At 39.1% G+C, this 72,089-nt stretch overlaps 1 protein-coding gene across 8 annotated transcripts; it reads right to left on the bottom strand.

The window, feature by feature from the left end:
• Positions 1–33,770: 33,770 nt before the first annotated feature.
• On the bottom strand, positions 33,771–56,026 carry LOC132615839 (ATPase GET3B-like). Of its 8 annotated transcripts, none has more exons than XR_009572867.1 (13): positions 55,738–56,023; positions 52,735–52,946; positions 52,553–52,615; positions 52,246–52,356; positions 51,926–52,000; positions 51,759–51,827; positions 51,621–51,686; positions 50,486–50,563; positions 50,303–50,401; positions 49,558–49,692; positions 48,954–49,126; positions 48,685–48,719; positions 47,096–47,492 (listed from the first exon to the last, which is right to left on the bottom strand). XR_009572867.1 is itself a non-coding variant. In XM_060330433.1 (12 exons), exons 1-11 carry the CDS (start codon positions 55,910–55,912, stop codon positions 48,989–48,991), a joined length of 1,221 nt encoding a protein of 406 aa, XP_060186416.1. In that variant the 5' UTR covers positions 55,913–56,023; the 3' UTR covers positions 33,771–34,032; positions 48,954–48,988. The 8 variants fall into 8 exon arrangements, 6 of the variants coding, with proteins under 6 accessions (XP_060186416.1, XP_060186415.1, XP_060186414.1 ...); XR_009572868.1 differs by having other exon boundaries at positions 47,096–47,365; XM_060330433.1 differs by lacking the exons at positions 47,096–47,492; positions 48,685–48,719 and adding an exon at positions 33,771–34,032.
• Positions 56,027–72,089: the final 16,063 nt, after the last annotated feature.

The following is a 72,089-nucleotide window of genomic DNA, read 5'->3' as shown; positions in this document are numbered from 1 at the left end:
AGCTTAGGACTTCTACTCAGCTGTCTTGGAGTGCTCCATTGTTCCGGAGCCTAGACTTTTGGTACAGGTCGTTGATGTATATATATGTCTATCCAGGGGTACGGCGGGGCCCTGTCCCGTCATATGTCACTGTTAATACTCTTAGAGGTCTGTAGACATATGTGTGAGTTATATATAAGTTTGTTCAGCTGTGTCTATACGATGTGCTATGGATATGTTCGTCTGTAATGGCAGCCTTGTCGGCTTGCGTATGGCATTGATCTGTAATGGTAGCCTTGTCGGCTTGCGTATGGTATTGATATGTAGTGGCAGCCTTGTCGAGTTGCGTATCATGTTATGTTTTGATTAGTTGTGACTCCTCAGGAGAAAGGTTATCTGGATATATATATATGTATATATATATATGATGACGTTATGAACCTTTGGAATTCTTTTGCAAGTTTCCATATTGTTCTCATACTCAGTTTGACTATACCTAACAGGTATGTATACGAGTGTCCAGGTCGACCACTAGTCATGGCCCACGGGGTTGGGTCGTGACAAAAGTGGTATCAGAGCAGTTCATCCTCGGAGTGTCTACAGACCGTGTCTAGTAGAGTCTTGTTTATCTATGTGTTGTGCACCACATCTATAAACAGGAAGCTACAGGACATTCAGGATGTTAGCTTTCCTTCTTACTCTAGGTCGTGCGATAGAGCCAAGAGATAGGAAATTATATTCTGTGTATACTAACCTTTGATTTCAGCGGGATAGTGGTGTTGACGAGAGAAGGTAAATAATGCTGCTGGGAGTTACAGAGGTAAGATATTTCATTGAGGTTACGTTATCAGAAATTTTATATGCAGAATGACAAACTGGCCATCATCAAGGTAAGTTATATTGTAAGTATAGTAAGAAAATGGATTGAATGTATATATGTTGTTGATAAGTTCAGTTATGAGGTACGCACAGAAGAAGCTGAAGGAATCAGTAACGGTAAGCAGAAAATATGTAGATATAGTGTGAATGTTGCAGGTATGATTGAAACCTGCAGTCAAAGATTGAAAGGGAAAATAAACAGGAAAGTGTAACAGGTACAGTTTGAGTTGGACATACGAGGTAAGTTCGTCATTTTCATCCTATTATTGATATGGGGAGCCCTGTGCGGCTATGATACGATATAATATATATGTGTATATGTTGGCCCTGTGAGGCATTGTTGGTATTTCCTGCGTACAGGTTTTGGGATAGTAAGAAATATAGAGGAAACGCTGCCAAAATTTTCCTAGGAATAAAAAGGGAATGAGATATAAGTTCGTAATATGTCTTGAAAGGTCGTGTCAACAGTAATGATAGGATTTGACCAAATTGTAAGTCTGACTTCGAGAAATAAAGTTAATTGTTGAATTGATAGTAATAGTAATTATGAGGTTGATATTGATATGCTAAAAAAAAGAAATGCTAGGATAATTTGGAAGGGCTTGTGATACTAAGGGATGATTTAGAAAAGGCTGGAAAATCTTAATAGAGTGTTATATTGAGGTATCGACTGAATTGATAAGCAGGGATAAATTACGACGAGTTTATAGTTAAAAGGAGTAATTGTTATAGCCCGTATATTGTACGTTTGGAAATTCTAAAGTCGTTGTGGAAAGTTAAGGGCGAAACCATTTTTAAATATTACATGAATGCACAAGTTGTCATGAATATTATTTATGACTATTATTAGTATGAAAATATTGTGAGAGGCTAATGGCAAGAAGAGAAATTCGCAAAACGGGTCATGGAAATAATGTGGAGGAATAGGGTTAAAATGGGAATTTTGCAAAATTAAAAAAAAAAAACATGAAATGGCCATGTTGGCCGTGTGGCATGCATGGTGCATGTCCACATTTTCATTAAGTATGGGGGGCCATTTGTAACAAAAGACAAATAGGGTCAATCTTGTATAAGAAGACTTTAGTCTTCTTTGACCATTTCATTAGAAAATTCAAGAAAAGAAAAGAGAAATCTAGAAAGAATGAAAGGTGGAGGAGGGGGCATGTGCCCCTCACATGCATAAGGAATATATATATAAGTGTATGGTCATCTTTTAGATCAAAAAGAGTGAAAGAAAAAGAAAGAACACAAAAGAAAGAAAGAGAGGGGGGTTCGGCTAGGGGGCTGGCCGAAACCAGCCCCTCAATTTTGATCATGGGAAATCATTTCTTTCATGTTTTTATACTAAGTGGAAGATGCTCTTTAACATGGTAGAATTGTTGGAGCAAGCAAAACACTCATATGGATGATTCATGAGCCTTAACCGAGTGGAGAAGTTGAGGAATGAAGGTAAGGAACTAACCCTCTTTCATGTGTTATGGATGTTGTTGAAGTGTTGTAGTATGTAGGAATGAGTGAAATTTATGAAACATGTGTGTGTTGATGTTTGGCCGTGCATGGGTGTGCTTAGTAATGTGTATGTAGAGTAGTGTTGGAGTGATGAATCAATGATATTCAACATGTTTGTGTGTTGTGGTAATGTGTAGAAAATGAGTGGAATTCATAGAATGATGAATAATGAGGAATAGCCGTATGGTTCCCCTTTTATGAAGTTGAGAATGAATAAATCGTCGTTAGTATTTTGGTTGTTGTAGTTGTGGGTTTTATGATGGAAAATGCAGTTTTAATAATCCAAGTTAAGATTATAATCGTGTGGGCCGCATTGGAAGGAAATCTAGTCTTGATGTGGTTTCTTGAATTTATGAAATGAAGTTGTAAATGTATGTATTGTGACATAATGTGTGAATTTGGAAGGAAAGAATGTGTTTGGTGTTATTCTCGGGCTTGGGGACAATTTCGGGTGAGTTGGAACCTTGCTTGGGTCGTTTCGGAAAATTTTGTGGATTGTTGGAAATGTTATGGAATCATGTTCGTATGGTTTTGGATTGATTATATATGTGGATTAAGTTGTTGGAAGATTATGAGAATTGAATTGAAGTGAATTTGACTTAATTGATTATTGAATTGTTGCTGGAATAATTGCTAGTATTGTTGTTGGTTTGGCCGGGTCAAATTCCCGGATTGTTGCTGTTGATTTGGAGCCGAGCCATTGTTATATCCCGCGTTTTGTGAAATTGAATAATTCAAGATAATCGCGGGGAGACAACAATCAAGGAAATATTTTATGTTGTTTGACACATGGGTTGTTTATGAAAAAATCTAGAAGTGCAGACAATGAGAATGGTTCAGAGCATAAAGGGGAATTCACAAAATGACTTGTGGTAATAATGAGAAGAGTCGAGGGGCAAAATGGGAACTTCACAAAAGTTTTGTAAGTTTATAAAAATTTTCATGTTGGTTGTGTGGCATAAGTATATGCCCACATTGCTTTGGGGGCTAAAGTGTATCAAGAAAAACATTTGTTCTTCTTTGACCAAATAAAACAATCCAAAAAAAAAAAAAGGAGGAAAATCAAGAAAATTGGGGAGTTTTCTAGAGAGGGGCATGTGCCACTCACATGCATGGGATATATATGGATATATATTTGTATTATCTTCCAATTCAAGACAAGAAAAAGGATAAGAACAAAAACAAAAGAATAGAAGGAGGGTTCGGCCAACCCTTGGAAATTCAAGATCAAATTGGAGCCATCAAAAAAATAATTTCTTGGTGCAAACTTGCTAATTGAAAGGTGCTTGTTAACGTGGGAGTGTTGTTAGAAGCGTTGGATTGATCGTTTTCCCTATCTACCACTTTAGGCAAGTTGAGGAGTTGAAGAAGAAAGGTGAGTTTTAATCTTGTTTTGTGTGTTATGAACGTTTATATGTGTTGTAGTATGCTAAGATGAATGAAATTCATGAAGGAAATAAATGTAGCATGTTGGCCGTGAGGTAGCATATATATATGTATGTGTAGGAATCATGTTGTCTAGTGTTTGGTTGTGAATGATATGTAGAAAATGGAAACTTAATGAGTTGGAGAAATTGTAATTTACATGTATGTGGGAGCTTATATTACAAGTGGAAGCATAATGAACTTAGTAACATATTATTAGTTGGAAGTTCGTTTCGGAAGGTTATGTGAATCGAATGTTATGTTCTTGCATGTATGCAATGTCATGATATTAGAATGATGTTGTTGGAATGTATATATATAAGGTTGTTATTGACTTTATGGAAGTTGGAAAGTGTTGAAGAAAGTGGTAAATTGATATAATGTATCGTGAGTTGAATATCTGAATTGCTAGGATGATTGTTGATTATGTTAATAGTTTGGCCGGGTTTAAATTCCCGAATTGTGTTTGATGAGAATTTGGCCATGTTGAATATCGAGGATGGTGTATTTACAGAGGAAATGCTGCCGAAATTTCGGTAGCCAAGTGTTTCCTCAAGATTCTAACTCAAAGTATACTAATGAAAGTTTTGGTAAAAATGACCAATTCGCAGATTTTGACGAGATTGTGACGCGAATTTGGAGTAGCTAAAGGAGCGAAAAGAGGTATGTAAGGCGTCACCCTTCTTTCTATGGCATGTCTTGGTTGTAATAAGTTGGGCGCGAGCCTCGGGGACAACTTGGTTCCCCGGAACCTGCACCTAAAGTTTTCAACTTTTCGTTCAATTGAATTGAAGTAGAAAGTGTGCAAAATGATGAAAAGACCTTCTAGACCCTTATAACTTGCCTAAATGGGACCCGATTACCCTAAGACTCATACAAGTAACGTTATGACACGTAATATGGGTAAATTGTATACGCTACCTCATCCGGCCCGAGGTGGGCCCGTTACTCTCGAATCTTTCTATAGCCTTGGTTGACGTACTTGAAGTGAATCCAAAGGGGTCCTCTGATCCCGATTTCGTCACCAAGTGATAAGTACTATGGCTGCCCCAACGAGAGTGTTTCTATGACGATAATGATAACGTCAATGTCAGATAAGAGAAGGTAGCTATGATAAGTACGACCGGAATGATCCTACGTCCGAAATCTCTAAGCTAAGGATCTAATGTTATATGAAATTGATAAACTAATTTCTAAACCGTATTTATATTTCCTAGTTATAACTTTATTTTCTAAGACTCCCAAAACCTATGACTGTCATCTAAAATGCCTACGATTTCATTTTTGGTTACTGTAACATTATTCTCCGTTGATAGTCTCACCTTAAAATACTTGTTCCTTCAAGGTGAGACAAAGCTATCACTAGCATTCCGTAAAGTAATCGGAGATCACAGACCTTATGTCACTCCGATGGATATATCATTTTCCTTGGCTCTCTTGTGTGCCTATATGATATATGTATATAAAACGGGTATACGTGTATGGATATGCATATATATAAGATAAAGTAATTGTATATGAGATAGGTATATTGTCACGACCCAACCCCGTGGGCCGCGACTGGTACCCTAACTGGGTACCCGTACGTACATACCCGACCGACTTTCGAATCATACGGATTTTTTTTTTTTCGTTTCAAAACAGAAGTACAGAAATAGGCCGATACAACTACGGCACGCGCGCAAACATATATATATATCTGAACATACAGAAACATATAGATAAGCCGATAAGGCTAACATACAGACGAAACCCGAAACCCACACATCTATCAACAGGCCTCTACAGACATACAGAATCATATGGCGGGACAGGGCCCCGCCGTACCCAGAATATACACACATACGGAGTACACAGAAGACAGAAAATATATACCAAAAAGATATGCTCCGAGTCAAGGGAGCTCTTCAGATAGCAGAGTCGGAAACCTACGCTGGCGGCGTATTACCTGGCGCGTCTGTACCTGCGGGCATGTAGCGCAGCCCCCGAAGAACGGGGGTCAGTACGGAAAATGTACCGAGTATGTAAAGCAGAAACGTAACAGATATAAACATAGTCCGAACTAGAGTCACAGAAATATAACGGGCAAAATCATAAATCAAACTGACGGACAGAGTTATGATCCAGACAGACATACAGAATCGTGTTACACACAAATGAACAGAATTATAGTTCGGACAGACAGACGGAATCATAATACGGACAGACGAGCAGAATCTGAATCCATACGGACATACAGAAGCAGAAGCCATACGGACATACAGAAATAGTCGTAACACAGATGGACAGACTGTAGTATGACGGACAGAATTATGCATGCGGAGTAGCACCGAATCATACAAAATCATACAGAGGCGTGTGCTTTATAAATACAGATGGGACACGTATATATTCATACAGATCCCGGCCCTGTCTGGGGGCGCGGTAACAGAACCCGGCCCTCTTAGTACGGGACGCGGTGGACAGACAGAATCATATCAGATCATATGCCATCCTGGCCGCCATCCCCATACACAGATCATACAGACATACAGATCCCGGCCCGTACGCCGAGGGACGCGGTGAACAATGCAGAGAAATATGCACGATAACAGAACCTGGCCCGGGTCGCAGTGAAGGAATGCATTGAGACAGACACGAATCGATAAATGAGAAACCACCTACCTACAGACTCAACATACAGACTCGATCAAACTGAAGGGGTGCCAAACGGCGAGCCAAAATCAGAATATCCAGATAATATGCACAGTACGCGCTTATATCCTAGTTGGGAAGGCACGACAGATTGTTATCAGAATGGGATTCTCAGATATTCAAAAATCATGTTGTATAAATTGCACCAAAATAGCCATAATATACACAAAATAATAGTTCAGAAGTTTTTAAAGAAAATCGGACCCAAAATGGAAGTATTTAAAATCGTACCGGGAGTATCGGGCCTTGTGGGCCCACCTCGGACCAACCCGAGGCTACATATGTAAATTATTGATAATTGACCTTATGAGGTCACCCATACTCGTTCGGAAGTGTTCCGACTCCGTTTGGGAAAATTTTGTACAAAATCTCACTTTAAGGGCAATTTGTAAGAAAATAGGTTCAATTGAATTGAAGGAATTGGAGCGGTTTTCCGTCTCGAATTCCGGGGAACAGAGTCGGACTTAAGGCTCGCGGCCGAGCCTACCACACCTAGAACATGCCTAGGAACGTAGAGAAGTGCTTCACATACCTTGATGGCGCCTTATGCTCGCTTGGCGTCACTCCAAATTTCGTCCAAAATCTGGAAATGGTCAAGTTTACCATTTGGTTAGTTCCATTCTTTCAATACTCTAACTTTACACATAATTGCCTACCGAAATTTCGGCAGCATTTCCTCTGTATATACGACATCCCCGAGACTTAGCTCGGCTCAATTTAGCAACACAATAACCCAGAGGAGACATCCAAACAACAACAAACATCAATAAACACTAAATCATACGCTATGGCATTATTAGCCACCTTTCGACACGACGAATCATCTTTCGTTTCAAGCTTACATTTCCAACCAAAATTTATTATTTTCATATCCATTATCCATCAAAATCATTACGACACACATCGGAGGAATCCATAACATGTTCTCATAATATTCACAAGATATTCATAAAATTCACAAACATTCAACTTTCCATCAAGTCACTACTTTTCCAATCCCTTCCTAACTTTCAACATGCAAGCTCATCAACACATTTTTATATTCCAAGTTCATTGTCATAAGCATAATTTGCCTCTTAACACTTTCATTTTCACTTATACACAAATCATAACAAAGTTCAATAATTTCCTTCAACAACTTAATAACCAATCTTCCATAACAACACAATTAACATGCTAACAAGATTCAATTCACCTTCCAACACCAACACACACCACACGGCCACACCTCAAAATTCTCAACTTTCCTTAATTCATTCAACTTTCATTTCTAATACAATTCCTACCACACTACAACTAGATTTCAACATAGTTTCAAGTCACCATAGACATGCCATATACATATATGCATTTCGGCCACACACCCCAAATTCCAACACACCAAATTTCCATATTTTTCATTCATCCACACATACTACAACATACATACATCATTTTTAACACAACAAAAGCATGAAATCCTTACCTTTCTTCAAGTTCTACACTTGGAAGATGAAGTTGTTTTCTTGCCACAATCTTTATATCAACTTGTAGAGAATCTTGTGCTTAGCAATAATCTCTCAAGAGATGAACTTTTTAAACCAAAGGATTGGCTCCAAAAAATTTTCTTTCTTTTCCCTTTTTTTTTTCTCCAAACCCGAAATGCTCCTCTCTTTTGTTCTTGATTTCTTTTGATTTTTCTTGAAGGTTCTCACAATCTTATCCTACTTATATAATATTATATACATAATAAAAATATTTTATGGGTTTGGACCCCTTTGTGGCCGGTTGGGCCTCCCATATTGGGCCTTATTCTATGAAGTTTTGGAGCCCAAAATGGTTGGTCACATATTATAATTCATGGGCAAATTTCCAAAATTCCAATTTTGCCCTTGGCCTCCTTTCGAAATTCCACACCAAGGTATTCATAACTTACACATTCATACCAAGTAAGGCCCAATTGTGGCCTTATTCATCACAAGTCAATTTATCTTGAATTTTCCGAATGAACAAAAATGTCGGATGTAACATATATGCATAAAAGATGAGTAAATGTATATGTATGTGTATATGGGGAAAAGGGAAGTTCCACTGTTATATCACCACCTGATCAGCTGGATTCCATCCTGGACGCGGGATGCCCGGACGCGGGATATGGGATGAGCCGTACGCGGCGTATGTATATATATATATAATGTGTGATACATATGTGATGTACTATGTTGGGTCATCGTTGGGGAGGGGGTTGGGAGAGCCGATTGTATTCGGCGTTCGTAAATATAAATGAAAGATACCGTCTACTGAATTGTACTGTTTTCTGTATACATGAATACGGGACACCGAGGGGGTTGGGAGAGCCGATTGTATTCGGCGTCCGTAAACGTGAGCAAAAGATACCGTTACTGAAACGTACTGTTTTATTTCTGTACACGAGAATAAGTAATATGAAAATGTTGATTCCTATGCCTATGAATTACGCGGACGTTTCTAAAACTGCTGAGACCCCAACTCGTTCCATATTATGTGACATAAGTAGTACGGGGAAGCCGAAGTAAAATATTGACCCCGAGACATCGGAATGCATTAAAGTTCCAAGGTTAAGCGTGCTCAGGTGGGAGTAATTCCATGATGGGTGACCCCCTGGGAAATATGCTGAAAATTCCATAAATGTGGAAACAAGAGATGAGTGTAAGATTAGGCAGCCCAGAGTGAGTTGGGGTGTGAAAAGTGGTTAGAAACCCCATACGAGCCATATAGGCTGAGACAGATTAAACTAATAGAAAAGAAAAGCCGTGACAACGGAAATCTTTGGGAACAAAGGAGAAAAAGTACAGATGTCACAGGGTGAGACCGATATCGAGTCCACACTAGCTAAGACAAAGAATCCCTGATATGACGATGTACGGGGACATGTCTAGTGAGGGGATAGACGCAGCAGACGCTACAAGGATGACGCACAACTGTAAAGATCACAGAGGGCAACCTAAGCCTCTAGGATGGACATGCTAAGTGACATGAGGCATCTATGACGGAGACCTCCCCGAAATAATATACTACGCTATGAGGCTAGTTCAACATTCGAGGACGAATGTTCTAAAGAGGGGGAGGACGTTATATCCCGCGTTTTGTGAAATTGGATAATTCAAGATAATCGCGGGGAGACAACAATCAAGGAAATATTTTATGTTGTTTGACACATGGGTTGCTTATGAAAAATTCTAGAAGTGGAGACAATGAGAATGGTTCAGAGCATAAAGGGGAATTCACAAAATGACTTGTGGTAATAATGAGAAGAGTCGAGGGGAAAAATGGGAACTTCACAAAAGTTTTGAAAGTTTATAAAAATTTCCATGTTGGTTGTGTGGCATAAGTATATGCCCACATTGCTTTGGGGGCTAAAGTGTATCAAGAAAAACATTTGGTCTTCTTTGACCAAATAAAACAATCCAAAAAAAAAAAGGAGGAAAATTAAGAAAATTGGGGAGTTTTCTAGAGAGGAGCATGTGCCCCTCACATGCATGGGATATATATGGATATATATTTGTATTATCTTCCAATTCAAGACAAGAAAAAGGATAAGAACAAAAACAAAAGAATAGAAGGAGGGTTCGGCCAACCCTTGGAAATTCAAGATCAAATTGGAGCCATCAAAAAAATAATTTCTTGGTGCAAACTTGCTAATTGAAAGGTGCTTGTTAACGTGGGAGTGTTGTTAGAAGCGTTGGATTGATCGTTTTCCCTATCTACCACTTTAGGCAAGTTGAGGAGTTGAAGAAGAAAGGTGAGTTTTAATCTTGTTTTGTGTGTTATGAAGGTTTATATGTGTTGTAGTATGCTAAGATGAATGAAATTCATGAAGGAAATAAATGTAGCATGTTGGCCGTGAGGTAGCATATATATATGTATGTGTAGGAATCATGTTGTCTAGTGTTTGGTTGTGAATGATATGTAGAAAATGGAAATTTAATGAGTTGGAGAAATTGTAGTGTACATGTATGTGGGAGCTTATATTAGAAGTGGAAGCATAATGAACTTAGTAACATATTATTAGTTGGAAGTTCGTTTCGGAAGGTTATGTGAATCGAATGTTATGTTCTTGCATGTATAAAATGTCATGATATTAGAATGATGTTGTTGGAATGTATATATATAAGGTTGTTATTGACTTTATGGAAGTTGGAAAGTGTTGAAGAAAGTGGTAAATTGATATAATGTATCGTGAGTTGAATATGTGAATTGCTAGGATGATTGTTGATTATGTTAATAGTTTGGCCGGGTTTAAATTCCCGAATTGTGTTTGATGAGAATTTGGCCATGTTGAATATCGAGGATGGTGTATTTACAGAGGAAATGCTGCCGAAATTTCGGTAGCCAAGTGTTTCCTCAAGATTCTAACTCAAAGTATACTAATGAAAGTTTTGGTAAAAATGACCAATTCGCAGATTTTGACGAGATTGTGACGCGAATTTGGAGTAGCTAAAGGAGCGAAAAGAGGTATGTAAGGCATCACCCTTCTTTCTATGGCATGTCTTGGTTGTAATAAGTCAGGCGCGAGCCTCGGGGACAACTTGGTTCCCCGGAACCTGCACCTAAAGTTTTCAACTTTTCGTTCAATTGAATTGAAGTAGAAAGTGTGCAAAATGATGAAAAGACCTTCTAGACCCTTATAACTTGCCTAAATGGGACCCGATTACCCTAAGACTCATACAAGTAACGTTATGACACGTAATATGGGTAAATTGTATACGCTACCTCATCCGGCCCGAGGTGGGCCCGTTACTCTCGAATCTTTCTATAGCCTTGGTTGACGTACTTGAAGTGAATCCAAAGGGGGCCTCTGATCCCGATTTCGTCACCAAGTGATAAGTACTATGGCTGCCCCAACGAGAGTGTTTCTATGACGATAATGATAACGTCAATGTCAGATAAGAGAAGGTAGCTATGATAAGTACGACCGGAATGATCCTACGTCCGAAATCTCTAAGCTAAGGATCTAATGTTATATGAAATTGATAAACTAATTTCTAAACCGTATTTATATTTCCTAGTTATAACTTTATTTTCTAAGACTCCCAAAACCTATGACTGTCATCTAAAATGCCTACGATTTCATTTTTGGTTACTGTAACATTATTCTCCGTTGATAGTCTCACCTTAAAATACTTGTTCCTTCAAGGTGAGACAAAGCTATCACTAGCATTCCGTAAAGTAATCGGAGATCACAGACCTTATGTCACTCCGATGGATATATCATTTTCCTTGGCTCTCTTGTGTGCCTATATGATATATGTATATAAAACGGGTATACGTGTATGGATATGCATATATATAAGACAAAGTAATTGTATATGAGACAGGTATATGCATAAAAGATGAGTAAATGTATATGTATGTGTATATGGGGAAAAGGGAAGTTCCACTGTTATATCACCACCTGATCAGCTGGATTCCATCCTGGACGCGGGATGCCCGGACGCGGGATATGGGATGAGCCGTACGCGGCGTATGTATATATATATATATAATGTGTGATACATATGTGATGTACTATGTTGGGTCATCGTTGGGGAGGGGGTTGGGAGAGCCGATTGTATTCGGCGTTCGTAAATGTAAATGAAAGATACCGTCTACTGAATTGTACTGTTTTCTGTATACATGAATACGGGACACCGAGGGGGTTGGGAGAGCCGATTGTATTCGGCGTCCGTAAACGTGAGCAAAAGATACCGTTACTGAAACGTACTGTTTTATTTCTGTACACGAGAATAAGTAATATGAAAATGTTGATTCCTATGCCTATGAAAAGAAACGTTTCAAAGACGGAAAGGCAAGTCTACATGACAGCCGGCCCAAAAAGGGGCCTCCCTATGTACAGGTTACGTTCTTGCCTCGTTATACGCGCTATGACTCCGTGATATTACTATTGATCGCACTCTAAGTTACTGCTTGCATTGTTTTCCATGCCTTACATACTCGGTACATTATTCGTACTGACGTCCCTTCTTGTGGACGCTGCGTTCATGCCGCGCAGGTCAGCAGGTATACGGACCGGGTTTCTAGGGCTCTATCTGCAGCATTGTACAGCGCTCCAGTCGTTCCGGAGCCTCATATCATTGGTACTATTTTGTGTATGTATGTTCTGGCGCGACAGCACTCGGCCCTTTCTATGTATAAATGTACTATGTCTAGAGGCTCGTAGACAGATATACACAGTCAATTATGTACAGTTTAATGTATTGTATTCTGAATGGTTCGCGCTCCGGTGTGACGCGATATTAGAAAGATTACTGCTAATGTTAATGTGGAAAATAAAATAATATATGGCACTGTTTATGCAGGATAACTAAGGGGTGCTCGGTACAAGTATCGGGTACTCGTCACGGCCCCTAGTCGGGTCGTGACAGCCATATTCTCGGGGTTGGTACATTTACAGGGGAGATGCTGCCGAAATTTCGGCAGAATATAAATGAACGTATTGAAAGGGTGAGGCAAGTATTTGACGAAGGAACTAATGAATTGATGAACTCTCTTGCATGTAGGCAAACAAGTTGGATGCACAAGCATAACTAGTTGGTCGCAGCACAGGTATGTAAGGCTTACCCTTTCATTCTCTGGCATGTCCTAGAGCCAAGTAAGGTATGACGTGATATGCTGCTTTGGGGTAACTCTATTCTGTGATTCTGAGACTGGTTGTGATTCTAAATCACTTCTTGATCTGAGTTTGTGATTCTGGTTCATCCTTGGATATAAGTAATTGGATATAAATATTTAATATAAGTATTCTGATATTCGTATTTTGATTTAAATATTCTGACTTGAGTATTTTGATATAAATATTTTGATATAAGTGCCTTAATGTCAGTCCTTGATATAAGTATTTCGATATGAGTATTTTGATATAAGTAATCTAATGTAAGTATTTTGATATAAGTATCCGGATAAAGTATTATGATATGAGTCTTCTGAAATAAGTATTCGACATAAGCATTCTAAAACATGATTTCTGATGTAAGTGTTCTATTATAAGTACTCTACTATGAGTATTCTGATATAAGTACTCTGATGCGAGCATCCAATATGAATGTTCTCTGTAAGCTTTAGCGTCTCTAACTTTCGTATACGATATCGGATTGTTTAGAAGCGTCCGAAGAGGTTCCGGTACCAAAAACGTTCATGATCTTTTTGTATGTACATATGGTCCCAAAATCTCTATTTGATCTGATTCGTAAGGACATTTGAGGGCGCCTGATATGATTATGACTCTGATCCCCCGAAAAAGGCCCCTGAAACGCTTATAAAGCGTTCTGTACTTCGAACGCTCGTAACTTCCTCATTCTACGTCGGATTGACCTGAAATCTGTTCCGAGCCTCCAGGTATCTGTAAGTACACTGGTCTATCGAGTCTTTATTTCTATGCATGTGGTTTCTCACGACTCTGCTCGTGCATATGTTATGATTTCCTTCACCGAGTCCCGGGCCGGTATGTATCGTGCGGATGGTTCGCCGAGTCCTCTGTTGAGGGCCGGGTCCCATATATGAATTCTGAAGTATGATGTGTCCGGTTCCGGGGTACTGTGTTATATGTCCGTCCCTGGTTACCGAGGATATATTATGAAGTATGATGTGTCCGGGCTCGGGGTGCTGTGTTATATGTCCGCCCCCGGGTACCGTGGTTATGTTATGATGTGTGACGGAGATCGGAGCAAGGTTTCTGAAATATGATGTGTTGTGGCGCCAAGGGTAGGAGTGGCGACCACGTTCCTGTGTTATCGCGCGCATCCCTTGGCATTGTTCACTGGTTCCTCGGTGTGTTATTTGTCCCCGAGGTTACCGTATGTATGATATGGTATTTGTCCCGGTGTGGTATATGTCCCCGGGGTTACCGCGTATGTGATATGATATCCGATTCCGATATGCATGACTTGTGATGGAGACTAAGCATTCTGACCTTCCGTATATTCTGTATTCCATTTGCTATATGACATCATTTGAGTAATCTGTCCGTTCCGCATTCTGTCCGATATAAGATACCATCTGAGCACTCCGTACGTTCTGTACTCCGTCTGACGTATGACATTATCTGTGCGTTCTGTACGTGCCACACTCCTTCTGATACCTGATGTCGGTATGTGCGATCTGTGTCTGGAAAGTAAGTATGGCGGTATTCTGTATGCTCTGTATGATTTTGTTATTGGTTTGTACGATCTGCGTCGGTCCGCATGATCTGTATTGGTCTGTATGATCTGTGACTGAGAAGTAAGTAAGTCGTCAATCTGGATAATATACTCACCCTTTGTACTATTTGCTTCGATTATGGTTCTGCTTTCTGTATTCTATGTCTTACATACGCAGTACATATTCCGTACTGACCCCTGTTCTTTGGGGGGCTGCGTTTCATGCCGCGCAGGTACTCCCAGACGAGATAAGGAAATTATAAAAGATACTTCAGCGGTGATGGCGAACTCCATTTGCTCCTGGAGGACTGCCAAGTCAGAGTATGGTATACGTGCGATGGTATCTGTATGATATTAGAGACTTTGCAGACAGCGTCGTGGGTGTAGTATGTCAGTCTGTAAACGGCTCCATCAGCCGATATGTTGGTCTGTGTTGTGTATTGAATTTTGTATGACTACAGATTTGCTCGCTTGGAAGATCCGAGAAGGAATATTTCTGAAAAAGATTATTTCAAAAAAATTTACTATGTATTTTACCTGATTTGATTTAAAAGGTTTGACGTAATTTTATGTGCAGCAAGCGTCTGAGGGTTCGCTCGGCCCCAAGTAAGGGTCGGGTGCCCATCACACCCTAGTAGGGTCGGGGTGCGACAGTAATAGTATGAGTGAGATAAGAGTATGGAAGAGGAAGGATTGTGACGAATATGAGTGTATTGACATGGCAGCTTGTGTATTAAGGATAAGATTGACCCGAAAGGGTAAAAGGTTTAAATGCACCTACTCCACAGAGTGTAGTTGAACCATAATAAGTATCGTGAATAAGGTTAAGAAGTGATACACTATAAGACTCATTGCAAACAGGATATAAAGTGAATATAATAAGGATTGTTATGAAAATGAGTAAAGCCTAGCGAGGAAGTGACTAAAAGATATGACGTGATCTATGTGATTAAAGTATAAAGGAGAGCTATAGAACGAACAAGAAAGACTTATGAAGTTCTTCTATAGGGAAAGTTCAGAATAAAGATTATGCGATAACGAAAATGATAGCGAGCACAAGTGAAGAAGGAGTTAATTGAAAGAAGGAAATAAGAAGAAAGTGAGCGGGATAACAGTGTAGTAATAGGTTATGACATGTATAGCCGAGAAAACGAGTAATATAAGTGACGGAACTGTGAAAGACCAAACTATAGAAAAATGAACCACGAGGTAGAATGAGTGCTAGAAAATGACTGGGATGATAAGAACAAATAGGGATTAACAGAATGCGTTTTGGAAAATGAGAAAGGGATTATGCAGAAGTAGTGTTTTCCGAAGGATACAGAGGTAGCATGAGACTTCTCGTGCACAGAATAAAAGATGGATATAGACTGGAGAAATGGTAAGGGAATACTAGAGGAAGCAACCAAGATAGACGTAATTAATTGAGTACGAGTATAAAATAAAAATAGCTACGAACTTAAAGGTGTAGTACGAAGACAATGTGATAAGATAAGACCATTATTAAGACGAACTTGATATGATTTTGAGTAAGTTAGAAATCAGTGTTGGGTACACAGCAAGGGTGAAAGAGCATAAGGCATAAAGGAGTACTACGTGTATATGACTTCACCTCGGAAATAGTGAAATCCTTAAAGGACAAGGACTGTAGGCCTAAGGAACAAATAATGTATTGTAAATTTATTAAAGGAAACAGATGATATAGGTTGGGATAAAGATAATATTACAAGAGAACTTTGGACACTTATCATCGAAATATAAGTGTTACCTAATTGAGAATTTGGAACGACTATAAGTACTAATTAATTACTGATTAGAGTAAATGGAATGTGGCCTTGGATGAGTTGCTACATTGGTTACATTACTCGATTACAGACTATCATATGAGATTTTGTACTATATATAGAAAGGTTCTCGTCACTTCAAGATTTTGTTAAGGTATCATATGTGGATAATCAAAGTTATAAATTATAAAGAAAAGACATAGGTATGGTACAGCATACCAAGTGAATTGGAGAAAGGATCAGATGAATTCGAGATTGAAAATGGGCATATGACAGAAGAGAGATATTACCTCAATGTGATGATAGGGATGCTATAGGGAAAATTACCTATATAAGTGTTCACTCAAGAGTGATACGAGTATTTACCTCAAAAGAGTGCTCTCGAGAGATTCATTATGGGACATGATTAACATGGGATTTAAAACCCCTTAAGATCATCATGTATTTTAACCTTTGACCAGATATAAGTGAAGCGAGAAGAGACACCCGAAGAGGATTCTAAAGATAAGAAGGTTCCTAATTATTACGTAATCGCGAGAGGTCAAGAGATGACATTGTATCAGTATGTAACAAATGATTCACATGGTTGATTTAATAATGTGGGTATAGAGGTAATGACTATATGATTAAGATTATGGGAAGGAGTAACGATAAGGACGAAAGGTTTCTAGACTAGTTGAGGAAAAAAAAAAGGGGGGGGGGGGGGGGGGGGGGAGCGACGAGTTCAAGTATCAAGGAGAATCATATCAGGAGAGTGACTCACTTATATCTCTTGAAAGAATATTCCTGAGGAATCAAGGAAGTATTGCAACCGAGAGTCATAACTCGTTTTCAACTATTCAAAGGGAATGTTATAGATAGTGCATGTTAGAGGATTAAAATGATAACTCCAAGAAGGAGGTACGCTGCGGACTATGCGACCTACATAAAGAGTGGAAGTAGGCCCATAAGAATGAGCAGATAAAACAGGAGGAACCAATATGCGATGGTAAACATACCCAAAGGAATGACAGCACCTATTATACAGTGTTACTGGAAAGATGACTCCACAACAAGGAAAACTCGACTTAAGCTTCAAGTATAGATGGATATAGTAGATTGCAGTCAATTACGGAAATAGCTAAGTTATGACCACTTTCTTCTGAAATTCAATATTAACTGAAGTCAGGTGGAGAATGGTTTTAAGTTAAGCAAGGAAAGGCATAGCATGATAGAAGAGTAATTGATTCATCATAAGATTACCATAACCAATATATCTACACAAGACTAGTTTAACATTCAAGGACGAATGTTCCAAAGGGAGGAAGAATGTTACATCCCGTGTTTTCATGCATTGGAAAGCGTGCGAGTTAAATGACGCTAGTAATGGAAACGAGGTTATCCCCCAAGCTTATAGGTGGTTATAGGGAGTACAGATGTATCATAAGGATTCGAAGTTAAACAAATTGAAGAAAATAAGTTTCATCAAGGTTCAAAATTTATGTGAATGAAATACGGTCCAAGCTATAATACCCCGTATTTTTGGACTAGGAAATTGGAACGTCCAACATGAGCAAATTTACCTGAGCCCGGAGAATTTGTTCATATCCAAGCATGAAATTCAAGAACTCAGTGTATACAAGGAATGAAGTTCCAAAATGGTTTAGGACTTAAAAGTGTGATGACGGTGATTGGGAATAATATTCCGTATGTGTGAAAGAGAGTATGGACTAGTGCCATGTGACATGTTTGTAATAATAGGAAATCAATAACGGGGAGACATTATATTAGGATGGTGCATATTAATTAACAATGAGATAAGATTTATTTTAGTGAAGACACGTGAAAACTTGCTGGCATAAGAATGGAGGTGGCCAACTCACTTAGTGCCACTTAGTGGATGACTTATATAAGATACATTTTCATCTCTTTATGAGAAAATGATACAATTTCATTTGGATATTTTTGGAGGGTATGCCAACTCATTCATAACTTACCAGGTATGTAGAAGTTGATCTTGGTTTGTTTACTATGAAAATGGGTATAGTTGAAATGGGACAAATTTCTGATCTCTCTCGTTAATATTTCAGCAACACCACCGTGTGAAACATTGCTACCAACGAACAAATCAATCATAAGTTTTGACTATTTTTTTTAGGGAGGCACACAGCAATAATTTGCTGCCCCTAATTATTGGAGCAACGTGATATATATATTTGGCAAGATGAAGCAGCATTATTTAATTTTGTTATGGGTTTCGCTCACCCCTTCAAGCTCGTTATTCTATTTTGTCGTGTTGTTGAATTCAGGCTTTCTTCGAAGTGAAGTAAGGTGGAAGAAGATTATTTCTTGGCATATGAGGTAAGAATTCTCCTCTACTAGATATATTTAAATCCGTCCAGGTCATAGTTAAATTGTGGGACGGGAACTACGAAATTAATTGTTGGAAATCGGATAGTTATTGAGTTAATATTGTAATTTTGGGCTGTTTTGAGAAGTGATCTAAAAGTGGATTTAATTCTAGTTTGATATGAAATATTTGATATTGTTGTTGTTGGTATTTTGAAGCAAAGAAAAATTGGAGAAGTATGTTTGATAATCGTATCCGGGCTTGACGCTCGTTTTGAAGTGTTTATGACTTATTGTTGCTACATGGTATCTTGTCATTGATGTATATATTTGATGGATTGTTCTAGTTGTTGTTGTTGATATATGGAACTGGGGGAAGGGAGGAGAACGGGGGAGATGCTGCCCATTTTATTTTAGGATAAGTTAAAGTTTCATTGTACGATTAAGAGAATCGTTTGTATAATTGACTATAGTATCATTGTTGTTAGATATAGATCGTGGAGCAGATACCAGTTGAGTTCTTAGCCGTTGAGCTAAGACAAGGTGTGCAAAGCCAACCCTTCTTCTTTTTGGCATGATCTTTATGAAACAAACAGACGACGTGTATATGATTCCAAGGAAGTTCTTATTCTTAGAGCCACTAGAATGGCTATTGTTCTTGACTTCCAGAAGCTATTTCATTATGTCTTGATACGTGTATATAATTCCAGAAGTTCTATTTTGATATAATCCGTAGTGATATTCGAAAGGTACTGGATATGGCTATTGTCTTGATTTTCAAATAATGATTCGTTTTGAATATTCTATTGAGTCCTTGAATTCCATAAGCTATTTCATGTTAGCTTGATATGTGTCTATGATTCCCGAAGTTCCATTGACATAATCCATAATGATATTTGGGTGATACTTGACATGACAGACTCCTTTGACACTCAAGTGTTAGTTTATTTTACTTATTCTAATGAGCCTCAGATGATGAGTTGGTTTGTATATGGTCACTCACTACTGCGCTCGTGCATGCTGTCATTATGTCTTTCACCGAGTCCCAGGCCGGGTATGTTCTCGTGCACAGCTTCACTGCATTGTTCGCCGAGTCCCTCACTAGAGGGTCGGGTACAGTATATGTATGTGACAATATGATGATATGATTATGGCACCGAGTCCCATGATGGGTCGGGTATGGTATATGTGTACACGACTTTATTCACCGAGTCCCATAATGGGCCGGGTACGGTATATGTATATGATCATATGATCATATGATTTTATTCACCGAGTCCCATAATGGGCCGGGTATGGTATATGATAATGATATGCATGATTTTGTTTCGTAAGGCACAGGTACGGTGATTTCTTGATTATCATACTTGTCTCCTGGAATATCTACTTTAGTTATGATCTTCCTTATTGTATTTCATGCTTTATATACTCAGTACATATCTCGTACTGACCCCCCTTTCTTCGGGGGGCTGCGTTTCATGCCCGCAGGTACAGATATCTGATTTGGCGATCTTCCAGCTTAGGACTTCTACTCAGCTGTCTTGGAGTGCTCCATTGTTCCGGAGCCTAGACTTTTGGTACAGGTCGTTGATGTATATATATGTCTATCCAGGGGTACGGCGGGGCCCTGTCCCGTCATATGTCACTGTTAATACTCTTAGAGGTCTGTAGACATATGTATGGGTTATGTATAAGTTTGTTCAGCTGTGTCTATACGATGTGCTATGGATATGTTCTTCTGTAATGGCAGCCTTGTCGGCTTGCGTATGGCATTGATCTGTAATGGCAGCCTGGTCGGCTTGCGTATGGTATTGATATGTAGTGACAGCCTTGTCGGCTTGCGTATCATGTTATGTTTTGATTAGTTGTGACTCCTCAGGAGACAGGTTATCTGGATATATATATATATATATGATGACGTTATGAACCTTTGGAATTCTTTTGCAAGTTTCCATATTGTTCTCATACTCAGTTTGACTATACCTAACAGGTATGTATACGAGTGTCCAGGTCGGGCACTAGTCATGGCCCACGGGGTTGGGTCGTGACATAATCTATACCCATGATAGCGTCAATGTCCACCATTTCTACTTCCACTAAATCAGCAAAAGTTTTATGCCCACATATCGTAACCACACACTTGCGATAAATTCGTCTCGCAACAATAGGTTCTCCGACTGGAGTAGAAACTAAGAAAGGCTTGGACAAAGATTCGGGCTTAATACCAAACTTATCAGCAATATAAGGAGTGATATAGGATAGTGTGTAACTCGGGTCAATCAACGCATAAACGTCATAGGAACAGATGGATAATATACCTGTCACAACATCTGGGGACGACTCAAGATCCTGCCACCCTGTAAGTTCATAAATACGATTTTGGCTGTTGTCGGAACCTGACACCCGACCTCTTCCCCTACCTCTACCAGTTGGAACTGAAGAACCTTGCCTAGGAGGGCGAACAGAAGATGGGGAGCCTGTGATCGAACCTGTAGGTTGTGCTGGGCCTCCTCCACGACGAGATGGACAGTTTTCCATAATATGACCAGGCTGCCCACAAGAGTAACACACCCCCATACCCTGGAGGCACTGGCCAAAGTGGCCCTTATCGAACTGATCACAACGGGGTAGTGGGGGCCTTGCCTGGCTTGATTATCCCCTGTAAGAAGGAAATGGCGCTCTCGAACTCTAACTCGGTCCAGAAAAAATGGGTTAATCATAACGCTGCCTCGGAAACTAAGTGGGGGCACTAACTGCTAAAGGAGCTGATCTTCAATCAGAATAAGGCCAATCACCTTCCTGATAAGCACCTGAATACCCTGCGTTCGGCTGTTGACGTTCAAGGTCTTCCAAATTTTGAGCATACGCTTGGATGTGAGCAATATCCATGCCACCCTATAATGAAGTCATCATACTATCCTTAATCAAGTGAGGCCTAAGTCCAGTCATAAAACGGTGTACCATATCTTCCATGTCAGCCACCATTGTCGGAGAATATCTCGCCAATGAGTTGAACTTCAAACTATACTCCCGAATGCTCATATTGTCCTGGCGAAGCAATAAAAACTCATCAGCCATAGCCCGACGAACCTCAACGGGCAAATAATGATCTAGAAAGGCCCTGGTGAATTTGGACCATACTGTTGGAGGTACATTCTGCCATCTCGATTGTTGCAAAGACTCATACCATACTGCGGCCACATCAATCTATAAGATTCTAACTCCACTGATTATGTATCAGAAGCATGCATTACCATCAAAGAGCAGCCCATTCGATCTATAAAGTTCTGAGGATCATCCTTCGGGTTTGTCCCCGTGAAAATCGGAGGGTCCAAAGTAAGAAAGTCACGCACGCAGGAACTAGCGGCCCTGTCCCGAAGGCTAGCCTGCCGTTGAGTGTTAGAAGCCACCAATCTGGTCAATAACTAGACTGCATTTCACAAGTCTTGATCTGGATTAGCAGGGGGGGAGCTGGAGGCTGAGAAGCCAGAGGGTTTGGATCTCTATTATGCTCTTTAGCAACTAATGGAGTAGAGGTAGCATGCGAGGGGGTCACGCTCTAGGCCTCACCATGACCTATCTCAACTGGGGATACTCGGCTTGTGCCTTTCCCCGCAACACCCTATATTTTGCTGGCCTTCTTTTTTCTCTGAGGCATCGCTGAAATTTAAACAGGAAAAGATTAAATAATGTCATCCTTACTTGGCTCTATCGCACAATCTAGATCATAAAGAAATGCATCTTTCTAAATGCCCTGTAGCCTCCTGGCTATAGATATGGTGCACGACATACCGATAACCAGGACTCTACTGGACACGGCTCATAGACATCCCTAGGAGTGAACTGCTCTGATACCAATTTGTCACACCCCGACGAGGAGTATGACGGGCTCCACCCCGTGGACCGGAGACCACCTGACTTAATAGTTACTTTGAACATCATATACCGTAATTCAAAGAACACCTGCACGCAGAAAAGGCCCAACATAAAAATATCCGATAATTCAACATCTCTATACATACGCGAACCGGCAAGGTCATTACGACATCTCGAGTATCATAAAGCCGGCAAGGCCAATAGTAAAATATCATAGACCAAAACAATGCCAACATGACCATATACCATGCTTACATACCCCACTATGTCTATGAGCCTCTAAGAGTGTACATATGAACATATATTACACTAGTAGAAGAGTACAAAAAATAGCAAGTCCGGAGTAGTGGCACTTGTTGACACCGCTGAGCTAGAAAATCCTACTGCGGTGTCGCTCCTCAACAACTCTGTCGGAGCCTGCAGCATGAAATACAGCATCCCGTGCAATAGGACATCAGTACTGGTAAAAGTACAGAGTATATAAGGCTAGAATCAATAACATAAGTAAGACAGACATATAAAGGGAATAGAAGTAACCTGCCATCTGAGAACGTACAATATTCAATGCATGAGCTTAAAATCATATGCAAGCCTATACATATATATTAATAGTATCATCATCATAACATACCCGGCCTTTTCAGGACTCGGGGTATAACGTTCTCGGCCCTTTCGGGACTCGATCTATAATGTACCCGGCCCTTTCGGGACTCGATCTGTAATGTACCCGACCCTTTCGAGACTCGGTCTGTAATGTACCCGGCCCTTTCAGGACTCTGTGTGTAACATACCCGGCTTTGTCAAGACTCGGTGTATAATACCAACTGATCAGTAGTTGCACAATAGGTGTTGTACCTGGCCGACTACAGCGTGGCTCGATGTAGTAAAATAGTGCATACATATATATATAAACAATGCGTAATAATCCAATAAAGAAATAATGGCATTTCGGAGTGACATATGGTCATAACCTCCGAATGAATTATGGAATTCGTATCGAATCTAAGGAAATAACTTAATGATGATAAACATGATAATATGGTAAGAATCAATCAAATAATTAAGGAATTAGGATTTGAAATACATAGCATAAGAATGGAGTGGATTTGTTATGGAACGCTCATGTTCACGTTCTAGTTGGATTCCTGCCAAAGAAAGAGAGAAACGAACACCTTGCATACCATATCCGTCAAGCCACCACTTAAAGAATCCCTTGCTCCGATGCTTGCCCTTCACCCGAACCTATGTATCGAGAAATACATCTTTAATCATACTTTCATCATATTTCCATCAAATTATATGCACTAATTATTGAAGACTAATTTGGGTTACGAAAATTTGGGCAGCATCTCCCTCATATTATCCACTTCCTCCAAATACCAAAACAACTCCCAAACAATACCAACAACATCAACAACAATACCATCAAGATTCTACAAGATAAATATGTATATTTTCATCCAAAACTCTCTTCAAACTTCAATCCATAAGCCAACAACACCAAGACAATAATTATAACTCTTATTCTCGTAATCATTCCTAAATCAATATTAATGGATGGAGATTCATACCTTATCTTTAATAAAGTAGCCAAATGAACTATAATCGCGATTACACGCTGTCCGGACCTCGATACAGGCCGCGTACCTGATACAGGCCGGGTATGTTATACACACCGAGTCCCACTAGAGCCAGGTACGTTATATAGATATGATTGCGATAAAGGCTTATGGATACTTATGCATTGATAAATGGTTTTATATGAACGCATGCATGATTCTTGCCTTCGGGGCTATTCGGAGTACAGGTTTATTTTCTTATTTCCGCTTACCTCCTTATGACTTATTTATTGTTGTTCATGCCTTGCATACCAGTACATATCCATACTGACTCCCCTATTTTCCTGGGGGACTATGTTTCATGCCCGCAGGTATAGGTAGACAGGTTGGTGACCCTCCATCTTAGGATCTCTTGTTCAGCTTAAGTTGGAGTGCTCCATTGTTCTAGAGCTACAGAGTTCATTTTGGTACTTGATCTTTTGGATATTGATTTGCATATTTAGGGGTACGGTAGGGCCCTGTCCTATTTTATGATACAATTATACACTTTAGAGGTCTGTAGATATTTATGGGTTGTATATATGTCAGTTAGCTGAGTCAGCACGGTTTTTGATATACTTTGTATATATTTGGCAGCCTCGTTGGCTTGCATACTTATTCTGAGCAGTATATGATCATGACTCTTTTGAATATACTTATTTTTGATATAATGATTTTTATGAGACGACAACATGTTTTATAGATATTCTTATCATGAGTCCATTTTGAGTCTACTTATGTCAAGCATGTTAGTAAGTTGGTGTCCAGCAGGTACAACTGGGGCACTAGTCATGGTCCATTCATTTGGGTCGTGACATATCATCTTGATTACAATATTGTTGGCATACCCACCGTTAGTACTTGTGATTTGGTTATATTGTTGGCATACCCATTGTTGGTATCTGTGATTCGGATATACTATTGGTATACCCATTGTTGGTACTTGTGATATTGAGCATGATTATTGATGTTGATACATGCATTGTACGCACTCTCATTTTCACGATACACTATTGAGATGCTGATGATATTAGATGAAACACCTTGATGAGTTGGGTTTGATTTTACTTGAGTGACGTGAGATGGCCGATATCCGAATTTACTGTATGATGAAAAGGGAATGGGAAAGATGTAAGTTAAGAACCAAGCTTGAAAAAGGTATGTACGTTTTCTTTTCATGCTTTTGGGTCGTGTGTGGCCATAGATATGTTGCTATTATGTTGTGGCCCTGTGAGGCAATGATATTATGGGTTGTTGTGACAGGGTGGTAGTACCATATTACAGGGGAAACCCTGGATAATTTTTCTTAGAATCCCGAGTGGTTAACATTCGAGGACGAATGTTCTAAAAGGGGGGAAGAATGTTACACCTCAAAAATTTCCCCGTGAACGTACAACGAATAGACTAACGAAGACTACACGTATATGATGTTTGAATAAGAAGGGAATGGCGTTTGATGACCCTAAGTAAGATCTCAAAGCTAATTGTAATAAGAGATAGGTTATGGTCCACAATGACTAATCATAGGTTTTGGAAATGTGGAAAAAAAAAGTTGCAGATTTGCATTTTGTCCAGTTGGTCGTAAAATGAAATACTGACCGTAAAGTGGTATACGGCCCGTAAACTGCCAGGTCGTATTCTAACTTACAAAACTTCAACTTTCTACTAAATGTTCAAATGGTTATATACGACTTGGAATACGGACCGTAAATTGAAATACGGCCCGTAAACTGCGATCGTAAATCACTATGATCCTCAACATACCTTTCTTGTTTTGATATGCTTAAATACGACCACGAAATATGGCCCGTAAACTGGAATACGGACCGTAAACTGGGTTTACGACCACTGTACACTTCAACTACTGTTCATTCCGGATCAGATTTTAAAGTCATTAAAAGGAGACCCAAGCTCATAAAATTCATTTCACCTCCACGACATTTCTCTCTAGAAACCTCTAGAACACTCTCCACTCTTCACTTACAAGAAAACAAAGGAAATCAAAGATCAATATCAAGAATTCAAGTGAATCAAGTGTATGATACTCATCAAAGCTCATCCAAGTTAAGAAATTTCAAGAGAAGCAAACTAGGGTTTTGGGTGCAAGAAGAACAATAGCACTCAAGGGTTGTTCCTACAACTTCTAAGGTAAGTTTTATGGCCTTTACATGTTATTTAGGGTATAGAAAAGTTGAAACACTTGGATTATAGAAGGATGTAAGAAATGGGTCATTAATGAGTGAATAGTGTCATTGTTGGATGATAGTTAAATTGAGCCATGATCATTGATAAATTGTGATTATAAAAATGCTATGAATGACATTTAGAATGTAACGACCCAATTCCGTAGGCCGCGACTAGTGTCCGTGCTGGACACCTAAACGTACCCAATAACCCAGACTAGCATATCAGCAGAATATTTTTAAATGTAAAAGTCAATTGCCGTTAGTAATCATCATAAATGAACCGACATAGTACATGGGAGCCGATAAGGCTGTCACAGATCATATCATCCCAAAACATATACAAAACCCACACATGTATGTCTACAGACCTCTACAAATTATAACAGAATCATAAGACGGGACAGGGCCCCGTCATACCCCTGAATAGCATACATATATATAATAGCAGCAAACTGTACCAACATATAGGCTCTGGACAAAAGAGCACTCCCAAAATAGCAGAATAGATGTCCTAGGCAGGCGGGTCAGCAAATCTGTCGTCTGTACCTGCGCGGCATGAAAACGCAACCCCCGAAGGAAGGGGGTCCGTACGAAATATGTACTGAGTATGTAAAGCACGGAACGTAGTAAACAAAGTCATAATCGAAGCAGAAGATACAGAAAATGAACTGAATATCTAGATTAGCAAAATGTTGATCATATAGCATAAATAGTATTCGCTGAAAGCATATGTCGTACCTGGTCCCATTACGGAACAAGGTCATAACCGAAACAGAACTTACAGAGAAGTGAGTGTAACATCCGAAGTATCAAATGCATATTTTCAAAACATGAGGAGTGTGTACAGAAACATATACCATATCATATCCGACCCCTGCCAAGGGACTCGGTAAACAGAATGTGGCCACCCCCCGACGCTGGTGCCACCACATATAAGGAGCAGAATAGGGGATAACCCCGTAACATAACATATCATATCAGATGGCCATATCAGATCATATCATATCAGAATGTGTGTACATGGCACAGCATACTCCACAACCCATGTACATATATACCTGCCCCCTCACATCGAGGCACGGCGAACAATGCAGTGGAATACGCTTGACAACATATCCTGGCCCGGGCTCAGTGGGGGAATACGCCGAACCCGACATACACTTGTTAAGGAATTACCAAAGTTATGCCGGACCCGGCATACTCATGCCTTATGGGCAGACTTGGCATAAGTATGCCAGGTCCGGCATAACTTTGATTATTCCTTAACAAGTTTATGCCGGGTCCGGCATACTTATGGACAAACTTTTAATGGACAAACTTTTAGTTAAGCCTTAACTAAAAGTTTTTTCCTAGTTATGCCTTATGGGGCAAACTTTTAGTTAAGACACAACTAAAAGTATGCCCCTTAAGGCATAACTAAAAGTATGCCCATAAGGCGGAACTTTTCCTTAAGGCATTACTAAAAATTTGTCTTATAAGACAAAGTCTATGTCTTAAGGAAAAGTTATGCCATATGGGGCATACTTTTAGTTATGCCTTAACTAAAAGTCTGCCCCATAAGACATAACTAGGAAAAGACTTTTAGTTAAGGCTTAACTAAAAGTTTTTCCATTAAAAGTTTGCCCATAAGTATGCCGGATCCGGCATAAACTTGTGAAGGAATTACCAAAGTTATGCTAGATCCGGCATACTTATGCCAAGTCTGCCCATAAGGCATAAGTATGCCGGGTCCGGCATAACTTTGGTAATTCCTTAACAAGTGTATGCTGATGGGGGCATAGCGAAATTTAAACTCTACCTTGCGAATTTTTTAAATTTTTTTAACTGAGTGGGGGTTCGAACCTGGAACCCATGAATTTTAGCCGAAGGGCAAAATTTAAAGATTTCAAATATGAGGGGCAAAATTTAAAGACACCCCAAAAGAAGGGCAATTCGAAGTGAGTCAAATATGGATCAACCCATATTATCCATCATAGAACATGGATAACCTATGAGTATTCACCAACTACACTCCCCTCAAGCTTAGAGTATATTAATACATTAGTACACCATAGAAAGTTTCTAAGAGTCTACGTGTTCGATTAGGCAAGAAGTTTAAGAAACAAATTAAGACTTTTAAAATTTGTAGTCTAAAACAAACCATAGAAATTTGTATGGCTAGAAATCATTTCATTAAGGGTAAAAAGATAAATTTAAAGTTGAATTGTTACTAAAAGAAAGGTGTCATTCTTTTTGGATTGACTAAAAATGAAAGAGTTTCATATAAATTGGTATGAAGTATTATTTTATTATCTTTTTTCTTATATTTTTTAAAAAAATTTAAATTTTTAAATTTTATTTTTTATTAATTTTTCTGAGAACGTAAGCTTATTTTGGGTTTTAGCTTGTGTTCTCACGTGACTATTCTTAAAGCCATGGATAATATGATACTATATTACTTGTCGGTTAACCCATTTTCTATTCATGTTAAATATGGGTGGGTTGAATATTTTATCCATTTTTATTTAACCCATTTTCGAACCCGCTCATATTCGACTCGACCCGCCCGTTTGCCGCTCCTACTTTAACCAACCAAGTCATAAGTAATGCTTTTCTACAAAAGGCAGAGGCAGTGGGCCGGGGGATTTGGGGTATAAGGCAAACGTTGTGGTATATTAATGATTTATTGTAAGAATCTAGTATATACCAAGTTTGACAGAATATAAAAGTAGAAGAATCTGTATATAATATAAAACTAGGCATAAACAATGTAATGTGACATCTCTCTATGGTCACCATTTCTATTTATCTTTTTATATCATTTTTCTCAATTATTTTATTTTAAAAAGTCGTCTCCATAACTCACACTCCCTTCATCTTCATAACTTCTACTCTTAATTAGTATTAGAATTATGACTAATTAGTAATATTCATAATTCTAAAGTCTTTTATATTCATAACCGCCTAATTATTTAATGTGCAAGTTTATGACACCTAATTGAAATCACCCCTGCATGGTATTCTCATTCCAATAAACTGAAGGTATTGTAGAATGGAGGAGGAGAAATCAAAAGCCCAAAATGAAGAAAATGTCGATGGAGAAGGAACTATCCCCTACGTCAGGTTCTCGAATACTCATTTTAGCAATTGGCTCGGTACTTTTATCATATGGTATGTTTGAGAAAGTTCAATTTTTCCAACCTTAAGTATGTATAAGAACATCTGCGATTGATAATTCCTTTTTTGTTTGTTTTTTACTAAAAATCCTTGAGAAGGATCATGATACCTTAGTTTAGTCTAGAACTTTTATACTACTCTTTAATATATGAAAAGTATATAGACTTTGTTGCTTAGATAAGCCAAATAATTCTAGCAAAGTCTACTACCATTTTTATATTGTTGACAGCAATTACACAAAAAGGTACGGTTAGTTATTTTTCTATTTGGATTTTCTTTTCTATTTTGGAATTTAATAAAAACTTATAATATTGTATACGGTAAAAACTGGGTCAACGCATGACCGATGAGGCCGGAGCCAAAGACAGGTCCAAATGGGTACAAGCATGTTCAATCTTTGCTCCACACCAGGGATGTTGTACCGGACACAGCTGGCCCGAACCAAAATAAGCGTGTCCGTTGGTCCAGATTGTCTTAGCCCAGGTGAACGTGTCCGTTGGTCCGGATTGTCTGCGCTCAGATGAGCATGTCCGTTGGTCCGGATAACCTGTTGTGAGGTTACCACGCGTCATAAAACCGTTCCGCTATCTGTGCTGACAACTATACGGGTGTCAGACCGTACGGATCAGCCTTATCTTTTTTAGGGTTTATTCATAAAGGCTTTTTGTATTGTACTAAGGCCCATAAGGAAAACCTATAAATAGAGGGCAATCCTCCCCTTTTTCAGGTTAGCTTTTTTCTCATAAGATATCATTGTAACCATTTGAAATATAAAAGCTCTCTTCAAAGTATTTTGGTCCGGATTCGTATTGTTCATCAACAACTGGTCTAATCCATCTTCATCGTTTAGGCATATTTCGCTCGTACTATCTACTAATATATTATTTATATATACACACACACACACACACACACACACACACACATATATATATATATATATATATATATATATATATATATATATATATATATAAATATAATCATATAAACATTCATAGAAGTTTCGTACCAACTAAAAAGATTAAAGTTCATCCACATATCCTATTTCAGCACTTACAAATCTAATTGTACCCGTAATTCGGGGTAAACAAATATATGTAGAATTCTCTGTGTCTATGCCTATGTGGTGTGTAATGGTGCTTTATATTATTTGGGTTTCATTGTAAAGTTGCTCATTTTTTAGACTTTGAATTATAATTGTTGCAAGCTATTGTTCTATTATGGTGATTAGCAATCTTAGGGAGATCATCCAAATGGTCACCGATAAAGTACATTCGTTTTAGCTTCTTGAATGGCATGAATGAAAGAGTTAAAAATGATTGTAGTTTTTTTCTTCCTTTTTTTTTTTCTATTTAAGAATATGATTACATTATCTTTTGACAATATAGTTCTTTTCCTCTTCAATTCATAATTATAGCATTCTTTAAAGTTTACATTTGCTTAAGGGGTTATGAATATGAAAGACTTGGGAATTATGAATATTGCTAATTAATTAAGAGTACAAGTTATGAAAATGAGGGGGAGTGAGTTATGGAGATGACTTCCAAAAATAAAATAATTGAGAAAAATGATATATTATATAATTAGGGGATTATGAACGTGAAAGGCTTGAGAATTATGAATATTACTAATTAATTAAGAGTAGAAGTTATGAAGATGAAATGGTGTGAGTTATGGAGATGACTTCTTAAAATAAAATAGTTGAGAAAAATGATTTAAAAAGCCCAAAAAAGGAAAAAATAAATAAATGGACATAAAGCTACGCATAAAGTATGTGTATGTGGCACCTCTTTTTGGCTTGGATTGTTATTTATCCTTTTTATCAATTTGTGGGCCTTTTTAATTTTATTTTCAGCTTACGATATTGCTTAAAATAAAATAAACATCCTCTCTTAATTTCTTCCATTAATTTATTTATTATTAGAATTTACATGGATTTTACATTATAGCACGATCGAAGAAACAAAAGCTTGAAAAGTTTGTTCTTATTCCCGAATATCAATTTATGGCTTCACAATTGATAATTACTATTTTTCTTATCTTATTCCCAACTCTAATGTAATTATCTCCTCAAGTGCTTTATGTTTCTTTTGAGCTTCTGCCTTATGGTATTTAATCTCATTTGGTTATAGGCAAGGATCAGAAAAATATAGAAAAGGCAGATGAAATTGATAACAAGGAGTTAGAAGCATTCTTCTCTTTTTATTTTTCTTTGTATGTTTGTTACGTAATAAGAATTATATTCATTGTTTTCACATTTTTACCAGGCATGACAAAGAGGAAGATATTAAAATGCATGATCTTGCTTATTCTTATACATATCGTTTTCCAATCTTTTTAAGGTTTGGTTATATTAAATTTTCGTATATAAGTGACGCAATTAAATTTGCATACCACTAAAATGCAAGAATAAGCATTTTTATCAGTTTCGCAGCAATAATTTTACTGCTGTGTCACTTTCTGTGTCAGCCTACATCAATAAATGTACCTTTATTCTTTTTACCTTTTAGTTTTGTAAATTGGAAGTTTTTTTTTTTTTTAATTGGAAGGTGATTATCGTTCTTTTTTCTTATAATTTTTTTTCTTTTATGCTTATGGAGTCGTAATTTTTTTTTCCTTAAACTTTGATCATTCCCAGTTTTTCAATGGATTGTAATGTTTGAAAGTTTAATCTTTTCAATTTTTGCATATTGCGGTTATGGGTTGTACGGTTTTTAATTTTGATCTTCTTATTTTTTGTTTCAGGGAAACTCACATAAAGAAAGTGTCGAAGTTAACAAACAAGGGGTAGGTTCTTATTTCCTTTTTAATTTCCTCCTGTGTGTTTCTTTCTTCTTCATTATTTCAGTAAGTCTGAGTTTCACAGTTCTACTTTTGACACATTACATAGTCAAATTTCATTTTTTGGTAGAAACAAACTTAAATTTTAAGTTCAATGTTTGAATTAATGTCTACCAAGAACATATATTTTCTCATTATTTTTAAATTAATAAGATGGTGTATTTTTATAACCGCGCGAAACACAAACAAATTCACTAGTACTTGTATACGCACACGAGATTTCTTTGCAACTTTGAAACCCACAATTTTAAAAAGCATGGTATAGCTCATTCAAAGCAAGTTTACTATGCCCCCAGAAAAGAAAAATATTAACGGGGAATTGACATCCAGCTTACTCTTTTCGCTAGTGCTTTGCCACCTTCTATTTTATTTCAAATGTCAAAGTCACTAATGTATACGGTAAAAATCGAATATATGCTAAACCGATGAGATCGAAGACCGAAGGAAGAAAGAAACAAGCACGAGCATGAAGACTTTCTTTTGGGACCGGAGGAGTGCTTGATCCGAAAAAAGCAAAGGACATCGTTTGGTCCGGTTTCTCCATAGCCGAGTTGATCGTGGCCGTTGGCCCAGTTGATCGTGGCCGTTGGTCCGGGTGATCCATTACACAATTGCCACGCGTCAATACCGGTCTGCCACATTGTACTGCCAATCGTACGAGTGTCAGACCGTACGACCCAACCTTATCCTTTTTAGGATTTTTCTTTATTCAAATGGGCTTTATGTTGTAAGAGGCCCATAAGGCAAAGCTATAAGGGTTGACTTCTTGAGTTCTAGAACATCGTAATAGCAAAATATATAAAATCTCCCTCATCATTCTCTGACGTTGGTCCGGATTCAATGTGTTATCCTTTAGCTATGTTCAATATAACAATATTCATATATTATTAAATATATATATTTAGGGCAAACCATCGATTATTATTCACTCCTTCATAGCATATTCATATATATCTTTTTTCAATCAAATATATTAAAGCTCAACCACATATCATATACCTCAATCATAAATTTAATTAATTACCTAAATTCGGGATAAACAGTTTGGCGCCCAACGTGGGGCTAGGATAATAGTGGTCTTTGATCTTGATTTCTATCTTACCCGTCAGAATAAAAATATCTTTTGTTCGTCTCTGTAAAAACAGACCAAATGGCTAACAGTGGACAATCTGGTCACGTCAACAACAACGAGATTGTGGCCGAAAATGAAGACAGTGGGCCACGAGGATTACCAGCGAATCCCGCTGTCACACCCCGACTTTACTAGGGTGTGATGGGCACTCGACCCCATATCTGGAGCCGAGCGAACCCGCTGACTCTTATTACATAGATAAACTCTTGTATCAATTAAGAAATAAATACATGGTAAGCCCTCCAATATTTTTTTCATAAGTAATGTCTATCATTATATGGGACCCGCGACATGAAACATAATAACATTGTGACGGTTGAAGCCGTCTACCAAGCTGACACTCTATACTCATGACTCTGTCTGCAAAGTCTCTAACATTGAACAAACACCATAGCTCATATACTCTGACTCGGCAGCACTCCAGAACAAGTGGAGCTCGCCAACTCCGCTGGAACATCTTCTATGATAACTGTGGCTCAGCTGGTGTACCTGCGCGGCATGAACGCAACCCCCGAAGAAGAGGGGTCAGTACGAGTAATGTACTGAGTATGTAAGGCATGAATAGTGACATAATAAAGGAATATACAGTATGAATAATAACGGAATAGACATATGGAGCTTATCTTGGGACAGAAGTAACCTGTACATATGAATGCCTTTCAGGCAGATGCCAAGCATGCTTAGTCTTTTTTTCAGAAAACAGTACTTCTTATTTACATGTACAGAAAACAGAACGTTTCAGAAAACGGTATCCTTTATTCACATTTACAGACGCCGAGTACATCGGCTCTCCCACCCCCCTCCCCAACAGTGTCCCAACATATCATATATAAATGTATATAACATATACAGACGCCGTATCCGGCTCTCCCATATCCCGCGTCCGGGACGAAATCCAGCTGAATCAGGTGGTGATGTAACAGTGGCCCTTCCCCTTTTCCTCATATACATATACATATACATATACATATGTCATACAATTGGCATGCATGAGAGCCCAAAGAAAGTCAAGTGTCCATCGGAGTGACGTAAGGTCGGTGACCTCCGATTACATTATGGAATAATCATGGTCACTTTGTCTCACCTTGAAGGAACGAGTATTTTAAGGCGAGACTACCAACGGAAAATAGCCTTAAAAGAGAGCATAGAATGAAATCATGGACATTATAACCGCCAACTAATATGCTTTGAAGTCTTTTAGAAACTAGTGTCATAGCTAAGGAATAGAATTGAGGTTCAAGAACTAGTATAACACTTTCATATTCACATAGGATTCTTAGCTCAAGACTCTTAGTCATGAAATCATTCTTGTCGTACTTATCGTAGGCATATTCTCTTTCTCAACATCATCATTATCATTGTCATCATAGGAGTATCTTCGTTAGCATAGTTACAGTACTTGTCATTCGGTGAACGAAATACGGATCAAGGGTTTCTTTGGATTCTGCTTCAAAATAAATCAAACGGAACAATAAGGAAAATCCGGGGACCATGGGCCCACCTCAGGTCAAATGAGGCGGCGTACCAAATTTACATATGTTACATGTCATGGCGTTACTTGTGAGGGTTTTAGGGTAGTCGGGTCCTATTTATGCGAGTTCTAGAGGTTTAGGAAGTTCTTTCAACATTTTACACAATTTTTAATTCAATTCTACTGAATGAAAAAGGGGAAACTTTAAGCGCGGATTCCGGAGGGTAGAGTTATCCCCGAGGCTCATATCCAACATATTACATCTAAGACATGCCATAGAAGGAAGGGTGAAGCCTTACATACCTTTTCTGCTTCTTATGCGACTCCAAATTCACGTTCCAAATCCGCCAAAATCTACAAATTGGTCATGTTTACCAAAACTTGATTAGAGCCTTTAGAAGTTGATTCTTTAAAGTAACACTTTGTCTGCCGAAATTTCGGCAGCATTTCCCCTGTAAATGTACCAACCCCGAGAGTACGGCTCGGCCCCAAATCGATGACAACAATCCGGGAATTTGACCCGGCCAAACCAACAACAATACTAGCAATTATCCCAGCAACAATTCAATCAAATTCACTTCAATTCAATTCAATTCAATTCAATTCAATTCAATTCTCATAATCTTCCAGCAACTTAATCAACATATATAATCAATCCAAAACCATACAAACATGATTCCATAACATTTCCAACAATCCACAAAATTTTCCAACACAACCCGAAACCTTCCAAGTCCAAGGAAATATCACAACACATTTCTTTCTTCAAAATTCACAAACTACACCAACAAACCACACTTTAACAACATTATTATCATAATTACAAGAAACTACATTTGATTCAAATTGGCTTACAAAAACAGTCCGCAACAACTACGACACCAACTTGGATCATTAAACTCTCATTTACATCACATAATCCACAACACAACAACCCAAACATACTAAATAAAATTAGTCCATTCTTTGACATGCAAAACAGTCCATTTTCGGCCACAACAACTACACCCCTATTTTCATGAATTTCCATCCTTTTCCATACATTGCAACAACAACTAACATACTACATAGAATTAATCCATTCTCTTCCAAATCACACTATGACCACACGGCCACAACTACATATACACGGACAACTATTCAACATCCATATTTTCATAATTTTCATGAGTTTCATTCGCTCCTACACACCACAACATACACAACCATACATAACATATAAAAGAAGATTAAGTTCTTACCCTTTTTCTTCAATTTCCCACTTGGCTAGAATGTTGATCTTGCAACAATAAATGTTCTACTTGTTCCAATGACTTCTTCTCCTTGCTAGGGACCTTCCAATTAGTAGAGAGTAATTTTTTGAGAAATTTTTCCAAGGTTCTTGTTTCCTCCAAGCTTGGCCGAAATTGGCCCTTTATTTTTCTTCCAAAGTGTCTTCTTTTTTTTTCTTTGTTTCTCTTGAAATTTCTAGAGTTGTAAATGATAAATTGTCTTGTTTTTTCAAGACTCATACATATATATATATAGTTATAGTGGCATGTGAGGGGCACATGCCTCTCTCTAGATTTTTCTCTTCTTTTTTTTTTTTTTTCCATTTTTCCTTTTCTAGAGTTTTCTTGAAAAAGATGACTTGGTTGGCTTCTCTTGCAAGCTTTGTCCATACATGTACATAATTAACCCCCATTAAATAAAAATGTGGACATATAGGGGCATGCCACACAGCCAAGGGCCCTTCAAGAACATTCTTGATATTTATTTTTTTTTGTGAAATTCCCATTTTGCCCCTATTCTTTCCGCAATTTTACCATGAACCCTTTTGCGAATTTTCCTTCTTACCCTTGACCTTTCTTAACATTTCCATTCTAGTAATGTCCATAATTGATATTTATAACCAACTTGTACATTAACATAATTTTTGAAAATAGCCTTACCCTTAACTTGCCACGACTACCGTGGAATATCCGAATGTTTAAAATACGGGATATAACACCCGCTGACCCGAACCCTGTTAATTTGAGAGAGGGCCTCAACCGGCAAAACACCGTGAATCAGGAGAATGCCTCCCCGCCGGTCACCGATCCTTTAAATACTCACAATTCAATTACTTTGTCCCGGACACAAGGCCGGAAAGTACCGGATACCCCGGATGATAATATTGACTTACGTTTAATTTTTGAAATGTTGCAGGAACAGAGAGCAGCGATTGCCGAACAAGGAATTGCAATAGCCCAGTTGCAAAACAGAAGTGATAAAACGACCCCGGAGAAGGCGAAGGGTGTTGATGAACCCAGAAGGGATGAGACGCGGATGGTTGAGGGCAATGGGTCCGGAGCTGGTTCATCCACCGAGGTTCTGAGAATGCTCGAAACATTGGCGAAGCGGGTAGACTCGACCGAAAAGAGGGTGGAAACATATAACTCTCGGGTGGACCAAATACTAGGGGCTCCGCCCATTCTGAAAGGACCGGATTCAAAGAGGTATATTCAGAGGCCTTTTCCTCCGAGTGCGGCTCCGAAAGTGATCCCGAAGAGGTTCAAGATGCCGGATATCCAGAAATACGACGGCACAACGGACCCTCAGGAACAAGTGACTTCATACACCTGCGCTATAAAAGGCAATGACATTGAAGAGGATGAAATCGAATCCGTGTTGCTGAAAAAGTTTGGGGAAACTCTATCAAAGGGAGCATTGACTTGGTACGACCATCTGCCCGAGCATTCGATCACTTCTTTCGAAATGCTCGCCGATGCTTTCATAAAAGCTCACGCCGGTGCCAAAAAGGTGCAAGCCCGTAAGGCGGATATTTTCCGTATAGCCCAAAGAGACGATGAGTTATTGTGTGAGTTTGTCAACCGATTCTAAAGGGAACGAATGGAGCTCCCTCCGGTTCCGGAGGAATGGGCTGCACAAGCTTTCACAAAGGGGCTCAATCCTCAAAGCTCGACGGCCTCGTTCAAATTAAAGGAAAACTTGCTGGAATACGAGGCTGTGACCTGGGCGGATGTCCATAACCGATACGAGTCAAAGATTCGGGTAGAGGATGACCAACTCGAGCTTCCTCGGGGCTCGTAAATATGAACAAAAGCTCGAAAAGATCACAAAAAAATTACGAACCGGAGGTCAGACCATCGAGGGAAAGGTATCGACCATACTCTCATTCGGAAAAACCAAGCTTCAGGTCGGAAAAATCAAGGGTTGGCCCGAGTCATTTCTTCGGGCGGGGTGAAAAACGGGCCGAGCGCCGTCGAACAGTCGAGGTCTCTCATTCAGGAGCGATGCCGGAAGCTCGGCCAGCAGCAAAGAGTTGCCGAGGATATCGGAATACAACTTCAACGTCAACACTTCGGACCTCATTTCAGCTATTGGCCGTATCGCAGATGTAAGATGGTCGAGACCACTAAGGTCAGACCCGGGCCAACGGGACCCAAGCGTGATGTGTGAATATCATGGAACCCATGGACACAAAACTGAGGATTGTCGCCAGCTAAGAGAGGAGGTGGCTCGGTTACTGAAGAACGGCCATCTACGAGAATTGCTAAGTGAACGAGCCAAAAGTCACTACAAGGAAAGGGAGACTCATAAACGAGCCGAACCAGTAGAACCTCAGCATATAATCAACATGATAATCGAGGGTACCGATACCCCACGAGGGCCGGTGATGAAACGGACCAAGATTTCTATTGTGCGTGAGAAGCGCAGCCGGGATTATTTACCTGAGGGTTCCATTTCTTTCAGCAATGAGGATGCAGAACGCATCATCCAACCGCACAATGATGCATTGGTAATCTCTATACTTATTTTTAAAACTCAAATTAAACGTATTTTGATTGACCCAAGTAGATCGGCCAACATCATCCGGTGGAGAGTGGTCGAACAGCTAAGGCTACTCGATCAGATCGTACCGGTAGCCCGGGTACTCAGCAGGTTCAACATGGCGAGCGAAACCACAAAAGGGGAGATCTCATTGCCGGTAAACATTGATGGCACTATCCAGCAAAAGGTGTTCTATGTAATCGAAGGAGATATGAAGTATAATGCATTGCTGGGTAGACCTTGGATACATAGCATGAGGGTCGTGCCGTCGACATTACAACAGCTGCTGAAATTCCCGACCCTAGAGGGGATAAAAACCATCCGAGGTGAACAACCCGCTGCAAGGGAGATGTTCGCGGTCGAGGAAGCGACGCCTCAGCCCAAAAAATCGAATCAAAAGGACGAAGATTCAACCGGGGGAAAGGACACCAAATAGCAATCAAAGCACACGGGGTTGGATCCGGGATATGAAGAGGATGATTTCGGTGTACCCAGATCATTCGTCATGCCGGATGACTCGGATGCGACCAAGTCAACAGTAGAGGAGCTGGAGCAAATCACCTTATCCGAATGTCAACTGCACAGAAAGGTATACCGGGCACGGGGTTAACCTCGGAGCTCAGGAACAAGTTAATTAAATTTCTTCGAGCTAATGCGGATTGTTTCGCATGGTCCCATATGGATATGACAGGTGTGCCACCAGAAGTAACAACTCACAAGCTCAGCTTAGACGGGAGGTTTCCTCCGGTGAAGCAGAAGAGAAGGCCTATGGCAGAGGCAAAACACGCCTTCGTAAAGGATGAGGTAACGAAGCTTTTAAAAATAGGCTCTATCCGGGAGGTAAAATACCTGGACTAGCTAGCTAACGTAATAGTAGTGCTAAAAAAAGGTAATAAATTTCGAATGTGCGTTGATTATAAAGATCTAAACAAAGCATACCCGAAGGATTCATTTCCGTTGCCTCACATCGATAGAATGATCGATGCGACGGCCGGGCATGAGATGATAAGTTTTCTCGATGCTTACTCTAGGTATAACCAAATCCGGATGCACCCGGAGGATCAAGAGAAAACATCATTTATTACCCGATATGGGACTTACTGTTACAATGTCATGCCTTTTGGATTAAAAAATGCCGGTATAACTTACCAACGCCAAGTTAATGGAATGTTCGAAGAACAAATAGGGAAAACAATAGAAGTTTATATTGACGACATGGGGGTCAAGTCCCTGGAAACAGAGGACCATTTAAAGCATTTGCAGGAAACCTTCGATGTACTCCGCAAGTATAACATAAAGCTTAACCTGGAAAAATGTGCCTTCGGTGTCAGGTCTGGTAAATTTTTGGGTTTCATAGTGTCAAATCGAGGGATTGAAATCAACCCGGACAAGATCAAAGTCATCGAGGATATTGAGGTGGTGAATAATGTCAAAGGAGTGCAAAGATTAACCGGAAGGATAGCAGCGCTGAGTCGTTTCATATCGAGGTCCTCGGACAAGAGTCACCGCTTTTTCTCCTTACTAAGGAAGAAAAACGACTTCGTTTGGACACCGGAGTGTCAAAGAGCTTTACAAGAATTAAAAATGTACTTGTCCAGCCCACCGCTATTGCACACACCAAAAGCAGACGAGCAGCTTTTTCTCTACGTTGCTGTCTCCGAGGTAGCGGTAAGTGGCGTTTTGGTTCGAGAGGAATCAGGTACACAATTCCCTATATATTATGTAAGTAGAACTTTGGGGGATGCGGAGACCCGTTATCCCCACTTGGAAAAGTTGGCATTGGCATTGGTAAGTGCTTCTAGGAAGCTCAAGCCTTACTTTCAATGCCATCCGATATGTGTAGTGACTACTTACCCCCTAAAAAACATCATGCACAAACCGGAATTATCGGGTAGACTAACTAAATGGGCCGTAGAAATTAGCGGATATGATATCAAATACAAGCCTCGGACGGCCATCAAGTCCCAGCTCTTGGCCGATTTTGTGGCGGACTTCACCCCAGCTATGGTCCTGAGGTTGAGAAAGAACTTATGCTAACCTCGGGGAAAGCTTCGGGTATTTAGTCGCTACACACGGACGGAGCCTCGAACCTCAAAGGTTCCGGGCTAGGAATTGTCCTTAGAACCCCGGCCGGGGATGCCGTTCGACAATCCATTAGAACTGTTAAATTGACTAACAATGAAGCCGAGTATGAGGCTATGATTCTAGGTTTGGAATTAGCCCGGAGTATGGGGACCGAAATAATTGAGGCAAAGTGCGATTCTCTTTTGGTCGTTAACCAGGTGAATGGCGTCTTCGAGGTCAAGGACGAACGGATGCAAAGGTATCTGGAAAAAATTCAAGTGATACTACACCGGTTTAAAGAATGGACCATGCAGCATGTACCGATGGAGCAGAACAGCGAAGCCGATGCATTGGCCTTGGGATCTCCAGTCGAAGGGGAAGAAATCCACCTCGGGACTACGATACACTTGATGAATTCAGCAATAGAAAACGGACATGCCGAAATAAACTCAATGGGTTTAACTTGGGATTGGCGCAACAAATATGTCGACTACTTGTGAGACGGAAAGCTCCCGAGTGACCCAAAAGAATCACGGTCACTAAGGACAAAAGCAGCGCGTTTCTGCTTGGTAGATGGCCAATTGTATCGACCGTCTTTCTTCGGACTCCTGGCCAAGTGTTTGGGTCCCGAAGAAACGGAGTATGTGATGAGAGAGGTGCACAAGGGGACCTACAGCAACCACTCCGGTGCTGAAGCCCTAGTCCGAAAGATTATCAAAGCCGGTTATTACTGGAACCGGATGGAGGAAGATTCGAAGAATTTTGTCCGGAAATGCGACGAGTGTCAAAGACATGCCCCGATGATTCATCAGCCCGGGGAGCTGCTACATTCGGTGGTGTCACATTGGCCTTTCATGAAGTGGAGAATGGACATTATTGGTCCACTGCCATGGGCACCAGGTAAAGCTCATTTTATTCTGTTTATGACTGACTATTTCTCCAAATGGGTTGAAGCGCAAACCTTCGAAAAAATTAGAGAGAAGGAAGTCATTGACTTCATATGGGACCACATCATTTGTCGTTTCGGCATCCCGGCCGAGATAAATGGTGATAATGGTCCTCAATTCGTGGGCGGCAAAGTCAATAATTTTCTCGACGGGTTGAAGATCAAGAAAATCGTATCAACTCCATACCACCCGTGTGCGAACGAACAGGAGAAATCCACGAATAAAACAATAATTCAAAATCTGAGGAAAAGACTTGAAGCGTCGAAGCATCACTGGATGGAAATACTACCGGAAGTATTATGGGCCTACAAAACCACATCGAAAACAAGCACGGGGGAAACACTTTTCTCGTTGGTCTACAGGGCCGAAGCCCTTATTCCCGTAGAAGTTGGTGAACCGAGTCTCCGGTTCAGGTATACCATCGAGGAGTGAAACGAGGAGGCCATGGCCGTAAAACTCGATCTCACGGATGAACTTCGCGAAAACGCGTTGGTCCGTATTGCAGCCCAGAAGCAGAGAATGGAAAGGTAATATAATCAGAGAGCCAATTTTCGACATTTCCAAGTTGGGGACTTGGTGCTTCGGAAAGTTACCTTGAACACCAAGAATCCCAACGAAGGAAAACTGTGTCCGAACTGGGAAGGACCGTACAAGATAACCGAGGTAACGGGCAAAGGATCGTATCAGCTGGAATCCATGGACGGACAACGGTTGCACAATAACTGGAATGTGGCTCATTTGAAGAGATACTACTGCTAAGGTATGGACACATCGTGTTTTACTATTAACCCTTTTCTTTTTTGCAGGAAGTCAAGTACCGGATAAAGTTAGAATCTAAGCCTGAAAACACGTGTTGCACTCTTTTCCTTAGTACGATTTTGTCCCAAAATGGGTTTTCCAACAAGGTTTTTAATGAGGCAACAAGTACAACGTGTTACTTGACAAAGACAAGGACAAACGCCCGGAAACTTGGGGTCACAGCCTACGAGTGGGGGCTTAATAGCGCTTGCCCGATCTTGCAATTCGGATAAGCACTAGGGGACTATTATACCCACATCGAGGTTTACCCCGATTAGTGGAAAACGGAGGAGCTCAACAAATCAATACCGGACCTTTTATATTAGGTTTCGATGTAAGGACCAAACGATCAGAATGAATCGTGTCCACTCAGTATTTGCTACGGCAAAACCAAGACCGGACCTTCTGCATTAGGTTTCGATGTACAGACCAAACGATCAAAATGAATCGTATCCATTTAGTATTTGCTATGGCAAAAGCAGAAGGAAACAAAATTCTCATATCATGTATGTACAAATACTTGCAATACAAAAATTATCGAAAGTTCGGATTATGGTATTTCGGATGACTTCTTGCTAAAATACCCTACCCGGGTGATTATCGACGTATTTCGGCATTGCTTCATTCATATACCCTATTCCGGGCAATACGGTCGAAATTCGACAAAGGCAACAAGGTCACAGTGAACCGAGCCAAAATCTTTAAACTCCCTTGAATGGGGACTGCTATATCAAATTTTGCTAAGGCTGGGATTCAGGTGTCCGAAAAACACCGGCCCTAAAAAATAGCCAAAAAACACCGGCCCTAAAAATGCCTATCGTGATTCGGAGACGTCTGAATTCACAAAGAATTAGATAAGTCCCACGGGCAAAAAACTCGATCAAATTCCCGGACAAATCGTACCGGACGAAGAGAAAAGTCGATATTCAGGCACAGTGCGGGAATAATGACTCCGAGTCTGCTTGTCCTTAAAACGGACCGACAATTCGGGAAAAAGTCATAGCAAACATTCAAACAAAAGAATAAAGGAAATCAAGAAAAATGCATATTTCATTTATACAAAGGTTTTTACACCGGAAACCCCTACAAAGGCAAAAAACAAAAGGCTAAGTACAGGCCCTGGTCTATCCGGTATGGCTGGATCCGGAGTGTTCGAACACTGTCCGCTCGGAGTCGTCGGAGTCAGTCTCGAGGGCTCTCTTAGCTTCTTCCTCGACCCTTTTGGCTTCGAGTATCAGGGTTGGAAGATCCGCAAAGCCATGCCCGGCTTGCTCAAGGGTGATCCTCCGAGACTTCCATCATTCATACTCCACAGCAATCGTAGCATGAGCCTCGGCAGCCTCCACACTCTTAAGGGCTTCTGCCAAATCGGCCTCAGCCTGGGCTAGTTTTGCCACCAGTTCATCCCGCTCTTCCTCGAAGACCCTTTGGACTTGAGTAGCCAACTCGAGCTCGGCCTTGAGAAGGTCGTTAGCATCGGTCGTCTCCTCGAGTTCGGTTTTCCGCTCATCACATATCCGGGCCCTGTCCTCTGCTTTCTGCTCAAACACCCTCATCTGCTCTTTGTACTTGGCACTCTTAGATTCGAGCAGACGATGCCTTTCGGCTATGCTCGTGGCATCGGACTTGATCGAGTCCAGCTCCCCCCGGAGTTGAGAGATGGTGGTTTCGAGCTCAACAAGCCTTGAGGAAAAGCGAGCGTTGTCCTGGCTAAGGTCGACTTTGTCCGCTCCTAGAAGCCGGTTCTTTTCGACCATCTCGGCCAGCTCATCCTTTAATCGAAGGTTTTCGGCCTTTGTCGCATCGAGCTCGGGTTGGAGGTTGGAAAGAGTAACTGCTCGGTTCAACTCATCCTCCACCCGCAAAAAGTGCTGAAACTTCTCCGTTTCTCGACCTTGGGCATCCAGCTGGCCCTTGAGATCGCCAACCTCTTACTGAGCACGGACGAAGGCTTCGTTAACAAGCACCACACTCTGTAAAAGAAGCACGTTAAAACTCGGATAAACGAGAAACTAAAATTCTCAATGAATTATGCAAAGGATGGCCGATAAGCTTACTCGATTGCCCGCGTGCATGCCCTCGTTAATGAGACACTGCCAAGGGATTCCGTTCATCTTCTGTTTGTCCGAGTCCCAGACAAGAGGCCTCAGGTAGCTTGCCACACCCACCGGACGAGACAAAAAGCTGCAGTCCTCGGGGACAGTGATCACAGTCGATCTTGTCCTCCTAGGTTCCACACTCGGGGCTGGAAAGATGCGCACCAAGCTATCCCTAGCACCGGTCTCGGTGGACCGGCTAGCCACCCTCGTGGCCCGAGGAATAGGGAGATGTCCAAAACTGACAGCTTCCCCGGTAGCAGGAGGAGTATCCGAGAACATGTCATCAAACTCATCCGACCTTGAAGTCGGAGTTGGAGAACTCGGAGCGGCCTCAGCAGCTTCGGCAAAGGCAGGGATCTCCGAAGTAGCAGCAGTCTCATAGTCGGGCAATGGACCAACATCCGTTGGAAATTCGGTCTCGGGGACCGGCTCAGTCCTTTGACCGGCTTCGGCAGTAGGTGCCTTCCCGGATCTTCTTGTCCTTTGCAGAGGGTTTCTTCGGATGAAGCATCACCTGAAATATCAACGAATTCAATCGACAGAGGAGTCGGGTAATGAATTTCTTCCCCACCTGCGTGTAATGCCGGAGCTGAAGGTCCTTCCCTGGCTGAAGGAAGCGATGAAATAGTGATACCCTCCTTCGGAATAAAAGCAATGGAAGGGGCCACACCGATCCTCCGAACGAGGAGCTCGGGCTCTGTTTCATCTCTTAAAGTCCGAACGACATTCCTCGCCCTCTTCTTCGGTTTCTGCCCTTTGTCCAAGGGCTTTTTTCTTTTGTTGGCGGCAGCAAGGATACGGGATGTGCCCGCTGAATCGAACTCGGGTGCCAACGTAGCGGGTTCAGCTACTGATTCCGGTCTCGGGTCCACCGAGCCCTTGGGCAAACCTGAAAGCTGAAGACGTTACACAAAGGAGAGGTAGAAAATGCCATGAATACCGATGGTCGGTGACTGATTCATCTGGTCCGGGGGAAAAAACTTGAACCGGATAGTTATCCCATCCGCAATTAGCCCGGACTAAATCGAGTTTGTCCTCGGTAATGGACGAGGGGTATCGTCTTACATCGAACCCTCTATCGAAAACCAGAGAAGGTTTCTCAACCTCGAAATCCTTGTTATAGTTGGGTTTGGACAGTACAATGTCCAAAGCAGTGGGCTCGAAGGTGATTTTTCCCTTGGGTTGAGAAGTTGGCTCGGTTCCTTGAGAAGAAACCGAGGGAACATCATGAGAGGTGGTTTCGGTGTTAGCAGACATTTGAAAGTATGGAAAAGGAGATTGGGCGAATTCGAAAAAAAAGCTAAAAAACAGGAGTAAGGGAGCAGTTAAGAAAAAATTCAAAGTGATGAGTAAGAAGAAAAAACAGCAGCACTTTCTAAACAAAGGGCAACTAATGAAGAAGTTGATGGAGCTATTTTCCTTTAATCAAATGGGATAAAATGGTTGAATCAACAAGAAATATGAGATGAAAGACGATTGGAAGAGATGAAATGAAGAGAAATGAAATGGAGAAGTGAAATAAAGCGTAAAATGGAAAAATAAGGTGGTGGAAGACGTTATATAAATATGAGATCGAAGCGGTTACAAATCCCAGCCAACCGGGCAATGCCACGTGTCCCATAATTAATAAGAAGTGACTTGAAACGACGTGCGTTACGGCAGTTGTCAGTGCTGACCATCCGGGATGAGACACGTGGCCGGTGACAGAGGGACGTTACGCAACTGTTCCCGCCAAAATGAAAAGATAACAACAGACAAATGAAGCCACCGGTTTCTTGATTCATCCACTTCTCGTTACTCCGATAAAACTACGGTCCGGAAAGTGTGGGGACTATCTATATACGGTAAAAATCGGATATAGACCAAAGACCGAGTGAAGAAAAAAACAAGCACGAGCATGAAGACTTTCTTTCAGGACCGGAGGAGTGCTTGATCCGTGAAAAAAGCGAAGGACATCGTTTGGTCCGGTTTCTCCATAGCCGAGTTAATCGGGGCCGTTGGCCCGGTTGATTATGGCCGTTGGTCCGGTTGATCGTGACCGTTGGTCCGGGTGATCCGTTAAACAATTGCCACGCGTCAATACCGTTCTGCCACATTGTACTGCGAATCGTACGGGTGTCAGACCGTACGACCCAACCTTATCCTTTTTAGGATTTTTCTTTATTCAAAGGGACTTTATTGTAAGATGCCCATAAGGTAAAACTATAAACAGGAGGCATTATTTTACTTTCAAGGGTTGGCTTCTTGAGTTCTAGAACATTGTAATAGCAAAATATATAAAATTCCCTCTATCATTCCTTGACTTTGGTCCGGATTCAGTGTGTTATCCTTTAGCTTTGTTCAATATAACAATATTCATATATTATTAAATATATATATTTAGGGCAAACCATCAATTATTATTCACTCCTTCATAGTATATTCATATATATCTTTTTTCAACCAAATAGATTAAAGCTCAACCACATATCATATACCTCACTCATAAATTTAATTGATTACCTAAATTCGGGATAAACAACTAATATGAAAAAGATACTGTAATTCTTTTCATCCTCCTTTCTGTTGGTTCATCCAATGCAACTCCCACTGTATTTTCTTGGTATCAGTGTAGACGAGATAGTATTAACCTGTACCTCAGCAACAAACACGCGTATCACATGTATTTGTTTTCACTAGTTAGAGCAAGAGCATCAAAAGCCGATAGGCGCTCATAGTCCATGAATGCAGTTTGTTGACAAATGCCACTGGCAACGTCTGTATCATGCAGAAAAGGAAGTTTGTATGAATGTAGATTATATCAGAAGACATTAGCAAAAGAAAATGATCAAGGCTGTAGATATGTGCAGCCATTAACACTTCCATTATGATTCCAGAATATCATCATTGAGTTACAATACTTTGTTTATACAACAAATAAAAGAAATGTCGACTCGGTCATCCCAAAGAAAGAATAAAAGGACAAGACCCAACGCAATAGTGCCGTGTCAAGTTAGGCCTCATTTGTTTCCATTAAATTTAAGACGTCTGAATCTGAAGAGACATCTGAATATTAATGTACATTAAGATTAAGAAGTCTGGATCTGAATACACATTTGAATATTAAGATGTTGTCTCTAGATCTGAACACTGAATGATTAAGACTATTTGTTTTCAATATCTGAATATGCATAATTTATCTTTTTAAACATAATATTATAAAAAAAAAATTAGGAATTACACTTTATATCAATAACATATTATAAAAGATCTCATTTCAGCTAAATAAATTTATTTTTTGATAGAAAATTATACCTATTTGACATTTTAGCAACACTATTACACGAAATATCAATCTTATCAAACTTGTCGAATGACCAAATCCTATCATATATACTAGCAAAAAGATTATCATAAATTAAACTTGGAATATAATATTACTTTATAAAATTGCAATTGTGTATCAAAGTGATTACTTAAAAGAAATACTGCAACTTTTCTAAATTATATTTCATACTTTGGCGTTTTGTCCTATACACCTCAGCCAAAAAGAAACAAAGAAATAAATTAATAATCAGCAAAATAGATGAGGCATTAAGTTGAATGAAGATCTTTTCAAGGGATGCAATTCTATCTACTACTATTACGTGATAATATTGCCGTCATCGGGAACGAATTTTTTATACAGTCCCATTATGAAAGTCAAATCCACATCAACCAAACAATTCGATCGACTCCGTAAAGGTTTTAGAATAATACCAGTTCAAGAAGAAAAAGATTTGGTCGCTGAATGATGATTGGAAAGGCAGAGGGAGGCGTGAAGTTTTTTTTTGTACAAAAGAAGAGGAAGCTGAAATTTGGCGGATATATTTTCCGAGTCTAAATTGTATTAAGACTTTGTTACAGATCTAATTCATTTAGACCTATTCAGACCCATTAAGAGCTTTTAAAAGAGAATAAACAAATGCACCTAATGGGCTGGAGCTGAATAATTAAGATCCAGACCTACAAAACAAACACACGGATCTGAATGATTAAGATTCAGACCTCCATCAAGTGCAAACAAATGAGGTCTTAGTTTAGAATCCCCAGAGACAACTAAGCTAGAAAGCAGAGAAGATTATTAAAAGGTTAGGTGAAGGAATTTCTGGATACAGCAAGAGCTTCTAGAGTGACATTTTAACGTAATGGGTAAACAGGATAAATCACATAAACTGGATAGTCAATACAAGAATGCACCTGATTAGCTGATGCAGCGTATCAAGTTCTTTTCTTCATTTCCAGACAATGTCCCCTAAAAACTGAAGAGCTGGAACACCTCTAATCTCTACATCAACAAGGGGTGCCTGGACCAACATCAGACTAGAGAGCTCTGGGTCATTCTGGATCATATCCAGAGCCCGACTTTGGTCCTGTGACACTTCAACCATCAGTTTTTCCTAGCTAGAACTATATAGAAGAGTCCAGGAAGTCAATTCAGATGCATATTAAAGAAAAACAAAGTCATTTTCTGCATGGAGAAAATTCTCAGTAAACATTATCATATTAGTTCTGCTTTGCTTCCTAAAACTTTTACCTATTAAAAAAAAAATAGTTCTGTTTTGCTTCCTGTACTTATAGACTGAAACTGGAAGTTGTCAAAAATGTTTCAGCTGTGTTGTACTGCAGAAAACATAAATTTAACTATTACCATAAGAGAAATAACAGCATAAATTAAAAGAAAAGAGACTTGGAATTTGCACAATATGAATTGGAAAGGAAACATGGGAAATGCCTGAAGAGGAGCGAAGTCAATATTCCTTAACCGTGTCGGATATGATATATGGGAGTAAGATGGCCAAACCTTTCTTTTCATTGCGCAGAACTTGCAATCTGAGGCTGATGGCGGAAGAATCTGGTTAGCAATAAGCCTCTTGACAGGAACATCTTCCTTCTTTAAGGAAGCACACAACCTTGATGATTCACTAATTGCCATAACCTGAAGGGCACATGGTGACACCCGCAGTGAGAACCACGAGTCAACAAGCAGCTCTCTTCTTTTCATGTGGCGACAAAACCAAGGACTTTTGCACTTTAAAAGTTTATACTAAGTGTATCTCTCTAACATCAAACTTCTCATAATCCAAATTAGGTTCAAGCAAAAACTTTAGGACTTGTTGCAGTTGGCAGATAACTCAGGAGTAAGTTTTATTTTCTCCGAGGGTGATTTAGAGTTCAGTTAGTTCTACGCTGTACAGGAAGCTGCCTGCTTTGCCTTGAAATCCCTTTGGATTGCAAAAGTGACTCTAAAAACATAAAACTAGCTAAAACTTTAATTGACACTGATATTTCAAGTAGTACACTTCAGTTTTTAAATTTTTTAATTTAAGCTTAACCGTGAGACACAAATACAATAGTTATGTGATACAAACCTTGGAGACCACAGTTCAAATCTCAGAGGAAACAAAACACACTATAGGTGATTTCTCCCCTCTTAGGAGTGACCTTGTATACAGTTGTTTACTGGCTTATACTAACAGATCCCAATCAAGCAGATTTGGTAAGAAAACATGCACAACACCAGACAGTAAATATTACTACATCATTACCGTGGGGATTGTTACTATGATAAATTCCGTTGAGGTTGTGTCACGAAAAAGCTCTCTTACTTTTATCATCCTCTCCCTTAACCGCTCCAATTTATCTGACTGCACCATGTACGAAATATGAGTTTGACAAGACTTATGCATATAACACCCATCACTACATATTCCTAACTATGTAAAGCTTACAGCATCTGGCTTGGGCGTTCCTTCTTGGCCAAAGACAGACTTTATTGCTGAAGTGGCAGAAGCTATCTTCTGTCTCAACTGAAAAGGGTTTATCCAGAGTAGATTACAGAGTTGAACCAGATCAAGACTACTTTTAAGATGAATATACAATAACAGGACAGCTAGAAGAGAAAAGGAATTCCAGAGCCTTCATTCAGTTGCAGAAAGAAACTAGCTGTCCGAATAAGAACCATAAATCAAAAAGTTGCCTTTAATTAGGAAGAGAAATTTTAAGCAGCAAGCAATTCGAAAAGCATCACCAAGGAACCAAGTAATCGCACACTGGGAACACAATGCAGGGAATGATAGGAAAGTGAAGGTCTTTCTGCATGTGTGTGTGGGGAGGTGGGGGGGGGGGGGGGGGGGGGGCTGTTGGGATTGGGAATGGGGGGAGTTACTTTTTTCTTTATCAGTTTAAATATATCATCCACTTTTCTCATATAACTACTCTGATAGAAGACCAACTGATCAATAATTACATGATAAAGAAAGATAGTTCTCCAATTTACTTTCATATTGCTCAAGTACCTGCATAAACTCTCGAGTCTAAGAGAAAATTATGTGTCCATATCTATGTTGCTCGGACTCTTCACTTTCTGTGCCGCACTCGTGTCGACACAACATCGGTGTGGGTGTGGGATCCGTACCCGATCTGGTCAACCAATTTCGGAAAATCGAGGGAGAAATCCCGGACAGATTTAATGATTTATGTATCAAAACAAAAGCTATGGTGAAAGTGAAGAAAATGGAATAACTTGTATATAGAAATTTCTATGTCACTCCTTTTCCTCTTAACTCCTTCTGAGATTCTCCTCTTGATCAATATTTTCTCCTCAAGTTTTTCACATAATATCTCACAATTTAGGTTTTATAACTCTATTTTTGGAATTTTGAATTATTTTTTGCCCAATCCCCACACCGGTATCCATACCTGGATCCGTACCCACGAATCTTAAATTTTAGATCATGACGAATCCGACCTCTAGATCGGTACCCGTACCCGAGTCCGAGCAACGTAGGTCCATATCATTCGTTTGCATTCATGAAATTTTATTTTCCTATCAAAAGCAGATACAGAGTTGAACGAATTTTCTACCTTCAATATCTTTCCAATTGATTTATCCAAGAAGTCTGGCAAGGACAAGAGCCGTAGAGTATGTCCCTGAGAGGAACCAATAATTATTAGGAATGTCTTCCCAAAACATAGTTACAGGACATATCATGTCGTTCTCACCGTCGGGGCTGTGTCAAACACTACACGAGTAAACATATTATATTCCTGCGACTCAAGGAATTGCATAACCTGTCAAGAAGATCTGTAGCCAGTTAGGTTGAAGGAAAACATCAACACTTTTGAAGGAAAATATGAACTCACACTGTAAGTATTAAAAGTTCTGGCACCTTTGAAATTGCAATGGCTTCATCTAGACCAGGAGGGGGTGTATCCAGCAGTTCTCCAAGCTTTAGTTCCCCAAGCTTGCTCATGCAAGAATAGGAATAAATTAGTAGTGAAATTAACTCCATTTTTGGTAAAGAAAATCGAAGGTCAAAACTAATAAATACAAGTGAGGAGAAAGTAAGGAATCAGAGGGAATCAAACAGAAAAGAAAAGGACTTCAATTTCATTACTCCTTCTAAAAGACTTATTTCCCACTTTTATCACTCTTATTAAACAAGAGAACTCACAAAGATTTGTTTTAATTTAGGGAAAAGAATTTTACCTGTTCAGCAAGCACCCCAAGGCCCATACCGTCCATAAAGTCTTTGATGCCAGATCCTCCACTCATCTCGGTTGCACTTCGAAACTCTTCCTTGGCCTTTTCAGGATTTAACTGACATATTGACAATAGTGTTCTAAATGAGCCTCAAACATGAAACCGTTTAATTCAGTTCCAAACCCAACACCCCCCCCGCCCCCCCCCCCCCCCCCCCCCCCCCCGGGCTACAGCGAGGAGAACATAGCAATATTGGATAATTAATTCAAGGTTGGATATCACCAAAGACAAGTAGGAAGAGGTTTTTCACAACCTCAAGGGCGAATAATGGAGAATACGGGCCTTCAACTGGAACTAGTGTCCCGCCAGTCAAATCCTACAGACAACATGCAGACAATGAATCTTGTCACACACAGAAAAAGAGTCCAAAAATGAAGAGGGAAAAAATTAATTCAGAATTCTTCCTGAAATGCAATAAGAAACACTATCTTATACCTGAGCAAAAGAATCACTTAAGGAATGTGCTGGATCAGTTGAAACTACTAAAGTGGGATGACCGTTATTTGCAAATTTTACAGCAAGTGAAGCAGCACAACTTGTCTTCCCAACTCCTCCTTTACCACCTAGCATGTAATACTTACGCTGGGTCCCAGAAACCATTTCATCAAATCCAGCAGTGGCTTCTGCAGGAGCAGCTACAGCTCTCACTGCCATTAAGCACAAAGATTTAGCAACATTAACAGGGCCATATAATGGACATGGCTCGTGGAGGAAGTGAATCACTCTTGAGTTACAGCTTTCCAATGGAGTTCTAGTAGTTCTGATTGAGTATACAAGGAAAATCTGCCACCTCAATATTTGTATTACTCCGAGAATGAAAAGATTCCAGGGCAGTATACGATATAGACTAGAGAAGCATCAAAATTTTAAAGTGTGCAACCATATACTGGCTCTTTTACCCCCACACAGAAATTAAGGACAAATCTTCTCAATTTATCAGCAGCTATCAGATGGTTATAACTGTTTTTTTTTATTCCCCTCCCCTTCGATCCCCCTTTTGTTGGAGCTATTGCTCCTTTGGTGACTCGAACCCACGACCCTGGGGTTGTAGGTGGGTGTGTGGTGACCATCTGAACAACAAACTAGAATTATAATCAGGCTAATACTGCCATAACCATCACCCTTGTTCAAACAAGTGTAGTTGTATGATTGCATCGTCTTAAACCTGTGCTCTCTCTTCATTCTTAGTCATTAGCATTGCCTTCAAGCATTCAACTAAAATAAGTTATCTACATAAGATTATTTGCTGGGACTGCAAGGGCAAACCACCTCCATCATTTTAAGCTTGTAGCTTGTGTCACTGCCGTAGAGCTGCAAATAAGCTTAGTTTTCTCCGGCTTCCAAACATATTACTCAATTCGGCGATTGTAAAGAAAAAGATAAGATTTTCAATTAATGATTGCTCCTAAATGATGAGGAATAGGTGCAGTCGTCTATGTAAGTAGATGCTAATTATACAACTTGCAACTTCACACATTTTTTCCTAAGCAAGCTATAGTAACAAGTCTTTGATGAACCAAAGACAAAATGAAAGTTTTTTTTTTTTCCCTCTTTCCCTTCATCATATGCACATTGTTAGAATGTCATATTCTGACCTTTTAAGGTTATTCGTAATAGCATGAGATGTTAAACACCATCGCCTCTACGATTTCAGCATTCTACCCATAAAAATTGAGAAGACAAGCTCAGTTTACTATGGAACAGATGCATCAGTCACGCTGATCGTTTCTAATCAACAGAAACAACCTGGGTATCAGAGCGATTAAGAATTTTCTTACACCAAGGAGGACAAGTGTGTATAGGTTAGGGTGCACTAGCACCTATCAACGTTTGTTAAAACTCTGTCATTGATGCACATAACTTTTAAGAAGCTTCTATATGGCTAGAGAGGACCCCACCCTCCCCCCCAAATCAAAATCTTGACGGGATGGTAATTGGGTGCACGGGTTTTAGCTAACACTCAAAGTTTTGCAGGGGGGCCCACCAACTTCTTCATGAAGCAAATCGTTTCTGTTCTCCATCCTATGAGTCTTTCTTTTTTCCTTTTGTTTTCTGCTTTTCTTCATATTTTGCTACGTGTTCCTTTTCCTTCTTTTCTACCAAATCATTCCAAACGACAATTCAGCGGTAAAAAGTGTCATATACCTTACTCTATCTTTTTTATCCACAAAACGACTTTTTGACTATTAATTGGTACTTTAAAAAAAAAAAAATTGGTATTCTTTATCACATAATTTGTTATGCACCAATCAAGTAGTTGTAGAACAAACACTCTCTAATTTCAATCTTTTGCCGCGTGGAATTGAAATTTTCCTCAAGAAGAAAACAAAAAGGCATATATTATACATCTGGAAGAGAGATTAATCGTGTAATAGTTCCATTTGTTCTTTAAGCTCTGAATGGTAGAATAAAATTTTATCAATCTTTCACCAAGCATTAGGTAATCTTCCCATGTATAGTGAAAATTGAACAGAGTAAATTTAACAGGACTGCTTTATCTTCAATGGATCAAAACCAAATAAATAGAACTGCATTAACTTAAAAAGAATCAAAAGTCAAACAAAATTAATGCAAAATTGATCAGACCAAGCAAATACAAAATCCCATTGAGACTCTGCGGACAGTGTCAGGTGTACTTACAGACAATGGTGCACCCGCCTTCTTCAAATTCTTGATCCGGCTCTGATCTTACACCCCTTTAAGGGAGACTAATGGTGACTAGGCATTCTCCAGCCATTTTAGTCTTCTACATTTCTCACATTAGTAGTCTTTTTAAATGAGCATTTCCTAGTGGCTAATTTTAAAGGTTTTGGATAGCCGTATCATACTACTCCTATGGTTATTATCATTTATTTAGACATCACCAGTATTATTTTGTATAAGTCTGAACCGGGAACCTTTAAAACAGAACAGAAAAATGTTAAAAAGGAAAGTGACATTCTTTGAAACGGACTAAAAAGGAAAGTAAGACCAACAAATTGAAAAGGAGGAAGTATCATTCTATTTTGAACACCCTATCAAGCTTTATATTAGCAAATAGAGTACTAATTCAAACTCTTATACCAAACATTTTTCTTGAGAGCTATTATAGCATACTTTCAGGTGCATCTCTTTCTTTTTTATGCTTTCAATAGATATACATCATACTTTTCTGTACTTTTAGCAAAGCAGAAGGATAAATCCCATTTTTTTTTTCACAACGACCAAAAAATGAGGAATGAAAGACTATGAGCGGATTTTCCTTCTTTAACTCAAAATTCCCATTTCGTCCTTGTTTACAAATTTAAGTCCTTGGCTAGGAAAAAGACTATATTTTAGAAACACAAAAAGCTTAAATAGAAATTGAAAGAAACGATACAACAACAGTTAGAAAATGGCTACCAATTGAGGGCAGAGTAAGTATACAGAACAAATAATACAACAAAAGCAGAAATTGACCTTGGAAACGCTTAATGGGCGCCTGTTTCTTTAGGGAAATGAATGTAGTGTTGGAGGTGAAGGTTGTTGGTGTGAAGTTGAAGAGAGAAAGTGGGTGGGAAGAATGGGCAAAACCCAAAACTTCCATTGGCTTTGTTGATGAGAAGAAGAAAGTGGAAGCTGAAGACGAAAACATGATGCCGTGCACTATCTTCTCTTCGTTTCGACTCTCAGGGGAAGAATTTTAGGCCAGAGACTCGGGTCTAATCAAGGCATTTTACAAAGAGTTAAGCACGTAATAATCATACACTTCCCTTAGCCAGCCAATTTTTTTTTATATATTTTTATATTAAGAAATAATTTAATTTAAAATCTCAGAATTTTAGGCCTGAGACTCGGGTCTAATCAAGGCATTTGACAAAGAGTTAAGCACATGATAATCACACACTTTTATTAGTTTGCCTAAAAAAAATTATATATTTCTATAATGAGAAATAATTTAACTTAAATTTTTTTTTAAAATCACAAGTTTCAAGAGCTTTCTTTTATTTCTTAAAATTTCATGTGTAGTTAAACTACATCACATAAATTAGGACAAAACGAGTAATTTGTATACTCCCTCAATCCTAATTTAAGTGTCTTACTTTTCTTTTTAGTTTATCCAAAAAAGAATGCATGTTTGTATATATTTAGTAAGTTAAAAATTCAAACATTCTACATGGCAAGTTTAAAACCACAAGATGCAATGATATTTTAGTACATTAAACACATCTTTAATTTAGGACTACAAAATTCAAAAATCTCTTTTTATTCTTAAACTTTGTATCCAATCAAACTAAGACATTTAAATTAGAACGGAAGAAGTATTACTTATTTATGTATTAGTTATTTCATACTCTACCTTGCAATGACCCTTTAATATATGTACTACTCCCTCCGTCTCAATTAATGTGGTACCATTTCCTTTTTAGTCCATCCCAAAATGAATGTTACCTTTCCTTATTAGGCAAATCTTTAATGACACCATCTCTATTTTACCCTTTTTGGATCCGACTTACTTTTAAAGATGGGTACTTGTTGTGAAGAAAAGTCAACAAAAGTAGGCACTAAAGTAAGGGCAATTTGGTAAACATAACAAAGTCTTTCCTTATTTCTTAAACTCCGTGTCCAGTCAAATTGTGTCGCATAAACTGGGACAGAGGGAGTATTTTTTTTTTGTAGGATTAGCATTAACTGAACCTAATTACCAATAAATTATAAAATGGACAAGTTCAAAATTTTAAGAAAATACAAAGTAGTTCAAATTGTTAAGGTATAGTATTAGTGATGACATAACTAATGGTATTACCTGTACAGGAAATAAAAGCACATCAATAACATAAGACGATAAGTGCTACAACAAGCATCAAGGTAGCTATTTAAGGAAAGTCAACTCCTTAACTTAAGGAGAATAAAAGAAGAACACAACCTCCAATCTAGAAAATCAAAAAGCCAATCAGCCGAACCACCAACGACCAAAGAAAGGAAAGCCATCAAACTAGAGAACCAATCATGAACATAACGAAGGAAAGGAAATATGCCACAACTATTAGAAGGAAGAATATTTGAGCAAGATCTGAAGGATCAAGTACCAGCAAAGAGTTCAAGGAAAAGAAGACACTACATCAACGACGACAATAAAAGAAAGAAGATCCATCAAGAACCAAAAAAAAAAAAAAAATAGCAATCATAAGCTCTAACCTCATTCTTGAAAAAAATCTGTCACGACCCAGCCCCGTGGGCCGCGACTGGTGTCCTAACTGGGCACCCATACGTATCTACCTGACAGAGTTAGCGTACTAACCAGTTAATCAAATTAGACATACACAGATTCATACGGATACAGGATACATCGCACAAAATATATATATACATAGACTTAGACATAAGCCGTTAAGGCTATCATAGCAGGCAGGTCACTTAAGTCGCAATCTCACACGTACCTACCAGAACAGTGACAACCCACAACCCACAAACATGTCTACAGGCCTCTAATAGACATAACGGAATCATATGACGGGACAGGGCCCCGCCGTACCCCAGATGACCATATGTACAAAAGATGAAAACAACGGAAGATATATACCAAAATATAAGCTCCGGATCAACAAGAGCACTCCCAAGTAGTGGAACAGGTGTCCTAAGCTGGTGGCGTATCAAAAGGAGCGTCTGTACCTGCGGGCATGTAACGCAGCCCCCGAAGAACAGGGGGTCAGTACGGAAAATGTACCGAGTATGTAAAGCGGAAATGTAACAAATAAAATCATAGTCAAGAACAGGAGTACAAAGTTATAACTGTCAAAACCACAGTCAGAGCCGGAGGTACAAAGATATAGGTAGCAGAATCATACTCGGAGTCGAAGATCCAGAAATAAAACAAACGGAGCTATAGTCAGAGTCCGAAGTACAAAAGGTGAATACCTTATCCGAGACCTCAGAAAAGTAATGTCAAAGCATAGATGATGCATGCCAAATCATATAACATCACATAAACACATATAACGTGTCCCGGCCCTCTGAGAAGGGACTCGGTGGGTAAAATCATGTATAACAAAATCATATATCCTATATGCAAATAGCGTGTCCCGGCCTTTTGTTAAGGGACTCGGTGGTGAAATCATGCATGTCAGAATCATGTACTGTGTATACATAACGTGTCCCGGCCCTCTACTGCGGGTCTCGGTGGATAATCATCATGTGCCATCCTGGCCGCCATCCCCATATCATCATATCATAAACATATATAAATAACGTGTCCCGGCCCGCAAGTACGAGGGACTCGGTGAGTAATGCAGAGGAGTGCGCACGAGATCATGTCCTGGCCCGGGCTCAGTGAAAAGACATACTATAACTTGCATGAACAGAGTAGTGCAGAAACATATGCATATAAATCCAGACTCACTAGGCAAACCAAACAATAAATCATAGAATGTACCTTTCGTAATTTGCGACGGATTATGTCAAGCAGAATTTCTGAGATTGTTCGTACATAACAAATATACCATGGGGTTCAACAGGGTAGTCAGAATGGTCGTTCTTTAACGAATGGAACAGTTCAAATGACAAATCAGTTGAAAGAAGTCGGACGTTAGTCATAGTGTACATGTATGGCCTTTTTGGGGATGGCACGATTCATCATATCAAATCATGTTTCTAGAATTATAGCACGTATCAAAGTATAATGCATATTCTTCACATTTATTATTTGATAAACGGAACAATAATCCAAAGTTTCTTTTAAGCACTGTATAGATATAAGACAAATAAAGCAATAGTATGAGGTCTCAGAATTTGCGGGCCCACCTCGGGTCAATCGAGGTGGTGAACTCAAGTTATGAATCATAGACCTTATAGAGTCATTTATGAGAGTTTTGGAACCATTCGACTTCAATTGGGAAGGTTTCATACACATAAGTCATTTTGACGACAATTTGTAAGGAAACTAATTCAATCTTACTGAATGAAATGAGGCCACTTTCAATCTCGGATTTCGAGAGACTGAGTCATATCTAAGGCTCGCGACCGAGCCTATTACGTTTAGAACATGCCTAAGAATGAAGGGAGAAACTTTACATACCTTAGTCGTGCCTTACGCTCGTCCAATCTCAATTCCCGTTTCGTCCAACAACTGCAAATGGTCACATTTACCAGTTACTATTCATGAGACTTAAAATTTCAATCTTAACCAATGCTTGCCTACCGAAATTTCGGCAGCACTTCCCCTATAAATGCGACACCCCGAGAATACAACTCGGCTCAGAATAGCAACAACCAACCCAACAACAATACCAACAACAACTACAAAACACAATAAGGCATAACTTGTCTTCTTTCCAACATAGTGTAATAACTTCTCATTTCCAATCTCACATTTCCAACCCAATCTCAATATTTTCATATTCACTACTAATCAAGATCATTACAATGTCATTTGGAAGCATTTCATATCATTTCTACAATATATACACGAGATATACACAAGACATACAAAACATGCAAACTTTCCATCAAAGCCATAATTTATCCAATTCTCCTAATCTTTAACATACAAGTTCATAACACATTTCCATCTTCCAAGTTCATCAACATTAATCATAATTTGCACCTTAACCACTTCATTTTCTTAATTTCATAAGATCATACTAAAACGACATACTTTCCGACAACAACTTAACAACAAATTCTTCATGTTAGCTTAACCCATTATTCTTCCATCTACTTCACAAAGCCATAACAACACAATTAACATATCAAACAAAATTAATTCATTTTCATCTCAACTCCATGCCACACGGCCAACACCTACTTTCTCCAAGTTCCATTAAATTCATTCAACTTTCATTTCCAATGTGAATTACACCATATCCACAACTAGAATACAACATAAAAATTTAACTCATCACACTTATACATTAACATACACACACGGCCACAACACAACACACACCACACGGCTTGCACTTGCATGCAACACTTTCATAATTCTCATGTACTCTACATATGCTACAACATATATATAATTCCTCCAACATAACAAGTACAAATCTTACCTTTTCAAAAAAAAAATCCACTTGCCAAAGGAAGCACTTCCTTGCTTTAAAAATTATACCAACTTGAAGAGCACCTTGAACTTACTATGAATTCAAGAAGAACCAATTTTTTGAATCAAAGACCAAGCTCCAAGAATTTTTCTTCTTTTTTTTTTCTTTTCTTTTTCTCTAGGGCCGAATGGCTCTTCCTTTTTTTTTTCTTGATTGTTCCTTTGTTTTCTTGAAACTTCTAAGGCTTAAGCTCCTTTATATAATTAATCATGTGATTAATTATCATGGGTTTGGGCCAAGGCCACCATGTGGCCGACCACCCCCCCTCAATTTGGGCCTAAATTCGTCATTTTATTTTTTGAGCCCAATTGGTCCAAATTCTTATTTCAAAATTCCCGAAACAAATTTCCGAAATTCCAATTTTTTGCCCTTGGCCTTCTCCAACACTTCCACACCAATATTTTTCATGAACAACATACATATATAAGTTCAAATCCACATATGACCTTATTCCTCACAAATCGTAATTATTTCGAGTTTTCCGAATATGCAAAAATACGGGGTATAACAAAATCAATCAAATCTTTCTCCAAGGACCAAATCTCTTAGGTTGTCTTTTGCTGTCACTTCAAGACAGCAAGCACGAAGACTATTTAGGCCTCACATAAGGAAGAAGAAAAACATGCATCCTATCCAAGCACTCTCAGTTTTTTGTTCTGCTCTTCATAAGGATTGTAATCCCTAGTCGACTTACTGTGTACTCAAAAAGGGAGAAGAGAGAAAAAAATATTATTTGGTGACGCATTTATCAACTGTAACTAGAGAGAAAGAGACAGTTGGTGTATGCGTAGGAAATACATCCTCAATATTAAACTCAAGAACAAATTCAGAGTTTAGAGAGAAACCCTCTTGCAACCGAAGGTGTAACACTCTGTAAATTGGGGTTAGGTTTGAACTCACTGAATGCTGGTGGGTTTGAACTCATTGAATGCTCGTGGTTAGATCCGAACGATATATTATATGTATTCACGTGTGGAAGTGAATATCTAAGCATGTACGTACAAAGGGTACAAAGATTAGAGTTGAAAAGAAACGAAAAGAATCAAAGTTGGAAATCTAGGTTAAGATACAGTTGACATACAAGCCACATATCCGACACATGGAACACACGTTCAGACATATGTGGGGTCCTAGAAATCACTAAAGGTTGGGAAATTTCAAGTCTATGAAGTGACTTATAGAGCCACAAATAGATCATATGTTCAACATATTGGCCGCATGTGGAATCGTCTGTTGGAAAAAAAAAAAAGAGGAAACTTCAGGCCCAACATATGCGTCGCATGTTGAAACGCAAGTCACATACAATTGCATGTCACATACGACCTCATATTGAACTGCATGTCACATACGGGCCTGCTTTAACCGAAGTTTTTCATTCCACTTTATTTTTGGCTGACTTTTGAGAGAGAAAACACCCTAGGGCTTCTCTAAATCATCTAAGGTGAGTTCCTACTCAATTCCCATGATTATTATTGTCACACCTGAACCATGAAAGGGCGGACCGGCACTCGGTGCTCCTACTTGACCGAACGGGCCAACTCTACATGAACACATGAATTTGAGACATGCATAAAATAACATGAGATAAATTTCATAATATAAGGTCTTTTAAAATTTCTAGTTGTAAAGGATTTCTTTAGGTTCAAAACATTATGACATGAAACAAAACAGGATTCGCCAAACATCTGCATAAAGAACAATTTATTCTATGAAGGCTCTAAGACATAGTCATAAGTAATAAAATTTATCGGGACAAGGCCCCCGCATACCCAAAATAGATAGAAATGCTAATTGAAAATAAACCCCAAACATCGAGTAGGGCTCACCAAAACAGCTTAAGAATGCGGAAAACCTAACGTGGAGTCATGTCGCCCTGAGTATCTAAACCTGTATCGTGAAATCCAGTGTCACCAGTAAAAGGGAATGAATACTGTGGAATAGCTCGTATAATAAAGCATAACTAAATTAAATAACAGAAGAGGGTACATGAAAAGAAGGGCAATCCATAGCAATAGGAATAAGACATGAAGAGATCAAGTAACTTTAACATCAGAATAAGCTTAGCATGAACATCATTAAACATAGATAATTCTTTTTGTGAGAGTTATTGTTGAGTAGTTGCTAATACAAAAATAGTTGCTAAGCTTAAAATGTTGTTTTGATGATTTGATAAACAATGTACCCAAAGACAATCGAGGTAGTTATAAGGAAGGCAATGAAGGTCCAAACAGATCTCCAAGGGATTCAGTGAAGAAGTCACAATATCAGAGGAGTTGATCTTTATCTCGCAACACAGGAGACCGTCGAAGAGAAATTTCATGCCAACTAGAAGAAATTGGACTATTGACTCATTTTTATTCGCTAAAGGTTGGATTACAAGGTAAAATTATATTATCATAAGCACAATACATGGTATTAGCATTGAAGTAGGAAAAGAAGAAGAAGGAAGATCCAAGTCAAAAAAAAATTATTTTTTTGGGTACATTTATGAAACTAATACTTGGTTGGATTCGACAAGACAATGAGGCAACTACTTCTATATAAACACAAACGAACAAGCTTTGGAGCTTAACCACAATCAATATACAATTCCAACATGTGGCGAGAGTGAGTGGAGTCAATACCCAGTCTTTAGCAGAACCAACCACAAATAATCCGAGCTTATCAAATTTATATTTCATTTCTTTATTTGTAATAGTTAGGTTCGAATTGTGGTTCCATCTATTTACCTTTGTTAGTATTGTGTAATAGGTGTTTGTATCAAGTTGTAAGGGACCTCTTGATTGGGTAGAGTCGTTGAGGTATCACTAGCAGTTAGACACAGTTGTAGCGTAAGTGAATAGAGCAGGACTGTTAGGAATAATTCCTTAGGTGTACAAGTTGTTGTAACCTTAAATTTCTCGTGTTTTAGTGAATTTTTGGAAAGTCCTATAAGAGATAGATTGTGGTTTTTTCCTCCCTTGAGCAAGGAGTTTTCTACGTAAAATCCTTGTGTTGATTTATCTGCAATTTACCTTCTTGCATGGATGCTCAAAGAGCTTGGTTCTTTGAGTACATAAGTAGTAGCTCGATCATAGCAAGTGGTATCAGAGCAAGATCTTTTTACAATGGCTAGCACCTTGAAAGATGGCTACACCTCCAGCAGTATAAGAAGGACAACAAACAACAAGACCATTGTTAGGATCGGGCTACTCTTATGCACTCTAAGTATCTGGTTCTAAGAGTAATTTCCGTAAGAAAGTAATGCAGCGAATATAAAATAAACATAAGAATTTTCACGTGGAAAACTCCCTGCTCAAGGGAGTAAACAACCACGACCTATCTCTTATAGGATTTACTTAAATCTCTCTACTAAAGTAGGAGCCTTGTAAAAGTTACATTTAACCTAAGGACCTATTCCTTAAACGGTCTGCCTATGAAAACAATTTAACCAACGAACACCTATTACACAATACTTGGAAATGTAAATAGATGTAACCACACAACAAAACTTAACCTAGACAAACTAAAGAACTTAATAATAATTCTTGATAAGCTTTGGTTATTCATAGTCTTGAAGTTGGCTCTCTTAAGACAAAGTGATAAGATTCTACCTAGGCAACTCTAAAAACTTAAAGAACAAGAAAAATGGAAAATAGAGATGGAGAAGATTAGGAATGGGAGTGTTATGTCCCGTATTTTCATACGTCGGGACGTTTTAAAATAAGCGCGACGAGTTAAAGGCAAGACTATCTTAAGATATGAAGTAGAGATTTTAACTTCCGGTTTCGTGTCGAGTCACAATTTATCCACAACTTTCGTGTGGCATTAAACGAGTAATGGAAAATTGGGATTAAACTAACCATAATTGGATTAAAAAGTGGGATTGGAAAGACAAAAAAAAAATCAGTCCACTTTATGCCTTGTTTGGCCGTGCCATGTAAGGCTTTGGTCAAAGAATCTTGACCCAATTTAGTGTAATCCACATGGCCAACTCAATGAGGGGAACATATTGACACAAAGTCTGATCACTCCACACCTTCACAACATAATTTTCATCACCACAAGTCAAGAAACATTTAGAGATAGAAAGAGTAGAGAGAGGTGCTCTCGGCTAAGAGCTAGCCGAGAGGGTGGGGTGATATTGTGCCCAGAAATTCCAGTTTTTCTCCATCAAAACTATCCCTCATCTAGTGTGTAATAAAGTGTATTAGTTTTTGAAGAGAAACAATAAAGTGAAGCACTCAATAGAGTTGAAAATTCGGCCAAGTGAAGCACAAGATTGAAAGGTAAGAATGTTTGTTGTTTCTTGTGTTGCATGATGATTTGAATGTATAGTTCATGCATGTTGTTGTTGGATTGTGGTTGTAGTTGAAGTAGAGAGTGCGCCGTGTGTGAGGTGAGTTTATGACTGATTTCATTGTGCATGTATTGTTAGTGAATTGAATATGTATCAACATATGTAAATGAACAAAGATTGTGGGAGTTTGGTTGTGATGTTGCATGTTGGGTATTGGACTGTTTTTGCTCGAATTTAAAATGAATCATGTGTTGAAGATTCTGATGAAGTCATGCTTAATCTTGTTGAACATGTATTGGAAATGAATTGAATGCATTGTAGTTGGATAAACGAATGAAAATCATGAAGTTGGAGTAGTTGTGATGAAACCGGGTAGGGGGCTGTTTTGGACGAATTCATGGACTGTTTTGGGCTATAATTTGATTGTTGTTGTTGTGGAAATTGTAGTGTATTGTATGCATGTTGAATATGTAAATTAAGGTGTTCAAGAAACGAATTATGTTGAGGGGTAGGGGCAGTCCAAAAACCGTGGACAGTTTTAGGGATTAGAAGTGAAATTGTGTGTGTTGAATGTTGGTTTTTGTTGCAAACGTGTAGTGAATGTAAAATGCCATGATTCAAGTTAAAACTGAACTGATTGTGGGCTGTTGTAAGAGTGAAGATGATGCTAAAACAGTTCAAAGATTTCATGAAAGTAAAGTCATGAAAAGTGTTGTGTTGTTGCAAGTTAAAACTGGAAAATTGCTAAGTAAGAATGGAAATGATGTGTGTGTTGGGTTGCCGTGTGTATGAGACTATTTTGGGTGGTGTAGGGACTGCCCAAGTTCCCTAAGTCATGCTTAAACAAGTTTTGATCAATATATGAAAGAACGACTAGCCATGTTAGCTTGTAACGCTAGTTGGGTTAAATGCGAACGAAACGTCGTTTAATTGTTAGAAAGGAGTTGTGAATGTCACAATACGTGTTGAATGCCCTTGTAGACTAATTGTAGTTCTTCACATCTTGATATAGGATAAGTATTGTTGGGTAGCAAGTACAAGTTAGAATACAACTAAACGCAAAAGGTATGTAAAGCCTATTCCTTCTTTCTTTTGGCATGTCCTAGACGTAAGAATGAAACGATATGAATTTTGGGGTAAATTCTATTCTCTAGTTCATGTATGGCTTATGAATCTATATTTCACTAATGTTATTGTCATGTACCTACAGTATGAGTGACTAATGAACGATGCATGAAAGTTCCTATACTTAAAGAATTGCACAACTAAAGACGTACTTGACTTCCAAAAGCTATACCATATTAAAGTGACATATGTATATGAAATCTAAAACGTTTCTTGTAATAGTTGTTATGAGATTAAAAATGAACTGAATATGAATATTATTTTGACACTTTAGAGCTGGTTAGTTGCTTATCCCTTGAGTCTAAAAAGATGATTTGCATATATGTGGTTGCTTATTATTCTGCTCGTGCTTACCGCTATATCCTTCACTGAGTCCCGGGCCAGGGTACGTTTTCGTGCGCACATTTATTATATTAATCACCGAGCCCCTCACTAGAGGGCCGGGACACGTTATGTATATATATATATGATGATGATATGATGATGTGATGATGGGATGATATGATGATATGGAGATGATGGTGGCCAGGAGGGCATATTCCTTATTACCGAGTCCCTCAGGAAAGGGCCGGGACACGTCTATGTTTATGTTATGATGCTATGATTTTAAATTACCGAGTCCCTCATAAAAAGGGCCGGGACACGTCATGTATGTTTTATACCGAATGATTATGCAGCTTTGACTACAAAACTCTATAATAGCAATGATATGAGAATGATACAGATGCAATATGTTCAAAGGCAAGTTTTATGAAATTCTGTTGTTGCAATGCATCCTATGTACCGTGTCTCAATATAAGTCTATACTATGTTTCAAGCTTTACATATTCAGTACATATTCCGTACAGACCCCCTTCCTTCGGGGGGCTGCGTTCATGCCCGCAGGAACAAACGCTCGCTTTGGAGATCCGCCAGCTTAGATCATCTTTCAGCTATTTCGGACTGCTCCTTTGTTCCGGAGCTAGCTTGTGGTATAACCTCCTTATGTTGTGTCCGTATGTGTTTATTTGGGTACGGCGGGGCCCTGTCCCGCCACATAATACGGTCGTTACTCTTAGAAGTCTGTCGACATCGGTGTGGGTCTGTTTACAGTTGTTGATGCGTTTTATGTTTTGACTTAAGTTTGGGGCGTACCCAGTCGTAATGGCAGCCTTGTCGGCTTGCATATGTGTGTATGTTTGGTATTTTGTATATCGTGGCAGCCTTGTCGGCTTGCTTAGGAATATATATAAATGTTGTTGTTTGATAAGTGCAACTCCTTGGGAGATGGATGACTAAGGCATACAGAACTTGACAAATCTAAATAACTCACTATCTTCTTACATACAAATGAGATCATGACATGCTAATTATAAGTTATTAGAGTTAACAGATAAATATGAGTGTCCAATTCGGGCACAAGTCACGGCCTACGGGGTTGGGTCGTGACAGGGAGAAGGGTAGATGGATAGATACTTGCCCCAAGAGAGAGAAAACTATGGACAAGAAAGGGTATATTAAACCTTAACCCTTCCAATCGAATTCGCAAACCCTAGAACCTAAGCAATTCGAATCAACAAACGACTCAAATGAATCCACAAATGAGCAACATTGAATTCGATGGAAATAAACAATTCACTTTTCAACTAAGAATCACACTTAGATTTATGCAACCAAACAAACTATATTAAACTAAAGCTATCAACTACAATCTCTCATAAAAGTTTCATCAATCATCAAAGTCTAAATGAAATGAGCTAAGTCTAGTATTTATAGTCCTAGACTAAAAGAAGACTAAGTTATTACAAAAATGCCATTAATGAGGCAAGGGCCTTGTTTGGCTGGTTAGGATGTTGGCTTGGAATTCAAAATATCTCTTCTTTGCACAACCAGCCCTCATCCAATCCACAAAGCTTGCAATTGTGACCATTTGCAATTATGCCCCTTGACTTGCATGTTTGGCCACTTTTGCGCTTCTACCATTTTGCGTTTCTAGTCGCTTTTGATTGTTGGCATTCTTTCTAGTAGCCTTATCTTCAAGCCTCGCCCAAGCCACCTACCGCATATCATAGGCCTCATTGTGGGGCTTGTATGGGCCTCCAAAGGCCTTCAACGCCACCCTTATCATCCGTGCCGCTTGTAGAGCTTAAAGTTCCATATCTTGGCATTGGATGTAAGTCTTGAAATGAGGTGTGTCAAGTAGGATCATATCATCCTCTCCTTCTTCAAAAGGATTCGTCCTTGAATCCGAACCTAGAAAAATCCAAGGGAAGACATACGAAAACATACTTCTCAAAGATTGAGGGTTAGCACACAAAACCATAAATCACATATTCATGCAAAGGATGAACAAATTTGTGGTATAACCACACATCAATGACAATCATGGATAACAATTGCGCACATGAGGTATCAAGAAGTTGATCCCTCCAAGGTTCATGACAGGAGGATAGAGTAATAAAACCAATAGATTCAAAATACGAGGTATACAATTCTACATTGGTTCTATTTGACATGTAGCACAATGTCCAAACAAGGAAACTATTATTTTTCAAACAAGGACTCTCCCAAGATAGTGCTTTCAAATCACACAAGGTGTCACCCGGATTAAATGGGTAGATTACCCATCTAGTATGGTGTTACACCTCGAAAATGTTTCCGTTGATGCACAAGTGAATAGACTAGTGAAGAGCACGAGTATACATTATTTCAATAAGTAAGAAATGACATTCGATGACCCTAGTTAAGATTTCAAAGATGTTTGAGATAGGGGGAGGAAGTTGCCAAGAGAAGGCAAGGCATACGATAGGTAACGGAAAGGGATTACGAATAACAAGTTAACGAAGATTTAATGATGTCTTGGAGAAGAGTGATAACGTTACTTAGATTGGTATTGAGGTGTTAAACAAGTGTTAATAAGGTTCCATAAGGATTGGAGATCAAACGAGTCGACGAAAACGAGTTTCAGAATACTAGGGATTTTACGGCCAAACATACTGCCGTATAAAATATACGGTCCGTATGTTAGGACCGTATAATTAGCCCAGAATGGCATACTTCTCTGGACCAAACATACGGCCAAACATACGGCCCGTATAATATGTACGGACCGTATGTTGGTCCGTATACCTGGTCGGGGACTAAATGGTTCATTAAATAAAGGATTCAAGTTTCATTTCATTTCACTTCCATATCACACCCCTTCTCTCTAAAACATCTCTCTACATTTATTCGACAAGAATTCAAGAGGTATTAGTGATCAACAACATAAACTAAGTGAATCAAGTGCAAGAAAACCCATTAAAGATCATTCAAGTCAAGAAATCTCATTGGAGATGAACTAGGGTTTTGCTCAAGTGAAGTATTACCAACCAAGGATTGTTCCTACAACATCTAAGGTAATATTTATGGTATTTATATGTTGTTTAAGGTATTTGAGAGTTGAAATACTTGGATTGTAGAAGGGTATAGAAAAATGGGTCATGAATGTGGAATAGTGCCATTTTGAGTAATAGTTTGAATTGAGTCATGATTCTTGATGTGTTGTGATATAAATATTTTACAAATGATGTTGAGGACATGGGATAGGCAATGTATGTGAATGAATGTAGTCGTGTGTTATGACCATGGATATGGGTGAATGGAAGCGAAGTGAGAAATATAGATAATGTGGATGAATAGAAACTATTGTTATGATATTGTGAATGTATTATTGACGTTTGGGAGTTGATATACGATATGGAGGAATGTCGTATAAATAAAGGAGATGTTGTCCGATTTTCTCTAGTTTTAGTCGTGTATGCTAGCTATCGATTCTAATGATAGTATGACTTTAATGAAGGTAGAAACGTGAGCTTCGGAGGAGAACGTGCAAGTGGTAAATAGTTGAACGGAAGGGTATGTAAGGCTAACCCTTCTTTCATAAGGCATGGTTCTTTGGCCAATCATCTAAACCTCCTATAATATTATGATATCCTTCAAATGATTCTATCTTTCGAGCTATTGAGCTCATGATCCTCGATATGTATTACGATTGTACTAAGTTCCTCATATGACGAGTAACCCTATAAGGATAGATGTAATAAACAACGATGATAGTGATAACGATTATGATAACGATGATAATAGCGATGACGATAACGATGACGATAACGATGACGATAATGATAGTGATGATAATAATAAGATGCTTATGAGATATTATATATGTGTATCTATGTATGATTATTATGGAACCCCGAGCTTATGAGGCCGGGTAGGATATGTGTCTATTTACGTAACGCGCGCACACCTCTACAGATGGTACGGATAACCCTGAAGCCTTGGTAGGGCTAGGTAGATGTAACCCTGAAGCTTTGGTAGGGCCAGGTATGTGTACCCTTGAGCCTTGGTTGGCCAAGTATGTATGAAACACCGAACCATCGTGGTCGGGCATGCTATGTAAATGTTATGTATATGATATGGTTATGTATATGATATAGATATGAGTATGAATACGAACATGATACGGATATGAAGACTATGCATATGAATACGATTATGGACGCAATGTAAATGAATACGGATACGGATATGGATGTATGTACACGAATACGCGCTAGAAATGGAAAGTCCCTATGACAAGCAAGTAAGTGCTTATGACGTTGATACTACTATCTCCCCTCCTATGCTATTTCTCATATTGCTTATTATGCTTCTATATTGATGTTGGTCATGCTTTACATACTCAGTACATTCTTCGTACTGACGTCCTTTTTGTTTGTAGACGCTGCATCATACCCGCAGGTGCCCAGGGAGACAGACTTGATCCATAGCTACATTCCTAGAGACTACATAGCAGAGCTCCACTTCATTTGGAGCTATAGCTTTTGGGTATTTATTCTTTTGTGTACATAATTATGGGCATAGCGGGGTCCTGTCCCGCCTATATTTTATGACATACTCTCCTTAGAGGCTCGTAGACATGTGTATGTGGTTAGATGTGTTTGGACTTGTCGGCCTATATTTTGTATATCATTTTGTTAGCCTTGTCGGCTTAGGTACATTGATTTGGCATAGATGCCAATGATGATATAAAGGTATTGTTGTCCAATGAGACTAGTATGATTGATGAATAGAGATGTATGTTTATATGTGGCTCACCTAAATGTAAGGGTAAAGGTACGTTAAGGGGGTGCCCGGGTGGGCTAGCACCGGGTGCCCGTTGCGGCCCCTAGTTGGGTAGTGAGATATGGTTAAGGACACAATCATTTACCCTATAAGAGTCTCCCTTCACATAAGATGCACCCAAAACATACACATGAGCATCATCAAATGCAAACAAGTAGTAAAGAAAGGTATTGCGTAAAACAACTTCCTCTTTTATGTCATCCTCAAGTGTAACCTCACTACTAGAATCTAGAACAAGATCATCCAATAGGCTACTAGGAAGCTGAACATGAACGGAAGAATTTGCAATTTATAGACAAGAATCACCTTCCTTTGCAACAGTTTCCTTCCCCGCAAATGGATCACAATGTTACACCTCGAAAATTTCTCCATGAACGTACAATGAATAGACCAACGAAGAGTATGAGTGTACGATGTTTTACTAAGAAGGGGGTGACTACTTATGAGTTTTGAAAATGCGAAAGTCGCAGATTTGCACTTCGGCCCAGTTGGTTGTAAAATAGAATACGACCCGTAAAGTGGTTTACGAACCGTAAACTGCTATCGTCTTTCAACATTCCAAAACTTCAACTTTCTGCCAAATGTCTAAATGGTTAAATACGACTCAGAATACGGACCGTAAATCGAAATACGGCCCGTAAACTGTGACCGTAAACCACCATGACTCCAGCAAACCTTTCTGGTTCTGTTATGCTTAAATACGATCGTGAAAGACGGACCGTAAACCAGAATACGGCCCGAAAACTGGGTTTACGGCCACTGTGCACTTCGACTACTGTTCATAAAAATCATATTTTAAGTTAAGTATAAGGGACCCTTTTTCATTTTCACTCCACACTTCAAGAAACATCTAGAATAATCTCTAATATTCATCCACAAGAGAAGCAAAGAAAAATCAAGATCAACAACACTAAATCCATGAAATCAAGAGTGTGAAACTCATCAAAGTTCATCTACACCAAGAAATTGCAAAGGAAGTGAAGTAGGGGTTTTGGTATAGAAGAGTATTGCTACTCAAGGCTCGTTCCTACCACATCTAAGGTAAGTTTTATGACTTTCCCATGATGATTGAAGTATTTATATGTTGAAACACTTGGATTATAGAAGAGTGTAGTAAATGGGTCATAAAATATGAATAGTGCCATAGTTGAATGATAGTTGGATTGAATCATGAATGTTGA

This window comes from Lycium barbarum, chromosome 10, assembly GCF_019175385.1.
Source record: "Lycium barbarum isolate Lr01 chromosome 10, ASM1917538v2, whole genome shotgun sequence".
Taxonomy (NCBI): Eukaryota; Viridiplantae; Streptophyta; class Magnoliopsida; order Solanales; family Solanaceae; genus Lycium; species Lycium barbarum.
This window is presented reverse-complemented; position numbering and strand designations above follow the sequence as displayed.

Excerpts from the sequence above, each read along its gene's own strand:
- LOC132615839 (XM_060330433.1), bottom strand. The coding sequence starts at position 55,912 with ATGTTTTCGTCTTCAGCTTCCACTTTCTTCTTCTCATCAACAAAGCCA. Across the intron at positions 52,357-52,552 it reads CTCCATTATTCGCCCTTGAG|TTAAATCCTGAAAAGGCCAA; the intron begins GTTGTGAAAAAC and ends TCAATATGTCAG. Across the intron at positions 49,127-49,557 it reads TCTGCGCAATGAAAAGAAAG|GACCAAAGTCGGGCTCTGGA; the intron begins GTTTGGCCATCT and ends GAAGTGTCACAG.